Raw genomic sequence first — 71690 nt, forward strand, 5'->3', positions numbered from 1 at the left:
TCGGCCTCTCAAAGTGCTGGGATTACAGGCATGAGCCACCGCGCCCAGCTTTTTGCTTTATTTTTAATAAAGGGGGACATGTGCAGTCATTTTATAGGTTGAAAGGGAGATAGAAATCATAAGTAAAAGTGATATTTTTAAAAAACCAACTGAACTAGATTTAACTGTAATAACTAACACACGGTGAATAGATTTAAATTATGATTCTAGTCAGAAAAATTCAGTCTAGGATTAATTTTAGCATCTATCCTATCAACAGAAAGTTCTAAGCTATCCTAAACTTAAAAAGAATTTAACTGAGTGATACACAAGAGACATTTAAAGTAAATTTAAAGAAAATTTTCAGATTTCAAAACTACCTCAGAAAATAATATTTATCAACGTGTCTATTTCTTTATTTGCTGCTATGTAGGGAAAAACTCTCTCAGCCCGTGTTTTTCCTCTGCTCTCACACCACTACAACAGCAACACAGGAGGCTTCTGTGACCAAATGCGTAGGAGTTTTCCCCACACACCAACGAGCAGACGCCAGCTGGGTGTCCTGCAATTCAGTTCTGACACCATCTACCTGGAGATAGCATCAGATTCCACAGGCTGGGGGCTCAGTCCCCAAGACTGCCCCGTACACCCCAGACACCAGTCCAAGTCTTCTGACCATCAGAACTTCAGACCAACTGACTTCAAGTCAGGGTTTCCAAGATCCCATTTGGGTTTGATTAATTTGCCAGCGTTGCTCACAGAAATCAAGGAAACACTTATTTAACGTCTGCTGGTTTGTTATAAATAATGTTACAAAGGATAACAATGAAGAGATGGTCAGGCGAGGTATGGGGGAAGGGGCGTGGAGCTTCCATGTCCTCCCTGGGCGCCACCCTCCAGGAACCTCCACGTGTTCAGCTATACAGAAGCTTCCTGAACCCAGTCCTCTTGGGGTTTGAGGGAAGCTTCATGACATCAGCATTCCTTCCTCCAGGGTATTAATGGGACCCTCTCTGAAGAGATTCTTAAGACCCACGGCCAGAAAGTTGGGTAAAGACTAGAGTCCTGCCTTGGGGCAGGTGAAAGGAGTGCAAGAGAAGGTAAGAGAGATTCTGTTCCTGAGCCCTAATGCACCCAACATTCTAACAAAAGGCTGTAACAAGGGCTACAGGAATCATGAGCCAGGAACTGTGGCTCATCTATGAAAACTTCTATCTATCTATCTATCTATCTATCTATCTATCTATCTATCTATCTATATCATAACACCACAGCCACTTAGCTCCAATTTAAAAGATTAATCATAAACATTTGGGAAGGAGAGTGAAGATTTTTGTGATGTTAAATAAGAATGATTATACTAAAAACCAAAATAATATGTTATTTATGGCTGGGTGTGGTGGCTTAAGCCTGTAATCCCAGAACTTTGGGAGGCCAAGGCTTGTGGATCACTTGAGCCCAGAAGTTCAAGACCAGCCTGGGCAACATAGGGAGACCCTGTCTCTACAAAAAATTTTAAAATTAGCTGGACATGATGGCACGCACCCGTAGTCTCAGCTACTCAGGAGGCTCACGCCACTGCATTCCAGTCTGGGTAACGCACACCTTATCTCTAAAAAATATGTATGTGTGTGTACATATATATATACATATATATACATACATATATATACATATATACATACATATATACATATATACACATATATACATATAATACACACATATTTACATATATACACACATATATACATATATACATATATACACATATATACATGCATACACATATATACATATATACACACATATACACACATATATACATATATACACATATATACACATATACACATATATACACACATATACATATATACACATATATACATATATACATATATACACACATATACACATATATACATATACACATATATACACATATACATATATACACATATATACACATATATACATATATACACATATATACATATATACACATATATACACACATATACACATATATACATATATACATATGTATACACATATATACATATGTATACACATATATACACATATACATATATACATACACATATATACGTATATATGTGTATATATACACATATACGCATATATATGTATATATATGTATATATATGTGTGTATATATATGTATAACTTTATTTATTATATATTTTTTGAGACAGGGTCTCCCTCTGTCACTCAGGCTGGGGTGCAGTGGTGTGTGATTTCAGTTCACTGTAACCTTGAACTCCTAGGCTCAGGCAATTCTCCCATCTCTGCCTCCTGGGCCACTAGGACTACAGGTGTGCACCATTATGCCTGCCTAATTTTTTTTATTTTTTGTAGAGATGGGGTAAAACAATACTACAAACACCACACACACACACACACACATATTTGTCTTTTTAGATCATAAACATATTTTGGACACTTTCATTCAGCATAAAATATATCATTTTAACTAAAACCACTCATCCTTTTGAAATATTAACTATTCAATAGTTAATGTAAGCTAAATAAAAGGATTCTTTAAAAAAATCTGTGAGTGGATTATTTCTGCAGTACCATTTGAGAACTTAAAATATCGGAGATGTAATTGTCAAGTAAAACACAAGCCAACAAAAATACGCCTCGTGAGACAGAGTTCTGAGGAGATGTTTTTCCTGGATTTTGCTTTGCTTGTTACCTACACCAGATACATAGGTCTCCCCAACTAAGAATCTACAGATAAACATGATCTAGAAGAGTCCTCTAAGCCAAAACTTTAAAAAGACAAAATGACTTGTTGAGAGTGACTAACTCAAACTCTAGAATGAGAATATAAACATGTTCTATGGCTGATCCGGGGAAACATACACAGCAAACATGGAATTCTGATGGCTGTTTCTGCTCTGCCACTGCGCTCAAGACCATGGCTTCATCCTAGTCCTACCTAGACCCCTTTGTCTTCTGTGTGACTCATGATCACAAAACTTGTATCCAAGGTCATCATGCACCAAAATGTTTATTTATTTCTTTAAGGTATCTTGCACACAGATGATCATTTCAACAATTCTTTTAGACTTTTCAATCAAAATGATGCACTGAGTTGTTGCTTTGATTTGCCACTCTGTTCCATAAACTAAGCAATGATAGCTAAAGATAGAAAAACAAATATATAAAGTTGAGCTCAACAAAAAGATAAAAATCTCTGTGGACCAGAAAAGAACATAAACGCAAAGCAGTGAACTGGGCTCATTGAGGGTATACCAAAAGGACATGGCAAGTTGAAAAGGCTCACACTAGCCAAAGATGGGACAACTGGGACACCGAAGAGAATAATATCTACCAAAACTCTGCTGCACAGTAAAAGGGAAAAATCCAGAGTTGATAATGATGCTTAAAAAAAAATGTGTTGTCTTTTGAGGATGCTAGAGAATCAACTCATTATTCTAAGTCTGACAAATAAAGGAAAAGTATCAAGGATTTATCATGGCTTTTCTGCAGGAATGACACATCATGGGATCAGTAGTTGATAAGGGAAAAATCTTCTTTAGGAGAAGAATTCTACCCAATAAATAAGTAAAATGATAGAATTAGAATATCACCATTTAGCAACCTGTAATGAAAGTATAGATCTGAGCAGTTACCATCAATACCTGCTAAAAACCAGCAGGTGAAAAGTTGATGAGGAACTGCCTGATAAATCTTAATGTCATGAAAAATAGAATCACAAGTTCTGTGCCTTCTCTGGGATACCATAGAATGTCTACACCACCACCTATGAAGCAGTCTTGCAAAATAAATAAATAAATGTCATATCTCACCAAGTCTCCTCTAGATCTATGACCATTTTACAGGTAATGGAGAGGGTGGCGGAACATATTAAACCACATCAAGGAGGAAAACCAAAACTGTACAACCGTTTTCTTAACAAATAAAACAAGGGGAGAAATTCAAAAACATTCTATATATTTGATAATTTTGAGAAGTAGTCTCCATTTCTTTAAATGTGATCACTGTATTGTGCTTATGCTTAAAAAAGATTTCTACTGAAGTTTTTACTGATAAAATCATACAATATCTAATTTTACTTCAAAATAATCTATTGTGGGAGGCAGGAGGGGATAAGAAAGAAAGTAAGACTGACCAAATGCTAAGAATTCGAATGCTGAGAAGGCAAGAAATAACTAAGATCAGAGCAGAACTGAAGGAGATGGAGACACAAAAAAACCCTTCAAAAAATCAATGAATCCAGGAGCTGGTTTTTTGCAAATATCAACAAAATAGACCACTAGCAAATGGTCTATTAAATAAAGAAGAAAAGAGAGAAGAATCAAATAGATACAATAAAAAATGATAAAGGGGATATCACCACCGATCCCACAGAAATACAAACTACCATCAGAGAATACTATAAACACCTCTATGCAAATAAACTAGAAAATCTAGAAGACACAGATAAATTCCTGGACACATACACCCTCACAAGACTAAACCATGAAGAAGTTGAATCTCTGAATAGATCAATAACAGGTTCTGAAATTGAGGCAATAATTAGTAGCCTACCAACAAAAATAACTCCAGGACCAGACAGATTCACAGCCAAATTCTACCAGAGGTACAAAGAGGAGCTGATACTATTCGCTCTGAAACTATTCCAATCAATAGAAAAAGAGCGAATCCTCCCTAACTCGTTTTAGAGGCTAGCATCATCCTGATACCAAAGCCTGGTAGAGACACACACACAAAAAAAGAGAATTTTAGGCCAATATCCCTGATGAATATCTATGCAAAAATCCTCAATAAAATACTGGCAAACCGAATCCAGCAGCACATCAAAAAGCTTATCCACCACGATCAAGTCAGCTTCATCCCTGGGATGCAAGGATGGTTCAACATACACAAATCAATAAACGTAATCCATCACATAAATAGAACCAACGACAAAACCCACACAATTATCTCAATAGATGCAGAAAAGGCCTTCAACAAAATTCAACAGCCCTTCATGCTAAAAACTCTCAATAAACTAGGTATGGATGGAATGTATCTCAAAATAATAAGAGCTATTTATGACAAACCCACAGCCAATATCATACTGAATGGACAAAAACTGGAAGCATTCCCTTTGAAAACCAGCACAAGACAAGGATGCCCTCTCTCACCACTCCTATTCAACATAGTGTTGGAAGTTCTGGCCACAAAAATCAGGCAAGAGAAAGAAATAAAGAGTATTCAATTAGGAAAATAGGAAGTCAAATTGTCTCTGTTTGCAGATGACATGATTGTATATTTAGAAAACCCCATCGTCTCAGCCCAAAATCTCCTTAAGCTGATAAGCAACTTCAGCAAACTCTCAGGATACAAAATCAATGTGCAAAAATCACAAGCATTCTTATACACTAATAATAGACAAACAGAGAGCCAAATCATGAGTGAACTCCCATTCACAATTACTACAAAGAGAATAAAATACCTAGGAATCCAACTTACAAGGGATGTGAAGGACCTCTTCAAGAAGAACTACAAACCACTGCTCAACGAAATAAAAGAGGACACAAACAAAAGGAAGAACATTCCATGCTCATGGATAGGAAGAATCAATATCATGAGAATGGCCATACTGCCCAAAGTAATTTATAGATTCAATGCTATTCCCATCAAGCTACCACTGACTTTCTTCACAGAACTGGAAAAAACTACTTTAAAGTTCATATGGAACCAAAAAGAGCCTGCATAGCCAAGACAATCCTAAGCAAAAAGAAGAAAGCTGAAGGCCATCACACTACCTGACTTCAAACTAACTGCAAGGCTACATAACCAAAACAGCATGGTACTGGTACCAAAACAGCATGGTACTGGTACCAAAACAGATATATAGACCAATGGAACAGAACAGAGGCCTCAGAAATAACACACATCTACAGCCACCTGATCTTCAACAAACCTGACAAAAACAAGCAATGAGGAAAGGATTCCCTATTTAATAAATGATGCTGGGAAAACTGGCTAGCCATATGTAGAAAGCTGAAACTGGATCCCTTCCTTACACTCTCCACAAAAATTAACTCAAGGTAGATGTAAGACCTAAAACCATAAAAACCCTAGAAGAAAACCTACGCAATACCATTGAGGCCATAGGCATGGGCAAGGACTTCATGACTAAAACACCAAAAGCAATGGCAACAAAAGCCAAAATAAACAAATGGGATCTAATTAAACTAAAGAGCTTCTGCACAGCAAAATAAACTATCATCAGAGTGAATAGGCAACCTACAGAATGGGAGAAAATTTTTGCAATCTACCCATCTGACAAAGGGTTAATATCCAGAATCTACAAAGAACTTAAACAAATTTACAAGAAAAAAAACCAAACAACCCCATCAAAAAGCGGGTAAAGGATATGAACAGACACTTATCAAAAGAAGATATTTATGCAGCCAACAGACATATGCAAAAATGCTCATCATCACTGGTCATCAGAGAAGTGCAAATCAAATTTGCATTTGCATTTGTGAGATACCATCTCACACCAGTTAGAATGGCAATCATTAAAAAGTCAGGAAACAACAGTTGCTGGAGAGGATGTGGAGAAACAGGAATGCTTTTACACTGTTGGTGGGAGTGTAAATTAGTTCAACCATTGTGGAAGACAGTGTGGTGATTCCTCAAGGATCTAGAACTAGAAATACTGTTTGACCCAGCAATCCCATTACTGGGCATATACCCAAAGGATTATAAGTCACTCTACTATAAAGACACATACACACGTATGTTTATTGCGGCACTATTCACAATAGCAAAGACTTGGAACCCACCCAAATATCCATCAATGATAGACTGGATTAAGAAAATATGGCACATATACACCATGAAATAGTATGCAGCCATAAAAAGGATGAGTTCATGTCCTTTGCAGGTACATGGATGAAGCTGGAAACCATCATTCAAAGCAAACTATCACAAGGACAGTAAACCAAACACCGCATGTTCTCACTTACAGGTGGGAGTTGAACAGTGAGAACACATGGACACAGGCAGGCAACATCACGCACCAGGGCCTGTCCGGGGGTGGTGGGCTGGGGGAGGGATAGCATGAAGAGAAATGCCTAATGTAAATGAAGCGTTGATGGGTGCAGCAAAACAACACGGCACATGTATATCTATGTAACAAACCTGCACGTTGTGCACATGTATCCTAGTACTTAAAGTACATATATATATATAAAAATGTAGAAAATAGGTTGATAGTTGATAGATATATGAACATTCATTATATGTTCTCCCTGTTTGCTGTTTGAAAATTTCCATAATAAAAAGCTTTAAAAATGAACCTATTTACCCATTCTAAAGATACTTAAAGTAATTTAATGCTAAGAATAATCTAGAAGCTGGGAACGGTGGCTCACGCCTGTAATCCCAGCACTTTGGAAGGCTGAGGCAGGTGGATCATCTGATGTCAGGAGTTTGAGACCAGCCTGGTCAACATGGTGAAACCCCGTCTCTACTAAAAATACAAAAATTAGCCAGGTATGGCAGCAGGCACCTGTAATCCCAGCTACTTGGGAGGCTGAGGCAAGAGAATCTCTTGAACCTGGGAGGCAGAGGTTGCAGTGAGCCGAGATTGTGCCATTGCACTCCAGCCTGGATGACAAGAGTGAAGCTCTGTCTTAAAATAAAAAATAAAAAAAAGAAGAAGAATCTAAAAGTGCAATAATGAGAGCAAATTTTTTAAGAATCAGCTTGATATATATATACATATATAAACATATGGAGATGACTATGTATGGGTGCAAGGGACTGCCAGGACACTGCATGAGATTCCACTGAACCTATACATCTTTGGGAATCAAAGTGTGGTTGAAGAGTCAGCAGTACCTGGGAGCTTGTTAGAAATGCACACTCTCAGGCCACACCCCAGAACTCCTGAATCAGAATTTGCATTTAACAAGATCCCCCAGTAACTCAAATACACAGCAAAGGCTGAGAAGCACTGTTGTAAATCACTATGGAGAGAAATACTATCCTCCAATCCATAAACGGCTGTGCTATTCCGTTTATTTAGATCTACCCTAATGGCTCTCTATAATTTTTTATAGTTTTCTGCAGAAAGGCTGTATTAGTCAGCTTGGGCTGCCATGAGAAAATATCACAGGCTGTGTGACATAAACAAACAGGAAATTTCTCACAGTTCTGGAGGCTGGAAGTTCATGATCAAAGTGGCAGCGGATTTGTCTTGGTGGGGGCGCTCTTCCTGGCTTTCAGAAGGCTGCTTTGTACTCACATGGTACTGTAGAATTCTTAGATTCTTCTAAGTTGTCTATTTACACAATCACATTATCTTCAAATAAAAGGCAGTTTTATTTCTTACTTTTTTTTTTTTTTTAGACCGAGTCTCGCACTGTCGCCCAGGCTGGAGTGCAATGGCGCGATCTCCACTCACTGCAACCTCCGCCTCCCAGGTTCAAGCAATTTCTCCCGCCTTAGTCTCCCAAGTAGCTGGGGTTACAGGCACCCGCCACCGCGCCCGGCTAATTTTTTGTATTTTTTTTTAGTAAAGACGGGGTTTCACTATTATGGCCAGGCTGGTGTGGAACTCCTGACTTCGTGATCCGCCCTCCTCGGCCTCCTAAAGTGCTAGGATTACATGCATGAGCCACCGCGCCCGGTCTAATTTCTTCAGTTCTTATACGTTTTACTTTTTTGGCTAGGACCCCACTCCCAACAATATTTTGAACGAAAGTGGTGATAACAGACTTCTGTCTTGTCCTTAAACTCAAAGGGAAAGTATGATTTTTGATGTGGGCTTTTTTGTAGTTACCCTTCATTAGACTGAGGAAGTGTCTGTGTATTCCTAGTTCACCCAGAAATTTTATCATTAATAAATGCTTACTTTCATCAAATGCTTACTCTATATCTATTGAGATAATCTATGATAATGTCTCCTTTTCCATTCTTGGCATTGGTTATCTGTACCTTACATATTTTCTTCTTGGTCTGCATTGCTAAAGATTTTATTAATTTTATTAATTTCTGATGTATTGATATTTTTCTATTGTACATATTTTTATCTCACATCTCTGCTCTTTCTTTTTTTTCTTTTTTTTTTTTTTTTTTGTCCTTCTCTGGGTATAATTTGTTATTTTTTCCACCTTCTTGAGATACAAGTTAGATTACTGACTCATATTTTCTTTTCTAATGTAAGTATATTAGGCTATGAATTCCCTTCTTAGGATTACTTTAGTTGCATGCTATCATTTTCGATATGTCACAGCTTCACTGAGTTCAAAATATTTTCTAATTTTTCACTGTGATTTCTTCTTAGTCTCATGGATTCTTCAGAAGTATAATCCTTAATTTCCAAATACAGTAACAGATTTTGTAGTAACTTTTCTCTAGTTAATTATATAGGTACCTTTCAAGTTTGTATTGTGATCACAGAATGTATTCTGTTTAATTTCAAATATTTGAAATTTGCTTTAAGACCCATATTCAATTTTTTAAAAAATTTTCCATGTGTGTTTGAAAAGAATTATACACGTGTTCACTGCAATATTCTATATGTCATGTAAGTCAAGTTTACTAATAGTGTTATTCAAAATTTCCATACCTTGACAATTGTTTTTCTGCTTGTTCTATCAATTACTGAGAGATCTCCACCCACGTGTCGTTCTATTACTTTTAGTTTCTGTCAATTTTTACTATGTATATTTTGAGACTACGTTATTACATGCAAAATTGGAATTACATCCTGGTTCATCAAACACTATCATCTTTTACTTTCAACTTTTCTGTATCCTTATGTTTTCGATATGGCTATGGTTTGAATATGGTTTTTCCCCAACAAAACTCATGTTGAAACTTGAACTCAAATGTGGCAGTGTTGGTAGGTGAGGCCTACTGGGAGGTGTTTGGGTTACAGAGGTAGATTCCTCATGAATAGATTAATGCCCTCCAACGGTGGTGAGTTCTTACCCCCTTAGTAATGAATAAGTTCCTGAGAGAGCAGGTTGCTAGAGTCTGCCTTCCTCAGTTTCTCTCTGTCTCTTGCTTTCCCTCTCACTGTGTGATCTCTTTGCATGTGCCTGCTTCCTTTCCACTGTCTGCCATGACTTGAAGCAGCCTGAGCCCCTCAGCAGATGCAGCTGCTCAATCTTGAACCTTCCAGCCATCAGAATCATGAGCCAAACAAACCTCTTTTCTTTACAAATTGCCCAGCTGCAAGTATTCTGTTATACAACACTAAATGGATTAAGACAGATGTGTTTCTTGAAAATATCATCTATTTGGGTTTAAATTGTTACACTATTGACGATTTTAGTTCATTTACATTTGATGTGATGACTGATTCTTTTAGATTTAATGTAATGACTGATTCTTTTACATTTTAAGTCTGGAATCTTACTCAATAATTTTCGCTCAACCTAACTGTTCCATGGTTCCTTTTCTCTTCTTTTCCACCTTCCAGATTCGATTGAAAAATTTCATTATTTCAGCTTTTCTTCTATTCATTTAGAAGTTTTGTGTCCTTCTAGCAGTGTCTTTTGATAGCAATATGCATCCTTTGACTTATCAAAATTCAATACTAATTTCTGCTTTCACCCTCTGATAGACAAGATTTTAGAATACTTTAACTCCATATATCTGCCCTTAAGAACTTATATGCCTTTTTATATATTTTATACATTTTTGTTTATTAAAGCCCCACAAGATATTATTATTACTGTTGTATTCAATTAATATTTATTTAAATTTACGCATATATTTTCCTTTTTTTTTCTTTTGATCTTCATTCTTCTCTTTATCTCCAAACCTTCTTCTGGGTATTCTTTATTTTTCATTTATATGGGTATATATTATGTGTATATATTTATGGGGTATGTGAGATATTTTGATACAGACATACAATATGTAATAATCACATTAGGATAAATGAGGTATTCATCACTTCAAGCAGGTATCATTTCTTTGTGTTACAAACATTCCAATTATACTATTTTAGTTATTTTTAAATGTACAATAAATTATCATTGACTGCAGTCTCTCTGTTGTGGTAACAAATACTAGATCATATTCATTCTATATAACTATATTTTTGTACCCATTACCCCCCGCCCACTTCTTCCCACCCCCCACACTTCTCCCAGCCTCTGCTAACAATCATTCCACTCTCTATCTCCATGAGTTCAATTGTTTTAATTTTTAGCTCCCACAAATGAGTAAGAACATGCAAAGTTTGTCCTTCTGTGCCTGGCTTATTTCACTTAATCTCCTCCAGTTCCATCCATGTTGTTACAAATGACAGGGTCTCATTCTTTTTTTATGGCTGAACAGTACTCCATTGTGTATAGGTATTGCATTTTCTTTATGCATTCATCTGTTGATAGACACTTAGGTTGCTTCCAAACCTTGGCTATTGTGAACAGTGCTGCAACATGGGAGTGCAGATATCTCTTTGATATACTGATTTCCTTCCTTTTGGGTATATACCTAACATTGGGAGCTCTATTTTTAGTTTTTTGAGGAACCTCCATACTGTTCTCCATAGTGGCTGTACCAATTTACATTCCCACAAACAGTGTACAAGAGTTCCCTCTTCCCTACATCGTCCGCAGTATTTGTTATTCCCTGTCTTTTGGTTAAAAGCCATTTTAACTGGGGTGAGATATCTCTTTGTAGTTTTGATTTGCATTTCTCTGATGATCGGTGCTGTTGAGCACCTTTTCATATGCCTGTTTGCCGTTTGTATGTCTGCTTTTGAGAAACGTCTATTCAGATCTTTTGCCCATTTTTAAAAATCAGGTTATCGGATTTTTTTCGTATTGGTTGTTTGAGCTCCTTATGTAGTCTGGTTATTAATCCCTTGTCAGATGGATACTTTGCAAATATTTCCTCCCATTCTGTTAGTTGTCCGTTTGCTTTGTTGATTGTTTCCTTTGCTGTGTGGAAGCTTTTTACCTTGATGTGATCCCACTTGTCCATTTTTTCTCTGGTTGCCTGTGCTTGTGGAAATCTTTGCCCAGACCACTGATCTGGAGATTTTTCTCAATGTTTTCTTTTAGTAGTTTCATGCTTTTAGGTCTTAGATTTAAGTCTTTAATACATTTTGATTTGATTTTTGTATATGGTGAGAGATAGCGGTCTGGTTTCATTCTTCTGCATATGGATATATAGTTTTCCCAGCACCTTTATTGAAGAGACTGTCCTTTCTCCAATACATGTTCTTGGCATCTTTGTTGAAAATGAGTTCACTATAGATGTATGGACTTAATTCTGGGATCTCTATTCTGTTCCATTTGTGTATGTGTCTGTTTTTTTAATGACTTTTTTCCTTAATAGCAAAATAATATATGTCTTGAAAAACATGGAAAATGCAGAATACAAAACACAGAAAATACAATTGAGAACCGTTATGAGCATTTTGATCATCAAACTGCAAGTCGAAGTTGCCCTGTCTCTCCCTGTCTCCTGTATGCATGTAAGGATATAAATGGTCTATGGGCTTGTTGGTGTGCATGCATAGGCAGTCTTTCTGGGGTACTCTTAAGGGGGCTCAGCTCCTCGGGTGCCCCTAGCTCTTAATCTCACCCTTCTACATCTGTCCTGTTCCTGAGGACAACCCTGAAAATGACTCTTCATTGACAGCCTTCTGGAGGTTGGGAGCTTTTAGAGCAAGGTTTTGCAATGTAGCTAGGAGGTAGCTGTAGTTTTCCTTGTTTCCACATGTAGGAACTAGGCTTCCAAGAGGCTAACTCATGACCAGTGCCATACAGCTGGCAAACAATGATTCCAAAGGTCTGGGTCCCTAGGCCTCTGTTCTCTCTACCTGGGGCTTTCAGTTCCCTCAAGTCTAATTATCTGCCCTCTTCAAGGTGCTGTTCAGAGGGTCTGAGGCTCAACAATAAACGGTGGGATGGGTCCCAGGGATAGATGAAGTGGTCACACCCACCAGTCCATGGACTCTTTGGGGCAAGCCCTGACAATGACCATACAGTGAAGCAGCCCCTTACACATGGTCCTATTGGCCTCCTGACTCTCCCACCCCTGCCACTGCAGCTCAAGGACTCTGAACTTGGACATGGTGAGGCAGGAGGAGAGGATTTCCGTGAAAGAGGGAATTTCTAGGGTGTTGAGAAGACCCTGCTGGCACAGACTCTCCAGGGCTGGCATTCCCTCCAGGACAGCCAGGCCAGGGGCAGAGAGGCCCCTTAAGGTCAGCCTGATCTTGCGCACGGCTCGCGGGTAGCGGCTGATGGCCAGCAGGGTGCTGTCTCAGAGAGGTTGCGGCCCAGCACCTCAAGCCCCTGCAGGTAGCTGAGCTCCTGCAGGCTGGCATCCAGCCGCAACTCCCTTACACGGTAGGTGCCGCCCCACCAGAAAGCGCAGGACCTGGAAGCGTGACAGGCCCTGCTGGTGCTCGTCTCTGAAGGCAGGGACGCAGTCCAGCATGATGCATTCGAACAGGGGCAGCATGGTGGGGTCCAGCTGCCTGAGGAGCCAGGCCATGGAGATCTCGCAGCTGTGCAGCTCCAGGGTCCCCAGGGCGCTGCACAGGCTGGTGATGGGCACCGTGCTCAGGTCGGCCACGTGCAGGCAGAGGCGCTTCGGGTTGGGGCACTTCTGGCCAGGGCTCTTATCAGGACAGGAGACAACTGGAGCCAGAGAACAGGTAGCCGCCCATCCACAGGGAATGAAGCTGGGATGCCATGTACCGGCCAAGGAGGTGCTACATGACTTTAAATCGCATCATGTAGAGCGTCAGGTCGACGTGTCACCACAGCCACCGTCGTCCACCAGCCTCTTCTAGCGGTGACAAACCCTGAGGAAAGGGATCTGCGGTTAGAACCACCTCGGCCCCAGGTGGGATCCGGGATCTGCATCTCCAGGTACCAGGTGCGCCCTCCGTCCGGTCTTCTCCGCCCCCACCCCGCCCCGTCCCCACAAGGTGGGGACGGGGCTGCAGATGTAGATGCGGATCTGGTCCCAGACCGGGAGGTAAGAAAAGATCTCGAGCTGTGTCTGTTTTGATGCCACTACTGTGCTCTTTGGGTTACATTAGGTCAGTATAATAGGAAGCCAGATAACGTGATTCCTCCAGTTCTGTTCTTTTTCTCAGGATAGCTTTGGCTATTCTGGGACTTTTGTGGTTTCATATAAATTTTAGGATTTTTTTTGCTATTTCTGTGAAGAATGTCATTGGTATTTTGATAGGGATTGCATTGAATCTGTAGATTGCTTTGTAGCATGGACATTTTAAAAATACTTCTTCTTCCAATCCATGAACATGGAATACACTTCCTTTTTTTGTGTTCTCTTCAATTTCTTGCATCAGTGTTTCATAGGTTTCATTGTAGAAATCTTTTACTTCTTTGGTTAAGTTTATTCCTAGGTATTTTATTTTATTTGTAGCTATGGTAAATGGGATTACTTTCTTCATTTCTTTTTCAGACTGTTTTCTGTCAGCATCATGTTACTGATTTTTTGTATATTGATTTTTGTATCCTGCAACTTTACTGAATTTATTTATTAGTTCTAATAGTTTTGGGGTGGATTTTTTAGTTTTTTTCAAATATAAGATCATATCCTCTGCAAACAATAATAATTTGACTTCTTCCTTTCAAGATTGGATTCCCTTTATTTTTTTCTCTTGTCTGATTGCTCTAGCTAGGACTTCCAGTACTGTGTTGAATAACAATGGTGAAAATGGGCATCCTTGTCTTGTTCCAGATCTCAGAGGAAAGGCTCTTAGTTTTTTTCTGTGCAATATAGCCATTTGGGTGTTCTTTAGACAGAAGGAAAATCTTCCATCTAGAATAATTTTCCTTCTTTCTGAAGAATAACGTTTAGAATTTTCATTTGTGTGAGTCTGCTAATGACAAATTTTCTAAATTTAGTGCTTGCTTGAAAGGTCTTTACCCTCATTAAAGGAAAATATTTTCAGTAGGCTTAGAATTTAAGGTTGGCAATTTTCTTTTTCAGCACTTCAAAATATGATCCTATTGTCTTCTGGTTTCCACCATTTCTGTCAATTGTGAGTTAAATTGTTCCCTCTTCAAAGGCAATCTTTTTTTTAATCTGGCATTTTGTTTTTAAACTTTGGTTTTTGGTAATATTGTCATGATATACCTAAATGATTTTATTTATATTTATCTTGTTTTGGATTTGTAGGGCTTCCGTGGCTTGATGAATTTCATTAGTTATGGAAAATTCTTATCTCTAATTTATTCAGATTGTGCTTCCACTCCATCCTCTTTCTCTTCTTTTTATGGAGCTATAATTACTCATAAAGTAGAGCTTTTCACTTCATTCTCATGGTTTTCACCCCTATTCTCATTTTCCATCCTTTTTGTATCTCCATATTTCCTTCTGGATATTTTCTTTAACCCATCAGGCTGTTCCTAATTCCCTCATCAGTTGTGTCAATCTGCTCTTAAACCCAGCTACTGAGATCTTCCGATTTCTGTCATTACATTTTCTCTACCAGATTTTCTGTTTGATTTTTTATTTATAGTTTCCACATTTGACAAAATTCTCAATCTCATTCTTTGCCATCTTCACCAAAGTACATTTACTTAAAATTCTGTATCTGATAATGTCAATGTCTGGAGCCCTTGTGAATCTATTTTCATTGTGCTATTTTTGTCAGCTTTCACTCATGCCTCCTATCTAGATTTTTTTTTTAGTATGCCCTGAATATTGCATTTGCAAAATTCCTTGTAGAAGTAACTTGAGGCCTTAAATAATGATATTATGTTTCTCCTGGAGAGATTTAATTTTCCTTAGCTGGTGCCTGGGGATACTAGCACTTCTGGATCACCTGCCAGGGTCAACTTCTCATTTGCCTTCCCATGCTTCTAAAGTGCAACCCTTTGTGGTCCCAACTCAAAGTGGGGAAAAGAACTACTAGGACACTTTCCCAACTTGGGTGGGCCCTCGACACCAATCCCTGTTGCTTTAGCTTCATGGGGCATCAAAACCATTACACGTTGCCTGTAATCCCAACACTTTGGGAGGCCAAGGTGGGCAGATCATTTGAGTTCAGGAGTTCAAGACCAGCCTGGCCAACATAGTGAAACCCCATCTCTACTAAAAATAGAAAAATTAGCCAGGCATGGTGGTGCACACCTGTAATCCCATAATCCCAGCTACTAGGGAGGCTGAGACATGAGAATCACCTGAACCCGGGAGGCATGGAGGTTGCAGTGAACCGAGATCATGCCACTGCACTCCAGCCTGAGCAACAGAGTGACTCTGTCCCCCCGCAAAAAAACATCACCCACCCACTTGAACTCTCAGACTCTATTTCCAGGAAAAGAGGAAAAGAATCCCCAGCTACAGGATCATCTCTCTGAGCCTTGCCCCATCTCTAGATCCTGGCCTTGGGATCGTTCACTATCTTGTTAGCTCTCTGGGATCTTTAAGCAGAAAGATGTGCTTAATTTGTTTGTTGGCTTGTTTTCAAATTGTACTCAGCAGAAGGGTCAATCAAAGTTACTTTCTCTACCATTACTAAAGGCAGAATGCACTTAAATATAATTATCTTCTTTATTTTTAATTTTAAATAAGAGGAGCTAGGAAAACAAAAAGCTTCCTAATTCTTCGTATTCCCAAATGGTTCCTCAATTTATAATTACTTAATCTAGAGGAACTAAATACTCATTTGACCAAATTAATTTATTTTAGAAAGCATTAATTTAAACAAATGGTCATGTCAGAATATTAATGTGATTTTCACTTCAATCAAAGCTGTGCTTCATAGCCACAAAGTTTATCATTGCTGGTATAACCATAAGAATACTAGATATACACCCCATAGGAAAAATTTACCTTTGAGTTGTTCATTGAGATTATGATTTTAATAAAACAGATTAAAGATATTTCAAAGCTTGTGTAACTATTTTAAATTTTCAAAATCATTACATAAGTATAGTAGCTCAAGCACTATCTAATTCAAAATTGCCATTCCTGTCCAATAATGAGTTTTTCCAATTTTGCTGTATTCAAATTTTAACCATTTAAGAAATCTGATTTAAATAAAAAATGTATTTTATGATCAGAAAACTTTGATCTTTAGAACCTCTTCAAGTTAGTGTTTGAGACTAAGAAATTGCTTTTTAACCTTACAAATTCATTCACCATTTAACAAACATTTGTTGAGCACCAACTATATATCAAACATACAAGTAGAATACAAAGTTCCTTTTAAAAAATATCAGACTCTTGCTCATTTACTTTGCTGATTTATGTGCCATGTTAAACATTACTGTCTGTAACATAATCAGTGAAAACAATATTTCCCAGTTCTCTGTGTAATGTGTCTTTTTAAGACAGCCTTGAAATTTAATCCAATGTCTGCATTATCTTCCTCATAAAAGGGGACAAATGCAACTGATAGTAAATGACATCAACATTCTTTTCTACTCACCCAGCAAAAATTATGACCTGTGGTTGGAATATTTCTAAAGCAAGTCTATGGCTAATTGGAACTTGTTTCTACAGCAGGGTTCATTTGAGAATTGGATAAGGATTGTAGATGTAACAGATAAGGTATCTGGCTTGCCAGAGTCATAGATGCCCTTTTAAGTGAGGAAATGAAAGTTGAGTGAATGTTAAGGAAAGTTTTAAGGTCCCAGCTAGCTAAGGCCAACTCAAGTCCAGAATCCATTTCTGTCTCCCAGGTCAATCTTTTGTGTAGCATACAATGAAATTGAGCATTTTGATTCTATAACTAATAGCTTCTGAATGTGTTTTCACTGGTGTGTATATACAAATAATTTTGTTAAATTTTTTGAACGTTTTGAGGTCTGGGGTTTCTTTTCTTTTTATCATTTCAGACAGAATAGAGAAAATACCAATTTCTGAAGACCTATAATCATGAAATAGGCTCATTTCAAGTTAGGAAGACTATTTTATGTCTATAAGAAATTAGCAGTATCTGAGATGGTTCAGATGAACCTTATGTTCATTTTTATGTTTCTTTAATAGCATAATAAATAGGCTGGAAGGAAAGAGGGAAGCATCCCTTCCTTCACAGCAAAGTTAGGATTGTACCAGGGAAGACCATGGCTAGCTGACAACATTTTCAGCACTTCTTTCCTAGTGTATTTTTTGTTTGTCTTCAACTTACAGATCCCCTTTTGGAAAAGTAAGATAACGCAACTAAAGACAAAGTAATGGACGTTAAAAAACGTTTCTGTTGTGTAAGCCTTTTGCCAAGTTATTATCTACTGCAGTCTCTAGATCAGTGGTTCTCAACCTCGGAAGCACAATACCATATGCTGAGGAGCTTCAATGAATGATGATGCCTGCGCCATCCCCAGGAAGTCTGATTTGTTGGTCTGGAGTGGGGCCTGGTCATGGGGATATTTTTTAAGCTCTCGGAGTGATGTGGAGCTAGAGCTGACAGCCACTGCTCTCTGCATTGCTCTAGTCAAGAGGGACAATTTCCATTAGTAGCAAAAATGGGGACTCTGTTCTTTATGGTGTGGGCTTCTTTCTCTAAATGAATTACAGAAGGGCTGACACTCTCTCATATAAGATAAAGTCCTTTTCTTTTGTTAGAAATTTTTCACTACCTGACTCCTTCAAGGATTGGGCCATGGTCTCAAACCACCTAGCAAAACCTTAGCTGTCCACACAGAATTGGTAAGACTCTAGGGTCAGGTTTCAGCCAAAGAACCTTACAAATGCAAGATCTGAGAACTCTAACTTCCCCCTAATGACCTCTTCATCTATTAACTCAGAAATCTTATTCGAGACAAAACAAAATAGAGAAAAAACTAGAAGAGAAACTTTCATTCAATTTGCCCAGTTTTGATGTAAAATGTCATCTTAATTTTACTACCACCAACCTAACATTTTAAATACCATTTTCTTCTGAAAACATGACTTCTTTTCATTTGAGTTTGTATAGGCAATGGAGGAAAATTAGCATGGTTTTACCTGCTTTATAGATGGAGAAATGTACGCCTAGTTTCTGTGATCTTTTCAAAGTCAATAGTCACCGACGGAACGAAAAAGTCAAAGCTGTGTTGTAATGTTCTTTCTGATGTTCTACAATTCATACTAAAAAATATTCTACCAAGATATTTACCTGAAGATGTATTTTAGGAATCATGATTTAAGGCTAGATCACAAAATTCAGTGAAATTTAAAAGAGCCATAAAAATAATAAATCTGGAACAAAGTAAATCCTGCAACTTGATGGATAGGCCTCTATGGTCTGTAAAGACACATACAAATTATATGTGGTTTTACCCTTTAGTTTTACAATCACTGACTTTCAAAATGATTTTTTTCTCATTATATTTATAATTTCTGTTAATAGATAGCTAATACAAATGAAATAATGTGACAAAATGATAGGTATGGGGGGAATTACAAGTGATCATTACTGAAGAAGGGCATAGAAATTTCTTTTCTAGAAAATTTCCAAGAGGATTTACAGACCTCTGTCCCCAAATACTCTGAACTAGTAGAAATAGCAAATTAGACTCTTTCAGCATAGTGACTCTACATAGTTTCTGAAGAAACTAAATACGCTTCACACAAATCTATCTTGCATTAAGACAATAAAAATGTTCCTCCTCCTAGCCCCCCCTCAAAATAAAATAAAATAAAATAAATCTCCAAAGAGAAGGAATGGTGAGGATAAGAATTACTTATCTCTCCTTGTTCTTGGTTTTAGTAGATATTGATGGCCAGAGTCCAAGCCCAGGATGATGTTCAACTATAGTTTCAGATTGGGGGTCCAGGTCTCAGTACCTATAAATACTGCTGAAGCATCTTGAGTACTATTAAAGGAAAGTGAACATCGAGGCTCTGATGGCCATATACCTTGTTGCAGGGCGTTGGGGGAGGACTTACCTCTTTTCCCAAACTTTATTTCCATTAAGAATCAAATTACATAAAGCCCACTGATCCATATCATACATACATCAAAAAGCAATGATAATGTTGCCAACAAGAAATAAATCAAGAAGGGTTCAGGCTCCAAGTAACCCAGAAGGCCCCAAGCTCAACAGGGGAAGAAACACAAACTCTGCTCTTCCATAACCCTCCAAGAATAAGCCCCAGAATGATAATACCTTCGCTGCGTTCAAAACTCAGCTCTCTGGACAAAAGCAACTTCTCCATTCCGCACTTATTTTTTGTAACTCATTTAGAGGTTTTAAGTTAAGTTAAATATATTTTTTTCCAAAAATTAAAAGATTCTTTTAAAGTAAGCAAATAAGCTTGAAAAATACTTGGGAGAAATAGGAAGCTCTATTTTCAACTAAACAGATTTCAAATTTCTGCACTGAAATCAAATTAAAAAGTATTTTTTACCTCATTGCTGCTTCATTACTATTTCACCTTTTTAGTTTGAGAGATTTATTGTATGTATTGAGCTATATATGGTACTCAGTTTGGAACTAAGCCATTGTACATTTATAGAAATGGTATGAAATCTTCAGAGGCTCATATTACTTAAAATCTGCTTGCTAAGTGATTTTTTAAAAGAAAAATGAAAAACTCTTGTCTATGAACAGGGTCTCTCCAAACTCTGATTTTTCTCTAAGAATGCTCTTTAAAACAGGCTATCAAGGAAAGGGACTCTTTTCCATTGTCCCTTGTCATTCAAAGTCTCTCTTCACAAGTTCTTAGTATCTGACTTGGATTTTTTCTTTACCATTATAAATACCACTATTGCATAGAAATCTTGGAAGACATTTTTGTGACTAAAAGAAACTGAAAAAGGAGAAATTTACAGTATGGCTTTGGTAATAATAAAGCATAAATTTAACTTTTCACACTTAGGGTAACATATATTAATATTTAGTCATGAGATCTGCTGGGGTTTCATCTGCTGTAGATAGCTGTCAAGTTTTAATCACTGTATCATTTTCTTTCCACCATGCATGAAATACAAAGAATAGCTTTCACTTCATTTTTGTGTACACAAAGGCACGATAGAAAATCTCCTATGTTCTTTTGCTGCCATCCAGTGGTTCTGATTGATAAATGCAATGATGATAAATCTAACATGAGACAGAAACATATATGGGTATGAAAGAGACACATGTACACCTTTAAGAAAGCCTAAAGCATGAAAAACCAAATTGTTGAAAGTGATAAGTTTTAAATGGGATAGTTACATTATAAAATGTTCCTCTGTGTTGCATGAAGATTGAGGGAAAACCTCCCTTAGATTGTAAGTTCAAGCAAGAGTGGGGACACTGAACTTCACTCTCCCATTGTCACAGGCTAGCTGGGCATCAGCACTTAGTAGGCACTCAGGAAACACTTGCTTACCACAGCTTTTTTATTAACTGATTCATTAAAATGCTAATTATAATCACAAGCGGGGAAGCACAGTGCAAACTTTTTTGCAGTTGAGTGTAATTTAGCCAATTGTCTCCTGGTGTGGGGATTTCTTACTTTCTATAAAGAGCAGTTTTACATAGCGGTGAACAGGAGTTGGAGGGAGAGGGAGAATTCGTAAGTTTAAGGTAAGAATTATTTTTGAGAAATATAACCAGGTGTATCAATACTATGTTTCTTGAATAGTTTTAAGATGGTCTAAGCTGGAGGATAAACTGCCAAACATTATCAAAAATGGCTATTCAGGGCCAGGCATGGTGGCTCACGCCTGTAACCCCAGGACTTTGGGAGACACAGGCGGACAGATTACTTGGGGCCAGGAGTTCAAGACCAGCCTGGCCAACATGGTGAAACCCAATCTCTACTAAAAACACAAAACTTAGCCAGCCATGGTGGTGCGTGCCTGTAATCCCAGCTACTCATGAGACTGAGGCATGAGAATCGCTGGAGCCCAGGAGGCGGAGGTTGCGGTGAGCTGAGATCACTTCACTGCACTCCAGCCTGGGTGACAGAGTGAGACTCTGTCTCAAAATTTACAAAAAAACAAACAAAAAAAAGCTAGTCAGAATTTTTCTATTGCTGACACTAGCAATAGAGCACACCATAAAAAATGTGATGTGGCTCCAAATTATGAAGTCGGTATGCAGGTGTAACACTGACACCACACTAACCCAAACTGAAACCAGCTAGATAAGTGTTTGAAAATTCAGAGCAAGTTTGGCCAATCAGCAAATAGAATTCATGACTGACCTAGGTCGTCTCCTCCGGTAAAACCTCCTCCATGTAGCTCCTCGGCCAGTAATTAGGCTTAAAGGGAAGAAAACAGTGGTTAAGGCGGAGCCTCCAGAATGGCCCCACATCCTAGCCTCACTAACCGCATAATCTTGGGCAAGGCCTAACCTCTCTGAGCCTTGATAGCTTTACCTGTAAACAGAAAATAATACCCACCTCAATTGGCTTCTTGTGTAGATGACAAATGAGGAACACAGTGCCTGGCAAAGACTCAGTGTTAGCTGCCATAAATGCATATATACCACATGCACACACGTACATGGCATTAACAGACACACACACACAGAACAAACACTATTCAGAGCAGAGGGAATGATTGGACAATCTTTCTACTCAGTTGTAAATCATTTATTAAATTTAATAACCTATACTTTAGTTACAGAGACTGGTACAAAAAAAGTAAACATTGCGCCTGGGTTCCAGATGTGAAAACGACAATCCAGTGGGAATTTTAAGATCTCACTTATTCCACTTTATTCACTTTATCATAATAAAAAGCAAAAATATTTAAAACAATTAGTAAGAAGGGCATCAAAAACAAGACCTCAGTAAATTCAATTATACTTTCCAAGTCACATATTAAGAAGCATTTCTTATTTATCTCTGACAAAAATATCTAACCGTGGAAGAGGATTCTTACTCTTTGTCTTTTAGGAAGTTGGATATATTGAAAATGTCTTCCAATGAGTCAGGGAATTCAAAGAATTTCAAGATGCATTTTAAGTTAAAGTCCAAGTTTATTCCGAATGAAACGTTCTATTTCCCAGCATCTCAGGAGCCAGACCCTAGCTCCTTTCCAATTTTCTTATTAAGAAATTTAAGATTTTTCTACATCTCATTTGATCATTTACATCATATTTTTAAATCTCTGCAAAAACGTATGGCAGAACCTATAAACAAAATCTTGAAAAACAAATTACAGCACAACTGAATGCTGGTGAGGAGGAGGTGCAATGGCAACTTGCATTCACTGATGTTGGGAATGCAAAATGGTATAGCCACTTTGAAGGACAGTTTGGCAGTTACAAAACTGAAAATACTCTTAACATAGAATCTAGCAGTTGCACCTCTTAGTATTTGCCCAAAAGAATTGAAAACTTACGTCCACACAAAAACCTACACATGATGTTTACAGCAGCTTTATTCATATTTGCCAAAACTTAGAAGGAACCAAGGTGTCCTTCAGTAAGTGAAGGATATATAAACTGGTGGTACACCTGGACAATGGAATACTTCTTAGTGCTAAAAAGAAATGAGCTATCAAGTCATAAAAAGACATGGAGGAAACTGAAATGCAATTATTAACTGAAAGAAGCCAATCTGAAAAAGTTACATACTGTATGATTCCATATGACATTCTAGAAAAGGAAAAATTATGAAGACAGTAAAAAGGTCAGTGGTTGGCAGAGGTGGGAGTGGGGAGAGGGATGAATAAGTGGAGCTCAGTGAAAATACTATATGATACTGCAACGGTGGGTACATGTCATTATATATTTGTCCAAACCATGGAACGTACAACACTGAGAGTGACCCCTAACGTAAATGATAAAGTTTGTGTGATTATGATGTGTCCATGTAGGTTCATCAGTTGTAATAAATGTGCCATTATGATATATGATGTTGTTACCGGAGAAGCTTGTGGCTGTGTGGGGACTGGGGTCTACAGGAACTTGCTGTGAACCTAAAATTGCCCTAAAAATAAAGTTTACTAATTAATTTTTTTAATTATATACAAAGGGGAAGAGGAATACAGGCAAAAACAAAAAATCTCACACAATTATAGAATAGTTTCTGTAAATTTCAAGGCAGTACATAACAATTAAGCTTAGCAAACCAAACTTTAAGATATGTATTAAGTTGTACATAGTACCTACCACAAAAGGACTTACACATACATTACCACTATTTCCAAAAGATGCTTTTAACATCTTTTTTTCAATGTTACATATTTTAGGCTGGGTGTGGTGGCTTACACCTGTAATCCCAGCACTTTGGGAGGCCAAGGCAGATGGATCACCTGAGGTCAGGAGTTCAAGACCAGCCTGGCCAACATGGTGAAACCTTGTCTCTACTAAAAATACAAAACTTAGCCGGGCATGGTGGTGGGCACCTGTAATCCCAGCTACTCAGGAGGCTGAGGCAGGAGAACTGCTTGAACCGGGAGGTGGAGGTTGCAGTGAGCCAAGACCACACCACTGCATTCTAGCCTGGGAAAGAGTGAGACTCCGTCTCAAAAAGAAAAAAAGAAAAAAAAAGGTATATATTTTAATTATGTTAAGTTACTGTAAATGCCTAGCTGAAAGAATAAAATTTAATTACAGGTATTTCTAACGTTATGTATTTACACAACATCATGTAGCTGGGAAACCTCAAATAACTTTTGCTAAAATAAAATTTTAAGTGGTATCAATAATTAAGAAATTATTAGGTTAGCCTTTATTAGTGTTGTCTACAAATTTTAAAAGGTGATAGATAAAATCTGGCAATTCCAATTCTATAAACCCAAATTTCAATTGTTCTTAGGACAAATTCTAAAATGATGTTACATTTTGCGACATCTTTGACAATGTGTAATATTTAGTAATATTCAATTTCCATTATAATCCAGTTAGGTTCCAGTGAGACAACAGATTATAAACACATTTCCTACAAACTAACCTCCCCTGATGAAAATTAGGTACAATAAAAATCCCTTTCAATTTAGCATTATTAAGACATTCAAGCAAAAATCACACTATCATTTACATATGATAACCCTACTGTTGCGGTGTCTAAACTTATCTTGGTAAGATTCAGAAGTTTCAAAATACCATGGAAGGCAGATTTGGAAGAGACCTACTTCCAAATAAGAGTTCTTATTCTCTAACTATATCTGGAAGGCAACTTGTCTAAAAGTAAACTGAGCCCAAATTTAGGAAAAATAGTTAATGCTCACAGACTATATATATGTATATATATGATAATGAAATATTTGCTACCACATTTAAGTATTCTTATATTATTTCTCCATCACTGAAATGTTTTATTGCTTAAAATTTCAGTAACTAAATAACTCGTATTCACAGGAGTACCTCATTGTCATGCTGCTTCTTTGAACGAATTTTGTTGCTTGTCACTACAACTTTTTTTCTCTTTCGTTTTACCAAAGAAATTATGTTTATGACAACAAAAAATATTCACCATGAGAATCTGATGGGAAAAAATAGAAACAGAAAAAACCAGAAACAAAACTATCTACTTCATTCCTGCTGGTGTGAGGGACTCTCACTTGTAAACCTTTTCTGTCTTTAGTTCTGGTGATAACTTTCCTAACACTCACCTACATTTGCTGTATCACTGGATATCATCTACTAGCTCCCCAGCCTGAAAACTCAGGATTTAATTTATACTACTTTCTCCCTTCCAATTTTTGATAGAAGAATTAAAAAGAATAAATCACCATTACCTTTGAAAAATAAACGTAAAACCGTATTCATCCACCGGTTTTGTACAGCATCTGTGTTTCTCACCACATAAGGATGACCCTCTAATATGTTCTCTATTTCTAACTCACTTCTGCCTATTCTACCTTTACTTTTATACTGGCAAGGTCAATTTCATTTACTTTCTTGTTTTACCTATCAGTTGATTCTAAACGCTGAAAACCAATAAAGCAACATTTACAATATTTAAAAAAAAAAAAAAAACTGGGCCCAAACTATTAAGAGTATGAACCCACTTTGACCCTAAATCATTAAGGGTGAGAACCCACTTCTGAGTTCTCACTAGAGCTCTTTTTTTTGTTTTGTTTCGGTTTTTGTTTTAATAGAGATGGAGGCTATGTTGCCCAGGCTGGTCTCAAACTCCTAAACTCAAGCAATCCTCCCGCCTTGGCCACCCACAGCGCTGGGATTATAGACATGAGCCACTGCGCCCAGCCTCTGAGTTCTCTAATACCTTTTTTTTTTTTTTTTTTTTTTTTTTTTTTTTTGTCTTTTGAGACGGAGTTTCGCTCTTTGTTGCCCAGGCTGGAGTGCAATGGCGCGATCTCGGCTCACCACAACATCCGCCTCCTGGGTTCAAGCGATTCTCCTGCCTCAGCCTCCCGAGTAGCTGGGATTACAGGCATGCGCCACCACGCCCGGCTACTAATTTTGTCTAATGCCTAACTTTAAAGAAAGAAAACTGGGCCAGGCGCCGTGGCTCATGCCTCTAATTCCAGCACTTTGGGAGGCCGAGGTGGGTGGATCACTCGAGGTCAGGAGTTTGAGACCAGCCTGGCCAACATGGTGAAACCCCATCTCTACTAAAAATACAAAAATTAGCTGGGCACGGTGGCGGGCACCTGTAATCCCAGCTACTCGGGAGGCTGAGGCAGGAGAATTGCTTGAACCCAGAAGGTGGAGGTTGCAGTGAGCTGAGATCCCGCCACTGCACTCCAGCTTGGGTGACAGAGTGAGACTCCGTCTCAAAAAATAAAAAAATAAAGAAAACTGAATATCACACTATACAGTTAAGAATTTATAGACACATACACATTTTTTAAAAATGTCTATCTGGATGAATCCAATACGCGATTTTTTAAGTGGTGTGTGCTTATCCAAGAGGACAAATTATACACATATTCTGGCAGATTTTTTTCAGGATTTTCGTTATTTGAACCTGACTGTTGCATTACATTAGGGAAAGATCACATGGCAGATGATAATAGGCATGGTGAAAATCTCCTCTCCATGGAAACCCGACAGGGTTTTAAGTAAATTTCTTCAAGCAAGATAAAGATTAAGAGATGGCATACTCAACACTCAATCATAACTGACAGTATGTTAGAAAGGTCTGAACATTTTGGCTTCAGAAAGAGTATAACAGACCCTTGACATTTCAAGGTGTAAGTTCCAAGATTTTTGCCCAAATTCAAAAGTATTCTTGAATAACTTTACCCAGGTTCCTGGTTTTCTTCAGAATTACACTTTCATCTTGTGCCAAAGATTTTTACACACATTTTCACATCCAAGTTATTAATCTTCTCAATCGTGTCCACTCAATAATGGCCATTGTGTGTGTTTCCTAGGGCTGCCATAACAAAGTATCAATAACTGGGTGGCTTACACAACAGAAATGTGCTGTCTGGCAGTTCTGAAGGCTAGCAGTCCAAAGTCACAGGATCAGCAAAGTTGGTTCCTTCCGAGGATTATGAGAATCTGTTCCAGGCCTCTCACCTAGCTTCTGGTGGTTGCTGGCAATCTTTGGTATTCCCTGGCTTACAGAAGCATAATCCCAAACTCTGCCTTAATCTTCACAGGTGTTCTCCCTGTGTGCATGTTGTGTCCCAATTTCCCGGTTTTATAAAGGCATATTGGATTAAGATCCACCCTAATGAATTACATCTACTATGGCCTTATTTCTAAATAAGGATACATTAAGAGGTATTGAGGTGTAGGACTTCCATGTATGAATTTTAGGGGAACATAATTCACGCCATAGAAGCCATTTATCACATGATAAAAAGTTTGACAGCTCCCAACCACTACAACCATGTTTGGATAACTGCTGAATCTCCTATGCCTAAAACAGAACATGGTACACAGGAGTTCAATAAATATTTGTTGAATGAATGAGTGAATAAATGAATGAGACTGCAAGTGAGGGAAAAAAAAAACTGTGGATGCTAAGAGGTTAGCCAAGCTAAATCATTAGCTGAATAATGCCTTCCTGCATGGAATTTAGCAGGAATTAAGATTATGTCTTGGCAAAATTACAAAATAACTCTATACTCCATGGACCTCTAAAAGTCACTCACAAATAGTAAAAATCACAAGTGTTAAAAGTCACAAATGTCAAAACCCACAAAATCCAGCAACTTTTAAATAATTATCTCTTTCTTAAGGGAAAAATAATAAAGTATCAAAACTAGGGAAGCAAATTATTTGTTTAAGTAAGGAATGCATTATTAGTGAGATTAAAGGCCATCAAATGAAAAAAAATACCAGACACACATTAGAACATGGTCTATAGGCAATCCAATGCTCTAGCACTAAATCAGAGGTGATTCTAATTTTGCTATTTTAATAACTAAAGTTTTTTGTGTAAGGTCCAAGACAAATTGTACTCTATAACAAAGTGGGTATAACAAGCTTCTATTCTTTTTACAATAACATTTTTCAACATAGCATCTCAATAGATAATACCTACATAACAAGAAATTGAAGGCATTCTTTCTCTTCCTCCTAATAATCTCATTCAAATCATATCACTATGAATTGCCTGGGTACTTGGCTTTAAAATATTGTATTACTGTAAGCTTGAAATTCAAGCTCTGGATAGGTCTACATTCATTTCAGCAGAAGCATCTTGAAATGCTGAATTATCATCTTCAATTTTCTTCATTTATTGCAGCTGCCAAACTGAAATGGTACACCTTAAAGGCAACACTAAACTGAAAAGCAAATAATAAAAGAGTCTCTTAAATGTTTCATTTATAAAAGCTTATTTTTCCCCCATCAAATTTTGTATACTGTCTGAAATATATCACTTTACAAAACTGACATCTTGCATACAGTTATTCTGCTATGATAGATTTGCTAAACTTCAAGGCTAATTGTGGGGAGAGGGAGTAAAAACCAGCATCTCGTTTCAACCTTTTAAGAACAGATGACTAACACAGAGCTGGTGGCTTTAGGTTTCTAGCTGGGCAGGGAGTTGGGAGATATAAAGTTAAAAATTAAACCTCAATTGCCAATAGCTATCACTATAGCTCTCTCTTTTCTGAACACTTTACTAATCTTTCTGGCTGTGTTAAAAATTATGCCATAATCTCAGACTTCTTGAGGGAATAATAAAAAGTTATGCCATAAATAAGCACTTTAAAAAGGCACATCAAGTCAGAGGGTGGCTATTCTAAAGAGTAGTCTATGGCTGTACACCCACTTTGATAGGAAAATGAATATGCAAACCAAAAAACATTCAAATCATTTTCTTGAAAGCCCGCTAACAGGTAATATAATAGCAAATTATTCAAATGAAACAAATCTACAGAATTCCATTATAAAATCCTGTATACTTTCTGCCAACATAGTTGTTAATGACAACTATAAAATGCTAATATATGAACAAAATATGGCTTGTATTTCCAAAACTGGAGAGTTTTAGATCAGAATATAGGGAAAGATAGATGTTTATATTTGTAAATTATGTTCACGTCACATTGATATAAAATACGTTGCTACCAAGATCATTCAGGAAAAGAGCCACTGAATTTATCTGAGCAGGTTTTCTAACTATGCTATGAAGGGAGAAAATGAGACATCAGTGCTTTTTCTTCCCTTTAGATACCAAATTTAGCTATTACATGAGGCTGAGTCACTGTTCACATCTTTCTTAGTTAATGTCACTTTGCAAAGCCAGAATTTCTGGTAACTTATTGAATAAAATTATAATTTAACTGTATGATAAACTGAGTGATTCCTAAAGTATCTTTTTCTCCAGTGACCTACTTAAGAAAAAAGTATTTACATTCAATACGCTGTCCATTTTTGAAGTCTTTCCTACACTTCTGGTCAATTTTAAATACCTTATTTAGAAATAATGCCAATCCATTTCTAATTGCTAAGTAGAAGGATTTTTTAATCTACAGGGTATCTTAAAACTAATCAACCTGACATAACTTCCTAATTCCAGGAATGTAACATAATTCAAGCTTCAATTTTTCACTCAACATATTCTGTTTTACTAAAAGGATTTCCCACCTTACAACTATGAACAAGAAAAAATTTGTACTTAAAATAATATTAAAATGCAAGATCTCATTATTTAGTACAAGATTAATAGACTATAATTCTAATCTTAAAAATATCTATAGATGCAACTTCTCCAACTTGTTAATTCCCAAAGAGATTAATAAAAGATGTAATTAACATCTAAACTTAGAGCAGACTATCATGTGGAACAAACTATTTTAACAAGAACTGCACCATAGTCAAATAGATCAACCACACACATCACCCTTTATGGTTCTGAATAAGGTTAATGAGCACAATTTGTCATAAATTTTCCCATAACTCTGAGAAACTGAATTGAATAAAAAGACTATTTTTTTCTTAACACCTTATAAAGATAGGATAAAGGCCGTAGTTATCGTCTTTGGAACGTTGCACCTAGCACTGTATCTGGCAATATAAATGTCATTAAGTATATTTGTCAAAAGAATAAACAAACAACAAGCAAATAAGCAACCCAATGCACTACAGCCATTCAGCTCCTTATTACGTGCTAAGTATTTAAAATTATACATAATAAAATGGAATATACTCAAACTTTTATTTCTACCTAATAATGAAAGAATTACTCACTTAAAAGTTACACAATTTAACAGAACGTAGAGGTGCACTTTCATAAACCAATAACTTAGCTAAAACCAATAATGATTTTCTGCAATTGTATAACATTTTTCATTTAAGCTGTTTTTCTTTTATGAAATTAGAAAATATACAGAAATCCAAATAAATTTCTTTGCAATAAATAACACAAAGACAGGTACACTACACTTGATCTTAACAGTAACACATTTCTCTCATGAAGAGGTTATTTTTAAAAATAGCTAGAAATTTGGAGACAAAGGCAAAAAAAGGAGTAAAATAACTATAAATGTTCACTAATGTTCTTCCACTTCAAAAACTGACATCAGAGACAGAAAAGACCTTCTGCGTCTATCAGTGACTTCCTCTTCATGTGTCATAGAAAGAGTTCAACATGCTTTACAAAATCCATTACATTTTAAGACCATTTCCAATATCTGCTATCATAAATCAAGAAATCCATTTATTCAAGGTTACTTATGGAGAATTAATCACACAGAAAATTTTAACAACTCCTTTTTCAAAAATTAAAGTACTTTACTATACTTGGCATTCCTACACATAATGATATGGATTCAAACACTGAAAGCATTAAGGGCATATAATTAAAATTCATGGGCTTAGACATTTAAAAAAAGGTTTACTATGTAGTACTCTCTGTAACTAATATTCCAGAAAAATAAACCACAATACAAACACAGTGTAATCTCCTTTGGACTTCTCATCTGCTTAAGTGGCATTAGGTAACTTAAGAAGTTGTTCCAAAACACTTGTATGTACTTGATACAGCCTCAAAAACATGAAATAAAAAAAATCTGAAAAAAAATGAGATGAAAAGAACTGTGGACACCATGCATCAGGAACAAAAACTCAAGAATTTCTCTATTTGTGATGACTTCTAAAACCTATCTTCCTAATTTGGAAGGCAAATTTACTCAAAAGATAAAAATACACAGGTCAGTTATACAACATTTTCAGCCTTTATTGAGAGTACAGTCATCATGCCAAAATTCATCCATCAACATACAACCTTATTTCCCATCTAAAGTTAATGAGAATGTATTTTATTTTAAATGGGACATAGAGGCAACATGCCAAGAATTAAAGTACAACCATAAAGTTTTAGTTTCACACTTTGAATATCAACAAAGCAGTAATTCCTAAAATCATGAAAACATGATAAAGTATCTATACAGAAAAAAATGAACATTTAAGTCATTTCACGCTTTCTTAATATCATATAGTGAAAACAGATGTACCTATAATTTCAGCCTACAGATAGCATACTTCATAAGGTCATTATTCATTTAAAATAGTACAAATGTTTACAAAGAACATTTCACTTAAATTTCACAGCTGCTTATAAAATGGTACTTGCAAGACTGACCTATATAAAGAAATAAGAGTCTCATCAAGAGATGGTAAATTATAAATATATAATATATCACAATGTTAAAATCCTCAGTGCTAATCAATAAAGATAATGATCTTTGGAGAGGAAAGTATTTAGCTTTACATATTTACTGTGAATTTACATATTAATAAGAAACACATTTAAACCTTGCCCTGCCACAGAATTATTTTGCGGGGGGGGGGGGGGGGGGGAAGATGTACTTTTTGAATATGTGTACATCAAAACCAAAAAGTTAACTTTTACTTTTTCCTTTATTGGCAACTTTTGATGCATTTTTCGATTTTGGTTCCCAGAGGGCATTTTTTACAAATCTTGAAGCTGCACCTCTGTCCAGCTTGCCAGCCTTTTTCTTGTCTGTTATTTCCTTGACTCTGTTCATATATACTCTGATTCTTTCCTTAAAGATAAAAAACAAAGGCAATAGATTTACTAAGCTATTCGCCACCACTGAATTTTATTATACTGTACACCTTGGTTAAATTCAACATATATGTATTTATTGCCTATTAAAGTGCATGGTGCTAGGAAATGCAAATGAATAGGATAAATACGCTCCCTGCTTGCCTGGAGTTCATAGTCGGAGGGTGGGGAAAGACAGATGTTAAAAAGTCATTTCAGAAGTCTTCTGTTTCCAAAGAGTTAGAATCACACTAAGACATTACTCCAGAAATAAACATCGAATTGAAAGTTTCTAGGTGGTTATACATTTTTGAAAAACACCATTAACATAAATCTACATATTAACTGTTTTGTATCTAAAGTAAAAAACCGGAGCTTTCATATACTTGCAAAATACAAACTAAATTCTCCTGAAATTTTTCTAAACAGGAAATACATGAGGTAGTACTTAACTATCTTTTCACATTACCATCTAGTGTAACAATTAGGGAGAATGAAAATACAAATTATTCAATTTTATAATTTTGGTAAGTACATGAAATTTTCTAATAAAATATACAGTTCTAATCAGACTTTACAGGGTGAGAAACATAATATGTTGCTGTACCACTGTGAATCTTCTGAGACAATTAATCAGCATAAATGGCTATCTTACGCTTCAAATGAAGAAATAAAGTTGATGACAGCCATAAAACAGCAGAGTAAAAGACTGATCACTGCTTAAAAACAAGCTTTATTAAAATAATCAACATAGTTAATGCAGAATCTTAAAATGTTTTCATTGTGAAAGACTGGCAACTCTGCTCCACACTCTCTAGTGACGTCCCATTTCTGTCTGAATAAAAAAGCACAGTGCTTATGATGGTGGATACTAGCTACAGCACACACACACCAACCTGCCTTGGGGTCTTTGCCCTGCTTATTCCTCTGCCTAGAAGGATATTTCCTCAATTACCCATACGGCCACTTCCTCTCTTCCTTCCAGTCTACTCAAATGTTAACCTTGTCATTGAGGCCCTGACTTCAGCATTTAAAACTGCAGTCCTATCCAAGCACTCCAGTCCCCCTTACCCTACTCTTTTTCTTTGTTCCCATAACTTTCCAACATACTACATATTCATATATATTTCTTATTTGTTTACTTTATTATTTGTCTCCCTCCATTAGATACAGTCTGGTGTCTGCCACAAGGGCAGGGATCAGCATTACTCACAGAGGAATCATCTCTCACTTGGAAATAATGCCTAGCTCCCAGTAAGCACTCAAATATCTGTTGAATGAGTAAACTGACTTTTCCCATTTGTGATACATACGGCAAATAAGTTTCCTATCATACACTAAGTCTGTGATCAATTAGTAACATCTACGCAAGGTCAGAAAAGGGGAACAGGCTCTGTAATCCCAGCACTTCGGGAGGCCGAGGCGGGCAGATCACGAGGTCAGGAGATCGAGACCATCCTGGCTAACATGGTGAAACCCCGTCTCTACTGAAAATACAAAAAATTAGCTGGGCGTGGTGGCAGGCGCCTGTAATTCCAGCTACTCGAGAGGCTGAGGCAGGAGAATGGTGTGAACCCGGGAGGTGGAGCTTGCAGTGAGCCAAGATCACGACACTGCACTCCAGCCTGGGCGACAGAGCAAGACTCCATCTCAAAAAAAGAAAAAAAAAGAAAAAGAAAAGGGGAAGAGGTTTATGCATGCTTTTTATTCACCAACCCTTATCTAGAATATTAATGTACTACTTCAAAAGTAGATTCTGAGGTAGAAAGAAAACAAATGACCTTGTCCTTTCACAAAGACAGTATCAAGTATTCCAAATAACTTCATGTTAATGGAAAAAAGAGAAATTGTATGCAAAGTCTATATTAGGAAGTTGAAAACAGATGATACAAGCCATCATTTTAAAGGTTTAAAGCCGTATCACTGGTCAAACCAAGACCTGCATATCATATTGCTTTATACTTTTGCTTTAAATATTTTTCACAATTGTTTTATTTAAAAATAAATTTATTTTCCCCCCCAAGAACTTCAAAATAAGGAAATGTCTTAGACTACATGTTGAAAAACTGAAGACAACAGATCTGGCTTACTCATTTTTAAAAAGTAAAGGACCAAGTGCTTTACTAAGCTGTAAATAACATACATATCAACTACCCTAAAACTTGAGAACAAGAATACAATGTCAAGTGTATTTCATATCTATATTTGCCTTATATTTTATAAACACAAAGAATCAATTTATTAATATTCTTATTCATAAAACCAAGTCAAGAAGGTAACCATAAGTTTGATTTCTAATTTTTCTCTTCAAATTGAATGATTTGATTTAATTTTTGAAGTCAGCAAAAACTCCAAGATACCAGACCTTATATACTGTACTTATACATCTAAATGGAATACAAAGACAAACCTAGAAGATTTATTACAGGTTGTAAATATGTCTAATGCAGAATTACTGGACAGTACACATACAGCTGGTGCCAAAAAAGCTTTTAGCTTTGTTGCTGAACTGGATTCTTTACTGCTGAGAAAATGAATTAATGGAGGAATTGAAAAGGTGGGAGGGAGAAACTTTCCCGTCTTTGCTAGTAAATCAACTAGAATATACTTTTAAGAACTGTACAGAAGTTTAAAAAAAAAAGTAGTTCTAGAGATAAACAGGATTTCAAGAATTTATAAGAAAAATAATATGTAAGTTATAAATAATTACTAGAATCGTAACATTTTCCCATTCCGAGATTTATATAATATATGGAATACCAATTATCTGAAAAAGGTAAGAGAAAAAAAAACCCAAAGATAATAAGGTCTGGCTCACTTTCATAATTTCAACTCGAATTCTGTTCTCCCTAATTTGTGTGACAAAGGTAGTGTGACAAACCTCAGGAATACAACAACAAACACATAAAATAAAAAGAAATTAAAATCTTACCAATTCCTGTTTTACTGGATGTTCCTTAGGATTAACTCCTTGGGTTGCCAAATAAACTACAAGAGAAAAATTTCATGGAATAAAATGGTGAATGTATTAATTTAAAACATTCCAATTAAAGAAACTAGTTATTCACAAAAAAGGAAAGTCCTACAAACAATTAAACTTTAAATTATTCAATTTCCATGTAATACTAAATCTATGTGTGGCTCACTGGCATCTAGATTTAAAAATAAGTATCTATTAAAAGTGTTATAAAGTATAATTGTAAATAAATTGTTAGCATTTTAAAAATAAATCATCTTTCACACAATAAGTAATTTGCTTTCTAATTAATTCCAAAGTAACACACATACCCCAAAACATTGAATTTAATGTGTATGCAGAAACCAAATCCACTTTTGCTTGTTCAAGTGGATCCAACTGTTAAAAAAGAAAGAGAGAGGGAAAGAGAGAAAGTGAGACAGAAAAAAAATACACAAACTTTGAACACCATCTGATAACATTTGACTTTTACCAAGTACAATGTATCAAAGAAGTTTTTTTCACTTCATATAATCCAATAACCAAATGATCTGAAAATAATTTGTAAAAAGAAGTTTTCTTAATGAGTGACTTTTGTCCACACATTTTCACCTTAGGGTATCATCTTTAGTTAGACAAGGAAAGTGCATAACCCAAGAAAAATTCTTTTGAATTATTTTAATTTCGGGAGTTACGATCTGGGCTTTGTAAGTCAAAAGTAATTTATCAATATAAACATTGTACATGATGCATTTATGTATAAGAAGCAGGCTTAGGCAATACGAAAGACAGAAGAAACATAATGAGATTTGTTTTAGACTGTCAAAGTCAATTTACTGTTTTTGTCCTATAGGGTTTCCAGAAACCCTGATAACATCATTGTAATACTTAAAAGGTCAAAGATAGAGTCTGTCAAAAAGAATACCGTGAGTGCTCCTTTTTTTTTCCAAAACTAAGTTAAAAACATAGTTAGGAGGTATTTCCTAAGGCTGGAGTTTTCTTTTGTTTTGTTTCCCCCCTAAAAATACCCAAACACTAATAAAATTGAAATAAAGGGGAAAAGGGGCATAGGTCATTAATCTGTTTCTTCTTCCACATGTTTCATAAAATAGCATTCTGTTTTATGAAATTCATTTTTAGGAAATTACATTTTTAAAATACCTTCTGCAACAACTCATTTCTAGAAACAGACATCATGGTCTTCAGCATCTCATCCACAGCACCAATGGAATTCTCAAACGCTGACAAATACTCGTGAATTTCTACTGGATAGTCTTCATTAATTTCTTCACCTGCCATTATGGCTGACTGGAAAAAATTAAATTCTTTGAATTCATATTAGAGACAGAGCTTGTTCTTTAGTTTCCAAAAAAAAAAATCAATAGGTCATATCATGTATTTCAAAGGCACTAAGAGTTAAAACCTGAAGACAAATCTTTTTAAAATTTAATTCTAGATTAACTACATTCCAATTTGTCCCCTTCTTAAGTTTCTTGGGGGGCTGTGGAAGAAGAACCAACCGAAGCCCACTAATGCTATGCACACCAAACCCTCAACATTTTTGTTTTGTTTTGTTTTGAGATGGGGTCTCCCTCTGTCGCCCAGGATAGTGCAATCACCACTCACTGCAACTTCCGCCTGCTGGGCCCAAGCGATCCTCCCACCTCTCAGCCTCCTGGGTAGCTGGGACTACAGGCCCATTGCCACCATGCCCAGGTAATTTTTTTGTATTTTTACAGAACTTTTACAGAACTAAAGACATGATGACCAAACATGAGATAGCAATAATCAAAATCCTACATCTTAAAAACTGTTGAATTAGCAAAGCAATTAAAGTTTGATAAATAGATCCCCTAATGATTGCTGAAGAAATGGTAAGCAAAGCACTTTTTTTAGAAAAACATGTATTTTAGTCCTTCTAAATATAGGTGTTGATCTAGGAGCATATTATATTCAACTAAAAAAGTAAAAATCTTAGGTCTAAAATACGTATCACAGAAATCATTTTTCAAGCCTATATATATTTATATTCCTTAAGCTTCTTTAAAATATTAATAAGAAATCCAAAGAGTCTATAAATCATATAAAGCCCATAAGCAGAAAAGAGGAAACTTGGGGGAAATAAACAATATGGTTTTCATTTGTGCTAGTGCATACTCTGACAGCCCATGCTTTAAAAATTCACCTATATCAATGTATTATTAAAGTATCTAAGTCCAAATTTTAGAAGCAATTCCAAGCCATAGGTAACATCTCTAGAATAAAAAAAATTTTTTTTGTATTAACAGAAATACCTCCTTTATCACATAGGTAAGGAGAACAGCATGAATGTGTATGACAGCAAATAGCATTGCAGAATGGAAGTAAAGAGACTTGGGCTTTCTGTCTTGATCACTGACTTTGTCACCTGAGATAAATCATTGAATCTCTCTTGGCCTCAAAGTCCTCATCCATAAAATAAGGCAGCTGGTCTAATGATCTGTAAAGTTCCTTATAGTTCTAAATGTTATGATTACTTTTAAGTTTGAAAAGTACTATTTAAATATTTAGTGACAACATATCAACATTTTTTCTGAATGAGTATATTCCACTGAGACATTTGGTTTCATTAAAAAAATAAAGTGAAGTCTATCTATTACTACTTGAGTTGTGAAGTTACTATCCAACTACTGTGCAACCAGCAGTTAAGGCGATAAGAAAACAAAACTACACAGAAAAGAACTGATTTCCAATTTCAAAAGGTTAACTGAAAATATGCACTTGCCGCTCATCCCTCCCCAAATCCCTACAATATGACAGATGAAATAGAAAAACATGAAAATAAAAATGCTGGAAACCAAGAAAAGCACAGATCTACCAGCAGACTTCAACAGTAGAAACTGTGTAAGCTAAAGAGCAAATTGGGCTGGACACGGTGGCTCCCGCTATAATCCCAGCACTTTTGGGAGGCAGAGGCAGGTGGATCACCTGAGGTCAGGAGTTCGAGACCAGCCTGGCCAACATAGTGAAACCCCATCTCTACTAAAAATACAAAAATTAGCCAGGCGTGGTGGCGCACGCCTGTAATCCCAGCTACTTGGGAGTCTGAGGCAGGAGAACTGCTTGAACCTGGGAGGTGGAGGTTGCAGTGAGCCAAGATTGTGCCACTACACTTCAGCCTGGGCAACAGAGTTAGACTGTCTCTCAAAAAAAAAAAAAAAAGAGCAAATGGGATCAGACTGCAAACAGGAAACAAAGCCAAGAAACCTTACAAACAAAAGAGAATAAGAATTTAGAAATAACTCCAAGAACAGAGCCATAAGCGCTGAAAATAGCTAACCTAATTTCCAGATCTGTGAAAGGACAGCTCTAGCATTTATTGCCTAGATAAAGGTATAAGTATAGGGATATACTGCAAAGAAGACTTGGTTATTTTCTCACTTTATGTAGAATTTTGAACCAATAAATTTGAAAATGTAAATGAAAACAATGATGTTCTTGGGAAGATATCAACTACCAAAACTAAAAAGAAGTACATAAACCATACAGATCATTAACCACAGAAAAAGAATTACACAGTAGTCAAAGACCTACCCTACAAAGAGGTTCTAGTCCTAGATTTTACAGGTAATTTCTTTCAAACCTTCAAGAAACAGTTAACTCCTATGGTATTTAGCTGTTTAAGAATACAGAGAAAGATGGAAAACCTTTTTCATAACATACACAAAAATAAACTCCAAATGAATTAAAAATGTAAACGTATAAACATATTAGATTATATCAAATATTTACATCATCTAAATGAAACCCAAATGCTATAGGAAATGGCTGACAAACTTAACTGCATAAAAACATTTTTGAAAAGTCGTACATGGTAAAAGGATACCATAAGCAAAGTTAAAAGGCAAGAGACAGCCAGGAGAAAGTATCTGACAAAATATCACAAAGAATTAGATAGACTAAATAAACAGTTCCTAGAAAGCAGTAAAACAAATTAAAATAATGAAGATATCATCACCTATCAGATTGGCAATAATTTTAAAGATTAAGAATGTTCAGTGTTAGAAAGGGTATACACTGAAAGTGGAATATAAATTGGTACAGGTTTTTAAAATGCACATACCCTTTGACTCAGGAAATCCTTTTAAGAATCTAGCCTATAAAAATCCTTGCACATGTGCTTATAAATTAAAATGTCCTCCTCAAACTTGTCTCTAAACTTACTCCAGTTTGTCATGTATCAAACTGTCCGTCTGCTGGACTATTACCCATAAGTTTAAATGTTTTATTTCTCCATCTAAGAAAGAAACAAAAAAAAAAAAAATTTCTTGACTTCATATCACCCCCCAGCTAAGGCCCCATTTTCTCTCTTTTACAACAAACTCCTCAAAAGAGATGCTTATACTAACAGTCTCTAATTCCTTTCCTTCCATCCTTTCTCAAATCTCCTACAAACATACCTTACTTTTCTCTCAAAATTGCACTTGGCAAGGTCACCCACACTACCACATGGTTAAATTCAATGGTCAATTCTCAGTTCTCCTTGAGTGACACTGTTGACTGCCTTCTCTTGGTTTTCTCCGTTTCCTTTCTATCTCACTGGCTCCTTTCTTGGTCTCTTCGATGCATCCTTCTCACATCCTCAGCCCCTTAACCAAGTTTGAAGTGCCCAGAGGCTGTTCCTGACTCTCTTCTCTAATTTACTCCCAGGTAAACTGAGGGTTTTAAATTGCTTTAGTAAACTGAAGACTCCAACATTTGTTTCTCCAAACCTGACCTCTCCATTGAACTTCATATTTACATTTCCAGCTGCATACTCAATATCTCTGGTTGGATGTCTAATAAATTCTCAAACAGAACGTGCCCAAAGCCAAATTCCTAACCTTGCCTACTGCAGTTTTCATCATTTCATTTCACGGCAACTTCAACTTTCCAATTGTTCAGTCCCAAAATTTCAGAGTGATCCTTGACTACTCTCTCTCACTTCATCTTTAATACACACCCAGAATCTAGCCATGTCCTACCACCTCTACTGCTACTATCCTGGTCCAAACCACCAAACCACTATCCTGGTCCAAACCATGCCTGAATGCCCTCCTAAATAGCCTTCTTGCTTCTGGCCAAAGTCTATTATCAAGAATACAGAGAGACCATTCAAAATGTAAATAAGATTATGCCATGCTTCTGCTCAGAAACTTCCAAAGGCTTGCCACCTCATTCGACATAAGACAAAAATCCTTACAGTGGGCCCGGCCTGGTGGCTCATGCCTGTAAATCCAGCACTTTGGGAGGCCAAGGCAGGAGGACAGCTTGAGCCCAGGAGTTCGAGACCAACCTGGGCAACATGGCAAGACCCCATATCTATAATTAAAATACATATTTATAGGCTGGGTGCAGTGGCTTATGCCTGTAATCCAAGCACTCTGGGAGGTCAAGATGGAAGGACTGTTTGAGCCTAGGAGTTCAAGACCAACTTGGGCAACACAGCAAGACCCCAACTCTATTTTTAAAATCAAAAAATAATAACTATTTATCTTTTAAAAATCCTTACAGTGGGTTCAAAAAGCTCAACACAATCTGCCCTGACTGCCCGTCACCTTCTGTGACTTCATCTCCCACTCTCCCTTGCTTATTTCATTCCAGCCACATTGTTCTTCCCCCACGACATCAGGCACATGCCTACCTCCCTTTGGGCTTCTCTCCTTCCTAGAATACTCTATTCCTCTCTTCCTCCCTTACCAATACCTTCAGAGCTCATTATGTTACCTTCACCAGATCTCCACTCAAATGTCATCTATTGGTATCTCACTCTTAACCACCCCATTTTAAAATGCACACCCCTCCCCCACACTCCCTATCTCCTCCCCAACCTTACATTCCTCAATATCAACTAACATATATTTATTTGTTGCCGGTCTACTGCCAAAAGGCAACTGCATGGGAGCAGGAATTTTTGTGATCCGTTCACAAGCACTGCCTGACAGTCAATACATTTGTTGAAATAAACTATAACAAAATATTGGAAATAATCTAGATATTCATCGACAGGGAAACAGTTAAATGAATTACACCATATTCATCCTTGAGAATATTACATGTCTTCTAAAAATAAAGAAGTAAATCTATATATAGTGACACACAATGAGAAGGAAAAAGTCAGAGAACAGAGAACATTGTATATAACACATAATGTGCCTAATATATGCCATTTGGTTTTTAAAAAAAAATTGTATATACATACATGTAGAAAAAGGTCTGGAAAGAACATACAAAAAATAGACATTTTCTCTGAAAAGAGACAAGGATTAGGGAATAGGTTCAAAGCAGACTCATTTTTTTAACTCTTCATTCTTCATTGTTTACATTTCAAAAAGCACATATTAAATTTTTAATAAAAAACAAATAAAGGCACTTAATAAAGTATTTTGGCTCTTAACAAATACTGTATGTATTTTTAAAAAACAAAAAAAGGTCTTTATTTAAATGTGAATTTTTTCATCAAATTTTCCTACGAGAAAATATTTCCTTTCTTCAGAAGAACATAGTAGAGATTTTTCCTGCAATTATTCCCTGTCCCTAAGCCCCAATAAACAAGCAGTTATTTATTGTTAGAACAGGTTAGGGTGAACACTGAAAGCATGGTAGTAAGTAAGAATAACTGCCCTCATTAAATCTGAACTGAGCCACTTGCCTTTTCCCTAACTAAAAAAATAAAGACAAGGGGGACTAAAAAATAAAGGCTCTTCTATTATGAGAAATTCCTCCTAATTCAATTGATTTCTACTAACACTTTATTATAGGCAGCTGCTGAGTATTTATTCCTTCCACAGAAAAAGCGCAGAAATTTCCCTCTGTCCCCTTAGCTACTCTGACCCCAGGATCAAGCAGTGACTCTACGATATCAGCAGCAAACTCTTGAATAGCACTGATTATGTGCCAGGCACTACTCTAAGCATTCCACATGCACTTGTTCATCTAAACCTCACAGATGAATAAACTGAGCCAAAAGAAGTTAAAGAACATGCCTAAAGTTGTACATGTTAAAATTTCCAAAGAAGAAAAGAACTCACCCAGCTCTGCTCCTCACCCTCCTCCGGGGTTCTATAGGTACTCCTTGCCCTTCCACATACTCCTTCTAAAACACTGGCTGCAGAGGTAGAGACAGACGGAGAGGGCATGAGAAAACTTGCTTCTCTTCACCACTCAGTAAGGTGTGGCTGAGACTGAGTACCTGGGTTGCGGGGATGCTGCCCAGTAACCCTAACAGATGTTACTGCCACTCAGTCCTTCCTCTCACTGGTTATACAGAAGCCAAAGTACCGATAGGAGAAAACAAGAGTGCATAGCATCACATACAGAACTGAAGTCATCAGCTACCTCTTTCCTTTAATTCTCCACTTCAGGGTGGCCAATCCAGGCAGAAACCTGGGAGGCACCCCAAATCCAATCAGTCCTGTCAATATGGCTCCCTTAATCTCCTTACACCACAAGCTTTCCTCTATTCTCACTGACTAGATTATTTCAACAGCCTTTGAGTAGTGTCCCTATTATCAATTTTTCTCCACTCCCAGTTTTAGAATATTACAAAATATGCTTTAAACAGTCTGGTCATGGTACTCCTCTGTTTAAAATTCTGCAACAGTTCCCTCCCACATGGAAGACAGTTCCAAACCCCTCAGCGTAGATGCAAGGCCCATTATGATGTGGCCCTTGCTTGTCTGCCTAACCTCATCTTTCATGGCTCCCCTCTTCCAATCCTAGAGCTGTGGCCATGATGGCAGTTTTCCAAATGTGCCGTGCTCTCTCACTCTCAACTTTCACCTGTGTGATTCTCTAAGCCTGAAATGCCCTTCCAACTCCACTTTTTTCAAACGCTGCTTATCTTTGGAGGTAAAAAATAGGTTCCAGTTCGGCCAGTGAAGACTTCTCTGCATGCTCTCCTTCTATGCTCTCTGTCTGGACAAATACAACAACTATAAGCTGTCATGTCACTTAAAACACTATCTCTTAATGTATTTTTATTTACTTGACTTCTCCTTTGACTACATGCTCCTTGAGGGGCTGTGTCATATTCATGTTGTATCCCCAGTGGCTGACACACAAGGTGACTATAACTCTCAATTTGCCCAAGACAGTTCCACCTTACGCCTGTTGTTTCAGCTTGCCATCAACTCAGCTCCTTTCTTTCTCAGAAGTCCCAGTTTGAACAAAAAATTATATGGCTACCCTAAACAATGCAAGTTCTCTGACCCTTACTACCGCTTCCCATCCCATTTAGCTGGAGAACAGAAGCATCAGAGGAGTTACCCTTTGCACCAGTCAGGTTTCAACTAGAGAAGCAGAACCAGTAGGAGATATATATTAAGAGAGTTATGGCAAGAAACTGGTTTACATAGGGCAGGCTATGAAGGGAGGAACTCATGCTGGAACTCTTGGCTACTAGCTGAAACTGCTGTCTACAAGTGGAATTTCTTCTTTTTTGGAAGGAAAACCTCAGCTCTGCTTCTAAAGCCTTTCAACTGATTGAATCAGGCCCACCCAGATGATCTAGAATAATCTCCCTTACTTAATTGATTATGGATTTTAATCATAGCTTCAAAATACTTTCACAGCAACACCTACATTCATGTTTGACTAAATATCTGGGGGCTACAGCCAAACCAAGTTGAAACATTAAAAAGACAATCACAGCCAGGCACCATGGCTCACATCTGTAATTCCAACACTTTGGGAGACTGACAGGAGGATCACTTGAGCCCAGGAGTTCAAGATCAACCTGGGAAACACAGACAGACCCATCTCTAAAAAAAAAAAAAATATTTTTAATTAGCTGGGCGTGATGGCATACACCAGTAGTCCTAGCTACTCAGGAGGCTGAGGTGAGAGAATCACTTGAGTCTAGGAGTTCGAGGCTGCAGTAAGTTATGATTACACTACTGCACTCCAGCCTGGGCAACAGAGCAAGGCCCACATCCTTTCTTTTTTTTTTAAAAAAAAAAAAAAGACTATTGCACTAAGATGCATTCCTAGCATCAAAAATATTGTTGCTCTGACAATACTTTCCCACAACAAGCTTATTTTGATTATCAGGTTCCCAAGTAACAGAACTAGACTTCAAATTCTAGCTAACAAATGTAGAAGAAATGACAACTTAAAAAAGAATCACGACTTTGCAACGCCTAATGAAATTGTAGGTTTAGTCAATGACCACCAACAGATCACTAAAAGTAGGTGAAATGCACATATTATGAACCTCCTGATGTGAGGCAATATAACATACACAGCACCATCTGCAAAGCATTCCCAACTCCCAAAAAAGCTGAATCTGAACAATTAAGCCTACAGAGCTAACTTCCATTTTATAGGAAATCCAAAGGATAGAGGAACAAATTAACACCACAAGAAAGCAAACAAATATGGAGTGAGAAATACAGTACTCTACAGGATAACTGACCAGGTTTCCATAACAAGTCAACAGCATGAAGCAAAAAAAAAAAAGTGGGGGAAGAAAGACAGAGGAAGAAGAGATTTAAGAGATGTAACAACCAAATGAAATACACAGACCTTGTTTGGATCTTGATTCAAATAAACCAAGTGGAAAAAGATAGTTCTGTGAGAAAGAAATCTGAACATGGACAAAGTACTAGATGACACCAACAAATTATTGATAATTCTGTCATCTATGATAATAGCAATACAGTTATATAAGAAAATTTCCCTGTCTTTTGAGGATGCACACTGAAGTATAGAGGGGTAAAATTATGTAACATTTTGAATTTGCTTAAAAAAAAAGTAGCCTCCACAAATTATTACAACTTTGAGAGCAAAGATAAGAACCTATGTACATTATTTCTATAGTGAAATTAGATGGCTAACTCACAAACTAGCTTTTAGAATACAACTCCGTTCATATATAGGAGAATAACTAAAGAGAAGGTGTCGTCTAGAATATTTAAGCAGCTCCATTACATCTCATTTCAATTCCAAATATAACTGGAGTGAGGGAGAGGAAGGTTACTGGGTGCTCACTACATCTGTGATAGTTGCTGAACATATAGTCTCAAATGAAGTTTGTATTACTAACATTTCCAACAAAAGGCTCACATTCTAGAGTGTCTATTTATTTCAAGAGTATCACAAAAATCCTTTTGAGACAGAGTCTTGCTGTCTCGCCCAAGCTGGAGTGCAGTGGCTCAATCTCAGCTCAACGCAACCTCTGCCTCCCAAGTTCAAGCAATTCTCCTGCCTTTTACAGGTGCGTGCCACCATGCCCAGCTAATTTTTGTATTTTTTTAGGAGAGACGGGGTTTCACCATGTTGGCCAGGCTGTCTCGAAATCCTGACCTTGTGATCTGCCCACCTCAGCCTCCCAAAGTGCTGAGATTACAGGTGTGAGCCATCGAGCCCAGCAAATTCCCTTCTTTAAAAAAAAAATCCTAATTTCTTGTATTTTTACCTGGCCCTTAAAAATGCAGGCAAAATAAACAAATAAACAAACACCCAAGACTAATGTCAAATAAAAAACTAAAAAAAGACATATGCAACACAAAGATTTTTTTAAAGCCTCTATGAATCAATTTAACAATAACAAAAAAAGTACACACAACCCAAAAGAAAAATAAACAAGAAAATCAACAGTTCACAAATAATCCAGATGACCAATAAGCATAAAGAAAGCTACTCAGCCTTACTGATAATTAAGGAAACATAAATCGCTAAAATATGATGCCATTTTCATCTGTCAAATAGGGAAAAATTAAAAAGATTAATAGTACTAAAATGGACAAAGGTGAGCTGAGAACAGCCTCCCATTCACTATTAGTCAGGGTATAAATTAGTTTAGCATTTTTGTGAGGTAATCTGCACTATGCTTCAAAATCACATATGTACACATGCTTTGACCTAGCAATTTTACTTCTCAAAGTATATTTTAGCGCAAGATAATGTTTAAGGACTTCCACTGCAATGATCTTTAAAACAGTAAACTTTAAAACAGAACAACCCACACATCCATTATTAGAACCTGGTTAAATAAATTATGATATGCCCACCTATTAAAATACTCTGCAGTAGTGAAAAGGTACGAGGTACAGCTTAGAAAGATTCCTAAGATATATTAAGTGAACAAAAGTTGAAGAACAGCATGTATAATACATCCTATTTATTTATTTATTTATTTGAGTCAAAGTTTCGTTCTTGTTGCCCAGGTTGGAGTGCAGTGGTGCGATCTCAACTCACTGCAACCTCCCCTACTGGGTTCAAGTGATTCTCCTGCCTCAGCCTCCCAAGTAGCTGGGATTACAGGCGTCCACCACACCTTGCTATTTTTTTTTTTTTCGTATTTTTAGTAGAGATGAGGTTTCACCATGTTGGCCAGGCTGGTCTCAAACTCCTGATCTCAGGTGATCTGCCTGCCTCAGCCTCCCACAGTGCTGGGATTAGAGGCGTGAGCCACCACGCCCAGCTCATCCCATTTATTTTGAAGAAAAAAAGATATATGAATGTGGAGGCATATTTGTATGGTATATGCATGTAAGTTTTCTTAAAGGATCCAAAAGAAGCTGTTAACTGTGGTCACTTCTGGGAAACAAAAAGCAAGAAAGTGAGGAAGTACATTTTGTTACACTCTCTGAATTACAATTTTTAAAGAATAAAATATGTAACATATTATAATAATACTTAAGTTTATAAATAAAAACTTCGATCATCTCAAATTTTGAAATTTACTTTATTCTCAAACATACCAGATAAAAATGTCATTTCCCCCTACTTAGCAGCAACAACTAAACCTATATTCTTTACCACTGTTACATTCAAAGAACCATATAAATGTGTTTTCTACACCTAAATTGTCTAGCCACCAGGCGGCTATTTTCCTCTATTCTCATGGTACAAAAGCCTCCTCTGGCCTGCTTGCTACATGGCCATACCTCCCAGTCAACTGGTTTAAAGATGCTTTTGCAAGTTCTCATCTTCTCTTTCTGCCCCCAGCCAACCATTCTAGCTCTAGGCCTACTGAACATTCATTCCTAACGAAATTCACAAAAGACATAAATTAATGCTACCCAACTGCAACAGGTCCTCTGTCAGTTGCCTGACAGTTCCTTTATTTATCCCTGATACCTCCTCAGCACTTATTGCAAAATGTCATGTAAATGAGTAATATTTACTGAGCATTTACCACATGCCAGACACTAAGGACTCTCTTATTCAATAGATATTTAATTAGCCTCCATGATAGGCAGCCCTGATACTTGGAAGATAATAGTGAGCAAAAACTTGCCTGCTCTGCACTTACTGTTTAGTGTGGATGATAGACATTAATCAAAGAATCACAGAAATATAAAATTACAACAGTAATATGAAGAAATAAATCATGCTATGAGACTATAAACTAGTGTACATGACAATCTGAGGGAAGACAGAAAGCTTCCTCAAGAAAGCACTCGATGACAGAGATGAATTAAGCAGACAAAAACTGTAGTGCGGGCAGAGAGAGTTCTCACAACTCTACGACTGGGCACTAATATTAGCTTCACTTTACAGATGGCACAACAGAAACAGGTCACAGGGCTGGTAAGTGGTAAAGTTCGGCAGAATGGAACTCAAATCGAATGGAGGAGGAACATCCCTCACAAATCCCATCAGTGGATTTGTGTGGGATGCTCTCTGGACAAAATCTTTAATACAACATATAAGGTTTGTTCCTCCCTGAAAATCTATTCCTCTAACCCTTCCAGCCTTAACTCCCATCTTTACCCTATTCCCCAACATCACACTCAACTTCTGTTCCTGTCACTACTCCACGTGACTAGAATCTCCGATTTCCTTAGCAACATTCAGCAGGCCTGGAGCTACCGAACATGGGGCATTAGCAAGTGGCCACAGAGGAAAGAGGACTGACAAAAGCATCTTTAAAACAGCTAACTGGGAGATGTGACCATGAAGGAAGGGAATTGAGGTCCTGTCATAGTCCTTTCCCTCTACTTGGAATACCCGTGTTCCTCCGTTTTGCATTGCTATGCAGGAATACCTGAGGCTGGGTAATTTATAAAGAAAAGAGGTTAGATTTGGCTCCCAGTTCTGCAGGCTACACAAGAAGCATAGTGTCAGCATCTGCTTTTGGTGAGATAAAGGGGGAGCAGGCATGTGACAGGGCAGGAGAAGTGGCAAGAGAAAGAGGAGCTTCCATGTTCTTTTAAACAACCGGCTCTAGGAGTGAACTAATAGAGTGAGAACTCAACTCATTACCTCAAGGACAAACCAAGACATTCAATCTGCCTCCATGACCCAAATATCTCCCACTAGGCCTACCTCCAACACTGGAAGTGACATTTCAACAAGAGATTTGGAGGAGACACATACCCAAATCATATCAACCTCCTCTTCATAACAGTCTCCATTTTCTTGGCCTAGTGAAACTTATCAATCCTTTAAAACCCACCTCAAATGCTCCCTCCTCTATAAAGGTGTCCATACCTCCCAAACAAAAGTGGTCTCTTCTTCCTCTGCTCCCAAGGTTCTCTGAATATAACTGTAATACAGTTATCACACTGGTGTGCAACTATCTGCTTGACTTAACATTATCACATATCTATCAATAACACTCCTTAAGTTCTTGATAAATCCAAAGGTGTCAATCTTCATTTCACCTGATCCATCAGCTGCACCTGACAAAACTGAACATACTACTCTACTGTAAATTCTACAACACCAGACTCAAAATTGTCCTTGTCCCTCACTGGCTGCTCAGTCTGTCTCATTTGGTGGTTATTCCTCATTTTCCCAACTTGTTAAAATGCCTAAGGACTCAGGCCTTGTGCCCCTTCTCTTTTCTGTCTACATTTACTCCTTTAACGACTGTCTCCGGTCTCACAACTTTAAATACCATCTGTTCACTGACAATTCCCAAACGTCTGTTTCCAGCAATGACCACTCTGAAGTCCAGAATGAACATATTCAACTGCCTACTCAACATCTCCACTTAGATGACTAACAGACATCAAAAACTTATCATGTCCTTAACTGAACTCCGAATCTTCCCACAAACCTGCCCCTCCCACAGTTTTCTACTTCTCAGTTAATGGCAATTCCCTTCTTCTAGTTGCTCAAGCCCCAAACTTTGACAATAACCTTATTCTTACAATTCACTTTCAATCTGTAAGCAATTCTGTTTGCTTTTCCTAGAAAATACATCTAAAATTAAACTGCTTCTCCACCTTCACTTCTTTCCAGCCAGTTAAGATGTTATCATCTCATCTGAACTACAACACCTCCGTGATTAGTCTCCTGGTTTTCACCTACCCCACCCCACAGCAAACTATTCTTAAACACAGCAGCCAGAGAAGATTCTATTAAAACGTGAGTCAGGCTGGGCGCAGTGACTGACGCCTGTAATCCCAGCACTTTAGAAGGCTGAGACAGGCGGATCACCTGAGGTCAGGGGTTCGAGACCAGCCTGGCCAACATGGTGAAACCCTAACTCTACTAAAAACACAAAAAATTAGCTGGGCATGGCGACGGGTGCCTGTAATCCCAGCTACTCCGGAGGCTGAGGCAGGAGAATCGTTGGAACCCAGGAGGCGGAGGTTGCAGTGAGCCGAGATTGTGCCACTGCACTCCAGCCTGAGCAACAGAGTGAGACTCCAAAAGAAAAGAGGGGCGAGATGGGGTGGGGCAGGGCGGGCAAGGGCAGAGCAGGGCAGGAAAGGAAACAAAAGAAAACAAAAGACAATAAAGTAAAATAAAATAAAATAAAACAAACCTAAGTCAGATCATGTCACTCCTCTCCTCCTACCTTTCCATTGGTTATTTACTCACTGGGCTATTGCTCAAGGGAAGATTCATGTCGAGGCACATTTTGAACTCCACATCACTAACATAATGTCTTGTCATGTATTAGTTAGTTAGCAACTATTTGTTTACTAACTAAAACCAATCAAAGTAACCTAAGACGTAATTTTGGAAACTCTTAATATCAGATTACAGTTTGAGCTTACAGATACTAGAAAGTCACCACATGGATCCAAACAAACATACGATAATGTACATTCCAGGGCTCTTCCCATCTCTACACCAAATAATTATACACAGTTATGAACTAAGCCAAAGAACAAATCCAACATGATTGTTTTTTGGAATTTGAGAGCCATTTGCTGTTGTTGCACCAGAATTCTATTACTGTAATGAATTACTGTAATGACTTTTTCGCACTGCATTATCTTAGGAGAAAATAACAATGAAATGTACACACAAGTTCTCAATAAATATTGCTGTCTTGGGCAAACAGTGACTCCATGTTAGTGTTGTCTGTAACTCTCCTTCAGTCCCACAGTACAATTCCTGAGTAAATATAGACTTCTTCCTTTTCTAAAAAATATATTAACATCTAAAAATAAATTTATCCCAAAGTCTAATAGGAGAGTATATAAATTACGAGGATATTGCTCAAGATTGAGATGAACAATTACATTAAATTAAATTCACTTCTATTCAAAGTTTAATTCAAAGCATTTCCAAAATTACAGCAATCAAGCAGCAAAATTACCTTCCAAAACATATGGAAGTTGATTATTACAATTATCTTATTTCTGAAATAAGAGTATATAGTGTTGTTGCACAGATTAAATAAACTAGATAAAAGCCATTAGAACGGGGCCTGGCTCAGTTAGCACTCAATACATTAGATAGTATTTTACTAAAAGTGAAAATTACCAAATACTCTAATCCAATGTGAACTATTTAGAGCCATGCTTGAAGGGTCAACTTTGGAAACAGTAGCTGAGATAATACATATGAAGAGCCATTTGAAAAGGTAAAAGCAGTTAAGAAAAAAATTACATTACTTTTGAACTGTGATACATACAACACAGCTAACTGAAGGCAGCTGTAGTATCTTTTGACTGAGAATTTTATTTTGAAAAACCGTTATTCACACTTGTCACTATCTTTCAACAAAACAATGAGTTCTATCATTTCCACCAAACACAAACATTTCTCTGTACTTCAATAGGGCTAATCTGTTGTTTTTGAATCAAAAATACAGAGTTAAATAACTAAAAGTATAACTGGATTGTTTGTAACACAAAGGATAAGTGCCTGAAGGGATGGATACCCCATTTTCCATGTGATTCTTACATATTGCATGCCTGTATCAAAACATCTCGTGTACCCCATAAATATATACACCTATGTACCCACAAAATTTTTAAATTTAATTTTTTAAAAAATCACGGTTAAGTCTTGGTTCAGTCCACCATCAGACAGTCCTAATAGGTTAATAAGTGGATAGCAAACATCTCATTGCGACAAATACATCTTTATCAAGCCAAAACTGAACTGTAGTCAGCAAACATTGAGGACATTAAAGCTATTTTGAAACAAGTTTGAGTTACACTGAACTTATCCGGGTCATCAAGAAAAACTGCTCTCTTGGATTACCCACTACAGATTTCAGCTAAAGGTCGAAATTAGCCCACTATCTCAGATGAGCTAATACTGCAGCAGCAGGCAGTCTGTGAATGTGAATGATAAACGGAGCTAACACAGTAAAGTTACTCCCCTAGACGTTCCACTTTAGCCTCTCTCCCTAAGCAAGATTGAAAACAGCTGAAAATTGTGAAGACTTCAATGTTTTTTGATTTTTGTTTTTAATTTCTTCGTCTTCCAAGATTTGAGAAGGGGGTGGTTAACAAACGAAGAAAAAGAGAGAGACCGGAGCAAAAGAGAGAAATGAGGGGCCGGGGTAAGCCAAAGCCTGCAAGCAGCCCCAAAACAAGCGGAAGTGGGGGACCTGCCAACAATGCTGCCCCAACGAAGAGCTGTGAGAGACTGCATTCCTGGAAGGCTACGCAGCCAAACTCCGATTTTCTCAGTCTGCCCAGAGGATGACAGGGGAATCCCAGGAGAGGAAAAGCGGAGTTAAACAGGAGCAGGAGAAAAACTGAAACTACACCTTAGAAAAATACCTCACGGCCTTCGACTCCAGTCTCCCGGAAAGCGGTCGGGCAACGATGACGACAATGACGCGCCGGCTCTGCCCCCGCCACGAGCGGCGCTTCCCGATGATCTCACGCTGCTCGCCACGCCCCCTGCTCCTTAACTCTTCTCCAAAGGCAAATCTCATTTTGAGTAGCTCAGACCCATGTTGTGGGAGACGATTGCGGCGGCACTCGGAACTTTTGTCTACCTTTGTACCCGGCTAACACTCACCCCAAATACAGGTTGAGTGTATTTAACCAGGAAAAAAATCTTAGTTATCGAAACTTTGTTCGGGTTTTTACTTTCCCAGAAGCTTTTTTCAGGGCCCTCATTCTTTCTACCCTTTTATTGTCTGCCTCTAGATGAGCCTCTTAGAGCAGCTTCCCAGATTATCCGTGGGGAAGAACAGGTTCTTTATTAGATTATCCGTGGGGAAGAATGGGTTCTTTATTTTTCCAATCTGTCAGTAAAAGGTACTTCTATAAAATACAGTAAAAATGAATTAGTAGAAAAATGGGGAAAATATGTGCAAAATACAAGCCCAAATTTTTTATTAGTTTCAAATAAATGTAAAATTGCATTTCAATGTATGCAATCAGAACAAACATAATAGAAAATAAAGGCATTAACAGAAACTGTACATACTGTTCATTGAAAGTGTAGTATAAGCGATTGAGCATTGTCTTAACATTTGTAACTTGTCATTCCACGGCTGTAATTTGATAAAAAGTTATGCATGAAACAGTTGTCCGTATATTAAATGCATGTAAAAGCATTTTGAACAAGCACCATGTATGTAATATTTAAAGTTTTGGGGGAGGTTCCAAAGTGGCCGAATAGGAACAGCTCCAGTCTACAGCTCCCAGCATGAGCAACGCAGAAGATGGGTGATTTCTGCATTTCCAACTGAGGTACCGGGTTCATCTCACTGGGGCTTCTCAGACACTGGGTGCAGCCCACAGAGCAGGGCGAGGCATGACCTCACCCGGGAAGCACAAGGGATCAGGGAATTCCCTTTCTTAGCAAAGGGAAGCCATGATAGACGGTACCTGGAAAATTGGGACACTCCCATCCTAATACTGTGCTTTTCCAACGGTCTTAGCAAACGGCACACCAGAAGATTATATCCCGTGACTGGCTCAGAGGGTCCCACGCCCACGGAGCCTGGCTCACTGCTACCACAGCAGTCTGAGATCAAACTGCAAGGCAGCAGCGAGGCTGGGGGAGGGGCGTCTGCCATTGCTGAGGCTTAAGTAGATAAACAAAGTGGCCAGGAAGCTTGAACTGGGTGGAGCCCATCGCAGCTCAAGGAGGCCTGCCTGCCTCTGTAGACCCCACCTCTGGGGGCAAGGCATAGCTGAACAAAAGGCAGCAGAAAGTTCTGCAGACTTAAATGTCCGTCTGACAGCTTTGAAGAGAGTAGTGCTTCTCCCAGCACGGAGTTTGAGATCTGAGAACGGACAGACTGTCTCCTCAAGTGGGTCCCTGACCCCCGAGTAGCCTAACTGGGAGACACCTCCCAGCAGGGGCCAACTGACACCTCATACAGCTGGGTGCCCCTCTGAGATGAAGCTTCCAGAGGAAGGATCAGGCAGCAATATTTGCCATTCTGCAATATTTGCTGTTCTGCAGCCTCCGATGGTGACACCCAGGCAAACAGGGTCTAGAGTGGACCTTCAGCAAACTCCAACAGACCTGCAGCTGAGGGTCCTGACTGTTAGAAGGAAAACTAACAAAAAGAAAAGACATCCACACCAAAAACCCATCTGTACGTCACCATCATCAAAGACCAAAGGTAGATAAAACCACAAAGATGGGGATAAATCAGAGCAGAAAAGCCGAAAATTCTAAAAATCAGAGCGCCTCTTCTCCTCCAAAGGAATGCAGCTCCTCACCAGCAATGGAACAAACCTGGACAGAGAATGACTTTGACAAATTGAGAGAAGAAAGCTTCAGACGACTGGTAATAACAAACTTCTCCGAGCTAAAGGAGGATGTTTGAACCCATTGCAAAGAAGCTAAAAACCTTGAAAAAAGATTAGACGAATGGCTAACTAGAATAAACAGTGTAGAGAAGTCCTTAAATGACTGATGGAACTGAAAATCGTGGCACGAGAAGAACGTGACGCATGCACAAGCTTCAGTAGCCGATTTGATCAAGTGGAAGAAAGAGTATCAGTGATTGAAGATCAAATGAATGAAATGAAGCAAGAAGAGAAGTTTAGAGAAAAAAGAGTAAAAAGAAATGAACAAAGCCTCCAAGAAATATGAGACTTTGTGAAAAGACCAAATCTGCATCTGAATTGTGTACCTGAAAGTGACTGGGAGAATGGAACCAAGTTGGAAAACACTCTTCAGGATATCATCCAGGAGAACTTCCCCAACCTAGTGAAGCTGGCCAACATGCAAATTCAGGAAATACAGAGAACACCACAAAGATACTCGTCGAGAAGAGCAACTCCAAGACACATAATTGTCAGATTCACCAAAGTTGAAATGAAGGAAAAAATGTTAAGGGCAGCCAGAAAGGTCAGGTTACCCACAAAGGGAAGCCCATCATAGTAACAGCTGATCTCTCGGCAGAAACTCTACAAGCCAGAAGAGAGTGGGGGCCAATATTCAACATTCTTAAAGAAAAGAATTTTCAACCCAGAATATCATATCCAGCCAAACTAAGCTTCATAAGTGAAGGAGAAATAAAATCCTTTACAGACAAATATACTGAGAGATTTTGTCACCACCAGGCCTGCCTTACAAGAACTCCTGAAGGAAGCACTAAAGATGGAAAGGAACAACTGGTACCAGCCACTGCAAAAACATGCCAATTGTAAAGGCCATCAATGCTAGGAAGAAACTGCATCAACTAATGAGCGAAATAACCAGCTAACATCATAATGACAGGATCAAATTCACACATAACAATATTAACCTGAAATGTAAATGGGCTAAATGCTCCAATTAAAAGACATAGACTGGCAGATTGGATAAAGAGTCAAGACCCATCAGTGTGCTGTATTCAGGAGACCCAACTCACATTCAGAGACACACATAGGCTAAAATAAAGGGCTGGAGGACGATCTACCAAGCAAATGGAAAACAAAAAAAAGCAGGAGTTGCAATCCTAATCTCTGATAAACCAGACTTTAAACCAACAAAGATCAAAAGAGACAAAGAAGGCCATTACATAATGGTAAATGGATCAATTCAATAGGAAGAGCTAACTATACTACCTATACATGCACCCAATACAGGAGCACCCAGATTCATAAAGCAAGCCCTTAGAGACCTATAAAGAGACTTAGACTCCCACACAATAATAATGGGAGACTTTAACACCCCACTGTCAATATTAGACAGATCAACGAGACAGAAAGTTAACAAGGATATCCAGGAATTGAACTCAGCTCTGCACCAAGCAGACCTAGTAGACATCTACAGAAATCTCCACCCCAAATTAACAGAATATACATTCTTCTCAGCACCACATCACACTTATTCCAAAATTGACCACATATTTAGAAGTAAAGTACTCCTCAGCAAATGTAAAAGAACAGAAATTATAACAAACTGTCTCTCAGGCCACAGTGCAATCAAACTAGAACTCAGGATTAAGAGACTCACTCAAAACCGCTTAACTACATGGAAACAGAACAACCTGCTCCTGAATGACTACTGGGTACATAACAAAATGAAGGCAGAAATAAAGATGTTGTTTGAAACCAATGAGAACAAAGACACAACATACCAGAATCTCTGGGACACATTTAAAGCAGTGTGTAGAGGGAAATTTATAGCACTAAATGCCCACAAGAGAAAGCAGGAAAGATCTAAAATTGACACCCTAACATCACAATTAAAAGAACTAGAGAAGCAAGAGCAAACACATTCAAAAGCTAGCAGAAGGCAAGAAATAACTAAGATCAGAGCAGAACTGAAGGAGATAGAGAAACAAAAAGCCCTTCAAAAAATCAATGAATCCAGGAGCTGGTTTTTGAAAAGATCAACCAAATTGATAGGCCACTAGCAAGACTAATAAAGAAGAGAGAATAATCAAATAGACACAGTAAAAAATGATAAAGGGGATATCACCACCGATCCCACAGAAATACAAACTACCATCAGAGAATACTATAAACACCTCTACACAAATAAACTAGAAAATCTAGAAGAAATGGATAAATTCCTCGACACATACACCCTCCCAAGACTAAACCAGGAAGAAGTTGAATCCCTGAATAGACCAATAACAGTTTCTGAAACTGAGGCAATAATTAATAGCCAACCAAAAAAAGTCCAGGACCAGACGGATTCACAGCCGAATTCTACCAGAGGTACAAAGAGGAGCTGGTACCATTCCTTCTGAAAGTATTCCCATCAATAGAAAAAGAGGGAATCCTCCTTAATTCATTTTATGAGGCCAGCATCATCCTGATACCAAAGCCTGGCAGAGACACAACAAAAAAAGAGAATTTTAGACCAATATCCCTGATGAACATTGATGCAAAAATCCTCAATAAAATACTGGCAAACCAGATCCAGCAGCACATCAAAAAGCTTATCCACCAGGATCAAGCTGGCTTCATCCCTGGGATGCAAGGATGGTTCAACATACACAAATCAGTAAATGTAATCCATCATATAAACAGAACCAAAGACAAAAACCACATGATTATCTCAATAGATGCAGAAAAGGCCTTCAACAAAATTCAACAACACTTCATGGTAAAAACTCTCAATAAACTAGGTATTGATGGGATGTATCTCAAAATAATAAGAGCTATTTATGACAAACCCACAGCCAATATCATACTGGATGGACAAAAACTCAAAGCATTCTCTTTGAAAACTGGCACAAGACAGGGATGCCAGCTCTCACCACTCCCATTCAACATAGTGTTGGAAGTTCTGGCCAGGGCAATCAGGCAAGAGAAAGAAATAAAGTGTATTCAATTAGGAAAATAGGAAGTCAAATTGTCTCTGTTCACAGATGAAATGATTGTATATTTAGAAAACCCCATAGTCTCAGCCCAAAATCTCCTTAAGCTGATAAGCAACTTTAGCAAAGTCTCTGGATACAAAATCAATGTGCAAAAATCACAAGCATTCCTATACACCAATAACAGACAAACAGAGAGTCAAATCATGAGTGAACTCCCATTCACAATTGCTTCAAAGAGAATAAAATACCTAGGAATCCATCTTACAAGGGATGTGAAGGACCTCTTCAAGGAGAACTACAAACCACTGCTCAATGAAATAAAAGAGGATACAAACAAATGGAAGAATATTCCATGCTCATGGATAGGAACAATCAATAATGTGAAAATGGCCATACTGCCCAAGGTAATTTATAGATTCAATGCCATCCCCATCAAGCTACCAATGACTTTCTTCACAGAATTGGAAAAAACTACTCTAAAGTTCATATGGAACCAAAAAAGAGCCCACGTTGCCAAGACAATCCTAAGCCAAAAGAACAAAGCTGGAGGCATCACGCTACCTGACTTCAAACTATACTACAAGGCTACAGTAACCAAAACAGCATGGTACTGGTACCAAAACAGATATATAGACCAATGGAACAGAATAGGGCCCCTGGAAATAATACCACACATCTACAACCATCTGATCTTTGACAAACCTGAGAAAAACAAGAAATGGGGAAAGGATTCTCTATTTAATAAATGGTGCTGGGAAAACTGGCTAGCCATATGTAGAAAGCTGAAACTGGATCCCTTCCTTACACCTTATACAAAAATTAATTCGAGATGGATTAAAGACTTAAATGTTAGACCTAAAACCATAAAACCCCTAGAAGAAAACCTAGGCAATACCATTCAGGCCATAGGCATGGGCAAAGACTTCATGACTAAAACACCAAAAGCAATGGCAACAAAAGCCAAAATTGACAAATGGGATCTAATTAAACTAAAGAGCTTCTGCACAGCAAAAGAAATTATCATCAGAGTGAACAGGCAACCTACAGAATGGGAGAAAAATTTTACAATCTACCCATCTGACAAAAGGCCACTATCCAGAATCTACAAAGAACTTAAACAAATTTACAAGAAAAAATGAAACAACCCCACCAAAAAGTGGGCAAAGGATATGAACAGACACTTCTCAAAAGAAGACATCTATGCAGCCAACAGACACATGAAAAAAATGCTCATCATCACTGGCCATCAGAGAAATGCAAATCAAAACCAAAATTAGATACCATCTCACAGCAGTTAGAATGGTGATCATTAAAAAGTCAGGAAACAACAGGTGCTGGAGAGGATGTGGAGAAATAGGAACACTTTCACACTGTTGGTGGGACTGTAAACTAGTCCAACCATTGTGGAAGACAGTGTGGCGATTCCTCAAGGATCTAGAACTAGAAATACCATTTGACCCAGCCATCCCATTACTGGGTATATACCCAAAGGATTATAAATCATGCTGCTATAAAGACACATGCACACGTATGTTTACTGCAGCACTATTCACAATAGCAAAGACTTGGAACCAACCCAAATTTCTGTCAATGATAGACTGGATTAAGAAAATGTGGCACATATACACCATGGAATACTATGCAGCCATAAGAGGATAGGTTCATGTCCTTTGTAGGGACATGGATGAAGCTGGAAACCATCATTCTGAGCAATCTATCACAAGGACAGAAAACCAAACACCGCATGTTCTCACTCATAGGTGGGAATTGAGCAATGAGAACACTTGGACACAAGGTAGGGAACATCACACACCGGGGCCTGTCTTGGGGCGGGGGGAGGGGGAGGGAAAGCATTAGGAGATATACCTAATGTAAATGATGAGTTAACGAATGCGGCACACCAACATGGCACAAGTATACCTATGTAACAAACCTGCAATGTTGTGCACATGTACCCTAGAACTTAAAGTATAATAATAAAAAAAAATAAAAAATAAAAATAAAGAAAGAAAGAAAAAATGTGGTCATATCTGTAGATCTTCTGATTGGCCTTAGAGAAATATATATTAAAAACAAAAATTAAAAATATGCCCAAGATTTAAACTCAGAGTTATTAATTGTGGTTTTATTGATTAGGAAGAAAAATAGAGTGTTAAATGCAGTTTAATGATCTATAGAGTGGATGCCTTAATAAGCTATGGTTTCATTGATGAGAATCTATGCAGCCATTCATAATTATTAAAAGAAAATAGAACAACATAAAAGAAAAATCCTATAGTATGTTGTTAAAGAAAAAGCAAGTTATAAAGTACAATGATTTCATTTTGTTTTTTTAAGCATAAATATATCAATGTAAAAAGTATTTATATTTAATCCTTATCAAATGCTAGTTAAATTCCTGGTACTCTAATGAATGACAAAACTATAATTATATCAAGTGTTCACAGAAAATAAGGATTTACTGGAAAATAAAAAAAATGTACTACACTTGGAAAAAAAAAGGAAGGCAAAGAGCTTTAAATTGCTAATTTGTTGGGGAAAATAATTAAGTTTTCACATTCATGTCACCATAAAAGAGAAAATATATTTCATGATTATGTTGAATAATACCTTTCAATTGTATGGTAACTAAACTATTTATTATATATTAAAATCAACACTGTTATTTGGGCTATTTACTTTTCAATTCTTAAAATCAGATAATAAAATGAAATATAAACTTCACAATAAAATTTCTAAAAGGCAAAAAAAAAAAATAAAGTTTTTAAGTGGCAAATGGGCTCGTTCCTGATTACTGTATAGTTGGATTAAAGACAGCGCTTCTTGTAGAGCTTGCAGAGGATAGCATATATTTTAAATGTCTCCTCTATTTTAACACTGTAGTCGGCACCAGTCTCCCATCACTACATTGATAGGAATAACAGGGAACATTTTAAAGCTGTTTTAGCAAGCCAAGGATGTTCATTTTTAACTAAAATGAAACAAATCATGTCATATTTTCAGAATTCATATTTAGTCCTTCATCAGTTGCTATTTCCAACAATTTATCCTTTAAAGTTGTCATTACGTTTAAATTGTATTTTGATAAAATAAATCAATTCCAGATTTTATACATTGTTAGGATATGATTACTAAACTAAGCTGAAAATATCACAAATTTTAATGTAGTCCTACTGCACATGACTGGTACACAGTTCATACAACATGGGACTCACCATATGAGTTCAGCAACATCCAAACTAATTTTTGTCGTATTCAAGATAACCGGTTCACTGATCACCATTGTTTCAGCAATGTACAATCGCTATAAAATTCTCTAAGTGATTCTTCTCAATTTCTGCACTCATCTTGTGGAGAGGTAATAACAAATAGCTCACGGACTCACACTTATCCATAGACCATACTTTGAGTAGTGCTGTTGTCCTAAGGAGTTAGGTACAAACTTCACCACAAAGACTAAAGACCTGGGAAGACTTAAATATCACTCAGAATAACTCAGAACCTGACAGTTTGTCCTAATAATGAGGCTTTAATGCAAACTGTCACAACTTGTGTCATTTGAGTCCTTCAGGAACCAAACACTGAAATGGTGTTAGGAGTACAAAAGGTTGGGGGCAGGGGGCACTGCTCTGAAAAATAAAATGTTACTTCTCTGATCCTCAGTTTCCTCTTCTGGAAAATAGAAACAATAATGGTATCTATTTCTTAGGTACTATGAGGACCAAATGAGACAATGTGTTTCAATGTTAATCCTAGTGCAAGGCACAGAGTAAACACTTAATAAATGTTAATAAACATTATTAGTAACAGTAGTAGTAGTACTATGTTATCACTATAAAGGAAGAAATTAGAAACTTCTGATGTTGAATTTAGGAAGTTTGTTAAATCTTAGTGTTCAAATTATGAGTAACAAAATTGGCTCCCAAACAATATCAGAATAAAATATTAGAATTCTTTTTATTTTCTGAGTGATAGCATAAGAAAATCACCATCTTACAGATGTCATAACAATAATTGACTTAGGTGAGACTCATTAATAGATTCTGAAATTATTGTGTGAAAGTTTGATGGGGAACAGGATATTTATACCACCTTAAATCATCACAGATTATTTTTGAATTAACTTTATAGTAGATAAATCTGCTAGACATAGAACCAAGTTAACATAGACAGAGAACCAAGTTCTAACTTAGACATAGAACCAACTAGACATAGAACCAAGTTCTGTGTTAACATCACTCATAATGGGGCAAATTGATGTCATGTGCCTCCTTTTGTGATATGCCAGGAAAGACTATAACATTGCTTATGTATTATTCCTGCCAAAAAGGTATTACCTGAATCTGATCCTCAGGAAATATCAAACACACTCAAATTAAGGAATAATATTTTGTTGTTTTTTTTTAAGAGATGAATCTCACTGTGTCATCCAGGCTGGAGGGCAGTGGCGTGATCATAGCTCATTACAGCCTCCAACTCCTTGACTAAAGTGCTCCTTCAGTTTCAGCCTCCTGAGGAGCTGGGACCACAGGGGTGTGCCGCCATGCCCAGGTTTTTTGTTGGTTTTTTTTATTTGTTTTTTGTTTGTTTGTTTTTGGAGGGCCGGAGTCTCACTATGTTGCCCAGGCTACTTTTGAACTCCTGGTACTATGAGTGATCCTCCTGCCTCAGCCTCTCAAAGTGCTGGAATTGCAGGCATGTGCCATCATGGCCAGCTGAATATTCTTTAAACAACAACAACAAAAAACTGGAATGTATTTCAGAATGTTAATGTCATGAAAGAAAAAGAAAAGGCTGAAGAACTAGATTTAAAAAGTAAGAGACATGACAGCTAAAGACAATGCGTGATCCTGGATTGGTTCCCAAATCAATAAAAAAACAACGTTATAAAGAATATTATTGGAGCAATTGAAGAACATTGTAGATAGATTGCATATTGAATAATAGTTTCAAATCAGTATTTTCTGAATTTCATCATTGTACTGTGGTTATGTTATAGCATAGTCTTGCTCCTAGGAGATACAAACTGAAGTATTTAGATTGGTGATAGAGAGGTATTGTCTACAATTTACTCCCAAATAGTTCAGGAAAATTTTTAATAGTAGTATTAATGATAGTAATAATATGTGGAGAGAGATACCAAATGTGGCAAAATGTTTGGTTCATAATTGGCAAATCCAGGTGAAGAGTATATCAGAGTTCATTATATTACTTTGCCATTAAAGTTACCAAAATCGCAATTACTTTTGTGCCAACCTATTATTCTTGCAACTTGTCTATAAATTTGAAATACAAAATAAAAGAAAAAAGCATGAGGAGTCAGGAGATGAGAGGCAGAGCGAGCCTCGGCTGACAGGCAGTTGTTTAGCTTTATGGATAGTTTGCGTACAAGAATTCTTCTGGTCTTGTTTTTTTGACCTTGAGGACCTGGGGTGAAAAAAGTGCCACAGGTTACAGCCTGTGTATTCATAATATTACTTTGCAGAATGTTTTCCATGGTCACTGTCCATAATCCTCCCCAATTTTAAAAAGAAAAGCACAGGCCATACTAATGTTAAGAATTCTAATATCAAGCTTTGTTCCTATATAACATGAATTCAAAGATAACTCTGAATTGGTCCACTTGGCCCTGTTGGAAGCATGTACTCATTAATTAATGTCACTTATTAATTGTTGAGCCAAATGTGGCTGAATCACTCTCCCCCACCCTTCTCTGGTTGGGTATTAAGAGCAAATAGGCAAGTGAAAGCTGGTTTAACACTTAGCCTCACCTCACCCCCTTCCATCTTCTATCCTTGCAGGAGAGCAGGCTTTTCTCACACAGTCAGGAGCTGAGGGATGGAAATCCCTGTATGAAGGCTTAGCCCCACTGAGTGTCATGACCTGCTTATTCAGAAGACAATTGTCAATCCACTCTATCTGATTTAACTTTTCCTCTAAGAATTAGCAAAGTTCCAGAGAACAACAGTTTAGCAGCAAATAAGTTCAACGGAAGTGATTAAAGTTCCATGACATCCTTAGGAAGATAGCCCAATAATGAGAATTGTCTATCTTGAAACCAAGAATGAGAGGAGCAATTGATGCTGTTACCATCACTTTGGTTTGTCTAAATAATCTCAATAAGGAGAATGAATGGGTGATATGGTTTGGCTATGTCCCCACCCAAATCTCATCTTGAACTGTAGCTCCCACAATTCCCGCGTGTTGTGGAAGGTAATTGAATCATGGGATGGGTCTTTCCCATGCTGTTCTCATGATAGTGAATAAGTTTCATGAGATCTGATGGTTTTATAAGGTTGAGTTTCCCTGCACAAGCTCTCTCTTTGCCTATGGCCATCCATGTAAGACGTGCCTTTTGCCATCTGCCATGATTGTGGGGCCTCCCTAGCCACGTGGAACTGTGAGTCGATGAAACCTCTTTTTCTTTATAAATCACCCACTCTCAGGTATGTCTTTATCATACCTGAAAACAGAACACGCAACATGAAAACAGACTAATACAATGGGCTTCTTCCTCTTTTTGCTGCTTTTTGTTTGTTTGTTTGTTAGTCTGGGTGTTCATGACTATTTGATTCATTTGAAACATGCAGGTGGAGTAGGAAAATTTAAGATAGGTTGTCAGCTCAAAAGTTATTCTAAAAACTCTGCAAAGTTGTATTTGTTCACTCATCTTCACCTGTCTGTGCTTTATTTTCCCAAATGGTTTACATCAAAAAGTGGACTAAAGACAAGATTTCAAAACCTTTCTAGAATTAGCCATTTCAAAAGATAATTGTGAAGAGGCAATGCTTATTTAAGAAATTGGTTTGCCATACTCCTTTAAAAACCCCTTGAAGCCTTGCCACACAATAACATCCCTTAAAAAAATCAATGTTTATAGGCATAATGAAAATAAATATATTTATTTATTACTCCAAGTAAACTCTTCCTGTAAACTACATGTGCTGTAATTCCAAAACTGCCTCCTACCATTCCCACATCAAGACTAACCTGAAGTCCTGGCATGGTGTTTCACACTTATAATTCCAGCACTTTGGGAGGCCAAGGCAGGCAGATCACCTGAGCTCAGGATGTCAAGACCAGCCTGAGCAACATGGCAAAACCCCATCTCTACAAAAAATAGAAAAATTAGCAGGGCATGGTGGCACACACCTGTAGTCCCAGCTACTTGGGCGGGGTATGGGGAAGTGCCTGAAGCAGAAGGATCTCTTGAGCCTGGGAGGTCAAAGCTGCAGTGAACCGTGTTCATGCCACTGCATTCCAAGCCCTGGGCGACAAAGTGAGACCCTGTCTCAAAAAACAAAAACAAACAAACAAAAAAAACACCCGAGTTTTCTGGACTGACTTTTAAGAGTATTCAGGGAAAGAGCTTTGATCCAGTTGATCCAGGGTCCAGAGACTGGATCTTACCAAAAATGTGGGGGTGTGTGGTTCAATGAAGTGCACTGAACCTATATCAATCTATAAAATGGTTGATTTCTGACCTACTAATTATAAGGAAAAGTGAGACTTTTGTTTCTTGTTAGTGAAGAGAGCACCTGGTGGCCATCAAGCTGACCATGCAAAGACTGTGACCTTATCTGAGGAATTTAGAAGTAATTAGACTTCCCCATTATCCAAAGCAGGCATCTGGTTCCAGGCTTCTTTCCCAAAAATTTGTAAGTAATGAGAATTTCTATACATCTCCAGAATGCATGCATGTAGAAACTCATTGTACAACCCTTGCTGACATTAAGGCACCAAAATATCTACAAATGTAATCATTTATCATGACCTACATGGCTTACGTGGTCCAGACTACCCTTATGCTCCCGCTTTAAGGTCCATAGGTACCCCTAAAGAAAAATCCACCATGGCACTCTCAGTCCTCTCTTGCTGAGACAGCCTGCTCCACCCTTCTGCAGCATCCTTTCTATTTAATAAAACTCCTTTTCAAACCTATACTGTTGTCGATAAATCCTTTTACCAACCCATGAGTCAACCACTTTCTGATGCCAGGCCTCTGACACCTCGCCTAGCAGTTGGGAGAACTGTTGGAGGAAAAAAGAAAAGGAATGTGGGAGTACACTGAAAAGTATAAAAATGTAAGGTGTTTTAACACTCTCAGTTGATCCTTAGCTACTGCATGTTGCTAAAGATCATATGGACAATAACTCTTACTTTTAAACTATTCAACTTGGAAATGTTCCGGAAGTTCTCGGCATATTTGAATTTAATTTTCAAATGCTTGAATCTTGTAAATTATTATTATTATTTAGCAGAGTCTTGCACTGTCGCCCATGCTGGAGTGCAATGGTGCAATCTCGGCTCCCTGCAGCCTCTGTCTCCTGGGTTCAGGCGATTCTCCCTCAGCCTCCCAAGTAGTTGGGATTACAGGTATGTGCCACCATACCCAGCTAATTCTTGTATTTTTAGTAGAGATAGGGTTTCACCATGTTGGCCAGGCTGGTCTCGAACTGTTGACCTCAAGTGATTCACCCACCTTGGCCTCTCAGAGTGCTGTGAGTGCAGATATGAGCCAAATATGTACTATTTCTAAAATATGAATGGAAAACTATTTTTCAGAGCTACTTAGACAGAAAGTGTACCTAGATTGCCAACTAGCATCTCCTTTTTATCAGGTTTCTGTTCTTCTCTATGCATCTCATATGTTGTAGCTCTAGAAAAATATAAATATTGTTTTGTGTGTGTGTGTGAACAATGACCCCAGAAAGAAATCTAGCTGCTGGTGCAAGTAGTAAAAGTGAAGAGATCAAATGGAAAATGTAATTAAAGGATAAATCTTAGTATGAAAATATGATTTGTAGATAAATCAGAAAATGTAATGTAGAATTCCATATTAGCTAAATCTAAGACATAAATGAGTTCACATATACAGAAGAATTATCTACTGATGATTCTAGCTAGTGCCAAAATTGTTTATCACATGAATAATTTCACAAAAAAAGTTTGTACAAGTCTGAATTGCTGTTGAATCCTTTCTAAAACATCGTGTGTTTCCTATGCAAAGTTTCACACCACATATTAACCTTTTTTTTTAAACTCCCACCAGTGTAGGAGTTATAAAACAATTAAAAGGCTGAAGTCAGGGTGGAGGGATTACAGTTCTCAGTAATGTTTTTCCTAAATTTTATGCCAATAATTAGGTGCTATATCTTATAAATTTAAGGATTTGAAAATGTTTTTATATGATTTCTTATAAGGCCAGGCTCTACTGAATTTTCAGCATTGTAGGTAAGCTAGGCCACTGTTATGAAAAAATCAAATAGTTTAAACAAACAGCTCATTGACTGATGAGCTTTCAGCCCTCTCTTTGACTATGTCTTTTGCCATATGACTTCGTTGTTCCTCCCATCAGCAGGAAGAGTATATTTTCCCACCCCTTGATTCCAAGTTTGATCACTTCACTTGTTTTGGCCAGTGGGGTAATAGTAGATGTGATACAAGAAGAGGCTTAAAAATGTGGACTTGCCGTGTTGTGCTTCTGCCATCCCAGTAAGAAGGATAAGCCCAGCTAGCACAGTGTCCCAGCAGGAGGATGAGGGACCCATGGAACAAACCTGAGTTGTCCAGCCAAGATGACCCTCAACTCACAGCTGACTCATGGCCCATTCCCTAGGTACATGAGTGAACCCAGCCAAGATCAGCAGGTAGTACAACTTAGCCGAACCCTTCAGGCTCCAGAGAAATAAACATATATTGCTGTATTCACCTGCTCAGGCTGCCATAACAGAATACCACAGGCTGGGTGGTTTAAACGACAGAAATTTGTTTTCTCACAGTTCTGTAGGATAGAAGTTCAAGATCTAGTTGCCGTCATGTTGGTTTCTGATGAGGCCTCTCTTCCTGGCTTGCAGATGGCCACCTTCCCACCATGTCCTCCTCACATGGCCTCTCCTCTGCACATGCACAGAGTAAGTGAGATCTCAGTGTTTCTCTTCCTCTTCTCATAAGGATACCAGTCCTACTGGATGAGGGCCCCAGTTTTACATGCCATATAACCTCAATTACTTCCTAAAGGCCCTATCTCCAAATGCAGTCACATTGAGGGTTAGGGCCTCAACATAGGAATTTTGGGGGCATTCAATTGAATCCGTAACAATTGTATGACACACAACAATTTGATGGTACTAACTGCCACATTCAGTAAAAATATATAACGGAGAAGTGAGTTTGGCTTCTTGGAAAATGTTAATTCTCTAAGACATAATGAGAATATTTTATCAAAGTAAAAAATTTAGATTTGCTTTACTTCCAATATATAAGCTACCTATCCACTGGAGCATGGTCTAAAAGTGACATTGTTGAAGTACAAGGAATTATTTCTACAGGATAAGTTTGTTTTCGTTTTTTGGGTGTATGTAAGTCCTACTGGGGAATTTATCTTTAAATAATATTATAGATCCTGTATAAAGTGAATTTTTTAAATTCTGAAAATGACTGCATTTAGAAGACACAAACATTTACAAAGAAAAAATATCTTACTCAAAGAACAATATAATATTAATCTTGGTCCAAAAGAACATAAGAATATAATCTTATTAAAATGTCAAAAGAGCCTTCTGCTTATTAGTGGAAAAATCCTATCAGTACTTACAATCTTTAAGGACATGCTGTTTTTAGTGAAGTCAAGAGCAAGTCTTTCTTTCACTTTTTAATACATTAAAAGTCACAGGCTTTTTATAAATTTAACTCTCAAGCTTACTAGCAGTCATTTGCAGCTCATTTCTGTTAGATTCAATTTATCTTTTAATTAGGAAACCAGAGCCATTTCTGAATACTCCTGAAATTAATGAAAGACTCTTTTTTTTCTATAATGCTGCATACCTGTTTGAAGGTATACATTTGTGCAACAAGAGAGTAATGAACATCTGATAATGCAGTACTATCGGGGTATTCATCTGAGGCTTCTATAATGCATCAAAACTATTTTGCTTTATTAAATTATTTTGTATATCTCAAAGACTGCATATTACAGAGTTCCACTGACTATGCAGAAATCAAACTCACTTATTCTTTTCATCCATAGATCCTCATAACATGTTGTTTTAAATATTTTAATAAAGCACTTCTAACAATTTTTGTAGTTGTCCAAGGTGAGTGAGTATGATGGAAGTCAATTAAAGTTTTTTTTTTTACAAATGGGAAGCAAAATTTCATAGTAGCTTGTATAAGAAATGATTTGATTTGTACTCCAATTTGAAAATTGAAATTTAAGATATTACTAAAAATTTATCATTTAACAAAATTCTGGTTATAACTGCAACTCTTTAATTATTAAAATAAATAAAGACTGAATCAAATGTTGATTGGGATTTTTGTTATATAAAATTTTTATGACAAAATTGTTAGGTGCTAAATGCAATGCTGTAGCCTGGATTTGATCCTAGAAGAGAAAAAGGACATTCGTGGAGAAAAATCAGTGAAATCTGAATACAATCGGGGGTGTAGTTAATAGTAATATACCAATGTCAGTTTCTTAGTTTTGACAAATATACCATGGTAATTTAAGATGTTAACATTGGAGAAAACTAGATAAGGGATAGGCAGGAACTCTGTATTATCTTTGCACTATAAATCTAAAATTATTCTAAAATAAAATTTATTAAAAATTATTAGATGACCTGATATGATATTCTTCATTCAGTTTAGCAGCACAGTCATAAAGAGATTCATCTCTGCAGAAATATGTGAAGGCTGTACCAATTTTCCCAAGAGCCTCTCTTAATCCCCTGAAACACAAATCTTCCTTTCTTGAAAGCACACAATCCTTGTCATAATCCTCGTAGATTTTCTCTTCTTTAACAGTAACTGCTCTTGAGTCTGCCATATCCTCACTGTCTATGACTTTCCATTTTGTCCATCACTTTGCTCAATTAAATGAAGTCTAACATCCTTTGCAATATTTATGATTGCACTTCGTAGTCAATATGTGCTCCCCACCCCTTCTCATAGCACTTGAAAGGAAAATGCCTGTTAAAAGATGATAGACTCTAGAGTGAAGATGGGAGAGAAGTTGGAGGGCAGGCTAATTTTCTAAGTAGTCAGTTTTTTTTTTTTTAACAAAATGGCCTACATAACCTTATAACTATAGGAACACCGGTAATATTTGGAAGGCAAAGAACCTTATGTTTCTACTTTTCCTGTAATATAAATATATAAAGAATTGAAGAAATAAAGCAGCTAATGAGAATTGGCAGCCAATTAAAAAAGAAAAAAGACTCAAGAAAGATGCAAACAAGAGGCACAAACTATGTACAGAGATTTTCTTCCTTCTGTGGAGCACTGTGTCATAAGAAAGACTCCCAGAAACAGATGACAAAAATGGCCAACTTTCAATCTTCCCATAGTTATGTTTCCATAGAAGGCAGGGATGTACATAAACCTACACTCAGGCCTAAGGGAAGTTCAACACAGGCCCTTACCCAGTTATAATGTGATCATTCTGATACCTTTATGTTTGTTTTTTCAGGCTATCCAAAAGGGAAGAACACAGAAACCCAGGCTAAAGTGCTGGGATTACAGGCGTGAGCCATTATGCTTGGCCCTGGCAATCTTTAAGTGGAGACATTTGTAGTAATTTATACAATGTACTGTGCTGTGGTGCAGTGTATGCTATGATCTTTATTAACTGGAAAATAAATAGCTATTAATGAAGAGGGCCCCATCCTTTGGTAGATTTTCTGTAAAGCCCCTATCCCTAGAGTAAAATACTTGCATCTGTGTATAAGAGATAATGGGTTTGAAAATCTAAATTACCAAAAATTGGCTTAATCTCATTGATAACATAGTTAATTCTCTGCAGTCAGAAACAAAGTATTTTATGTAAAGGAAAAGTAGAGTGTTCTATGGTTTTATTTGCTTATTTTGCTTTGTTTTATAAGGTTGGTAGTGGAAACTTATTTTTATTAGCAACCATTATTGATGAGTGTTTCTTGAATTCCAAATGAGGGAGAAACCTCTGTTTTTATGTCTTATGTCAATAACATATTTTATTCCCTTCATATCAGGTAATAAATGATAACTCACTAACTTATTAGTGTTATGTTCACTTCATTCCCCAAGTACCTATTAGCCCTAGGGACAAAAATCTTGAAAGGATCAAGTCACACTGAATCTCTCCCATGGTGGCCAACATACAACTGCCCTGGGGGACCCTCCCCAGGGTGATTTCTCTATTACTCACTTTTCACTCTCACTTTTATCAGTGTCCTTGACCATAGCTGCAGTCATCTAATAGCAATTCAAAGGAGGTGGCATAAAAATATAATGTGCAGATAAATGCAGCAGGGAATCCAATCTGTGTCCAGATCTGGCACTTCCTTTGTAAATTACTCAACTAGATTTTGAAGTTCTTAAGGACAATGACCTCTTTTCTGCCTCTCTCGTGTCTTTTTCTGTGCCTGGTATGTTTCTATAATTCTATCTAGTTTTTGACTGGTTAGTTGATTGATCAGATTCATCTTTTTGGCTATCATACAAAAAAAGTCTATAAAATGTATATAAACTAGTTAATATAAAGAATTCTGACATCATTTTCTCAGCATGAACAAAAATATAGTAGAAATGTTATTATAACACAATTGTTGGCCAGAAGAAATACATCTGTATTTTGAAGGAAAAAGAATATGTTCTGTTCAATCAGTACAACTAAATGTAACGTGTAGAGAAACTCAGAAAAAAATATATAGTTATATAAGGTAATTATATTTGAGTGATGTTTTTAAATTCTATTTCTCAAATATTCTACGAAAAATTTATATTACGTTAAAGGTAAGAAATACAAAGGAAGAAGCATGGCAGACACAATTTCATTGATTAAAAATGTTTCTGCTCTTTCATTAGAAAATTTTAGAATGAATAAATATTTCATTTAAAAATAGGTACACAGAGTCTGGGTGTGGTGGCTCACGCCTGTAATCCCAGCACTTTGGGAGGCCAAGGCAGACAGATTGCCTGAGGTCAGGAGATCGCAACCAGCCTGGCCAACATAGGGAAACTCCATTGCTACTAAAAATACAAAAATTAGCTGTGTGTGGTGGCATGTGCCTATAATCCCAGCTACTCGGGAGGCTGAGGCAGGAGAATCACTTGAGGCAGAGGTTGCAGTGAGCCAAGATCACACCACTGCACTCCTGCCCAGGCAACAGAGTAAGACTCCATCTCAAAAAATTAAAAAAAATAAAAATAAAAATGTACACAAAAAAAGTTAGCCTTGAGAAACTTTCCATTGTGAAAGAGGAAGTAAAATTATATTGATTTAAAAAATTGTCATCAGTTTATTGGTAGAGCTATGGCTACTATAGCTTCGGAGGTCTTAAAAATAGACTTTGCCAAAGCAACTACAGCCACCATAGTATTTCAGATAAAGGATCCTTTCTAAATAGGTGGTATTTACTTTATGTCCTTAATTGTAAACCAATGAATGAATGAACAGTATAGCTGAACATTGAGTACATAACGTTTGTCTTTATCTAAACATTTGCCTTAAACCCTAATCAATTTATTAATTATGCTTACATAATAAACCTTGACCTA

At 37.3% G+C, this 71690-nt stretch overlaps 1 protein-coding gene and 1 pseudogene across 4 annotated transcripts, besides 3 other annotated features; both read right to left on the reverse strand.

The window, feature by feature from the left end:
- Positions 12741-13816, reverse strand: FBXL12P1 (FBXL12 pseudogene 1; annotated as a pseudogene).
- Positions 30373-52247, reverse strand: C1D (C1D nuclear receptor corepressor). 4 transcript variants are annotated; one of them, NM_001190263.2, is made up of 6 exons: positions 52201-52247; positions 42304-42380; positions 36416-36562; positions 35587-35653; positions 35231-35286; positions 30373-32296 (listed from the first exon to the last, which is right to left on the reverse strand). In NM_001190263.2, the coding sequence occupies exons 3-6, from the start codon at positions 36551-36553 to the stop codon at positions 32132-32134; spliced, it is 426 nt and encodes a 141-aa protein (NP_001177192.1). In that variant the 5' UTR covers positions 36554-36562; positions 42304-42380; positions 52201-52247; the 3' UTR covers positions 30373-32131. The 4 variants fall into 4 exon arrangements, with proteins under 4 accessions (NP_001177192.1, NP_001177194.1, NP_775269.1 ...); NM_001190265.2 differs by having other exon boundaries at positions 52188-52247; NM_173177.3 differs by lacking the exon at positions 42304-42380.
- Positions 51815-53014: an enhancer, noted in NCBI's record as "BRD4-independent group 4 enhancer chr2:68289704-68290903 (GRCh37/hg19 assembly coordinates)". NCBI's record gives its function as "activates an origin of replication core promoter dependent on BRD2, P300/CBP, MED14 and CDK7 cofactors, and independent of BRD4, by STARR-seq in HCT116 cells {active_cell/tissue: HCT116}" and the evidence as "EXISTENCE:reporter gene assay evidence [ECO:0000049][PMID:35650434]".
- Positions 51936-52345: an enhancer, noted in NCBI's record as "active region_15941". NCBI's record gives its function as "activates an Ori minimal core promoter by ATAC-STARR-seq in GM12878 lymphoblastoid cells {active_cell/tissue: GM12878}" and the evidence as "EXISTENCE:reporter gene assay evidence [ECO:0000049][PMID:35858748]".
- Positions 52098-52598: an enhancer, noted in NCBI's record as "H3K27ac hESC enhancer chr2:68289987-68290487 (GRCh37/hg19 assembly coordinates)". NCBI's record gives its function as "activates a minimal SCP1, AML or CMV promoter by ChIP-STARR-seq in naive H9 embryonic stem cells {active_cell/tissue: H9 hESC(naive)}" and the evidence as "EXISTENCE:reporter gene assay evidence [ECO:0000049][PMID:30033119]".

This window comes from Homo sapiens, chromosome 2, assembly GCF_000001405.40.
Source record: "Homo sapiens chromosome 2, GRCh38.p14 Primary Assembly".
Taxonomy (NCBI): Eukaryota; Metazoa; Chordata; class Mammalia; order Primates; family Hominidae; genus Homo; species Homo sapiens.

Coding starts and splice junctions, on each gene's coding strand:
- C1D (NM_173177.3), bottom strand. CDS start 36,553: ATGGCAGGTGAAGAAATTAATGAAGACTATCCAGTAGAAATTCACGAG. Junction 35,287..35,586: donor ATTAAATTCAATGTTTTGGG/GTATGTGTGTTA, acceptor TTTCTCTTGTAG/TTTATTTGGCAACCCAAGGA. Junction 32,297..35,230: donor ATCCAGTAAAACAGGAATTG/GTAAGATTTTAA, acceptor TTTATCTTTAAG/GAAAGAATCAGAGTATATAT.